Genomic DNA, 53,294 nt, shown 5'->3' with positions numbered 1-53,294 from the left:
GCTAGCTTAGCTAAGGTTAAGATTTGTAAACTGAGGTGAATTTCTTTAGGAAACCTTCAAAGTTTGAGAAAAGTTAACTAAACAGCTAAGAACAGTCTAAATAGTTAATGCCTACGTTTAGCCAAAACGTTGTTTGGAGGCTGACTTGAACACAGGAATGCATAGCTTCGCTAGCTTAGCCTAGCTTAGCTAAGGTTAAGACTTATAAAACGAGATTTTATAACGGCCAAATATATTCAAAACAATTGTCCCGCTTTACCTATGAAATGTAATCCCTGGTTTGGAGCGTACAGCGGTTTGTACAGCCCCAAGCAGCACAAGAGTGAGGCATTTTTATGCACTTCTCTCCAGAGACATGTATATGCTTCACTCCACAGCAGAGCCTATCGCAATATGGCGGCGACGTTGACGTACGATGCAGCTCGTCATGTGACGTCTACCCATATGTCTCCGAATCGAAAGTCATGTGACAAAACACGTCACATCCGACTTCATTCATTCTCATTCTTCAGAGAGAATGAGAATGGATCCGCAACATATCCGATCCAATCCATGTACTAATCATTTAAATCGCATCTTTTTGCCTTCATGTAATCGCACAGACTGACATCGCGATTACGATTGCGATTAGATTAATCGTGCAGCACTATTATAAATCTAGTGTAACCATTTAACTCCGGCACAATAGCTTGCGTAGTATAGACCCAGCTCCCAACACAACTTTGTTAATAGATTAACGGCGATATTTTTTATCGTCCGATAAGAGTCTCACGTTAACGCAGCACTACTAATATATATATATATATTAGTAGTGCGTTAACGTGAGACTCATATATATATATATATATATATATATATAGAGAGAGAGAGAGAGAGAGAGAGAGAGAGAGAGAGAGAAATAGAGAGTGTTGATATATAAGGTTGATATTTTTTAATAAAAATGAAAGATGACAAAAACTAAACCTGGTTAAGGGAAGAACCAGAAGACACAGACAATGAAGAAGTAGACGAAGTGGTAGAGGTTTTTTTATAAAAAGTATTTTTCTTTGGAACTTGGTGGTTCTTTGAAAACTCACTTAAATTATATTAAAATCTAGTAACCCGAACTAAACAACCTCTAGAATCAAAACTGACGATAATGACAATAGGTGAGGAAAGTGACGTAACCTTGTGAGAGTGGAAAGCACAGAAAATACAGAGCAGTTGGGTAAAAAATTCATCTGGCATAAGAAGCACTGCCTAACTTCGAGTTATTGCCTGTATATGAACCACCATCCACATATTACATAGATGAAATACACCGCGTGTATTATGGGAGCTGTGTAAATAATGTTGGTATGCAGTGATGCTGGTTCCAACAAGGCTCCAACAAAGAACATGAAATATTACTTAAAAAAAAAGAATATGAATTTACAAGTATGTTATATATATCGAGACCTATTTCATTATGTCAAAAATGAAAGAAGAAAAGAATACACCAGAGAGAAAATAACCATAATAGAAAGAAAATGGCGATATAAAAAGCAGAATATTCATTAAAAAGTCCAAGCCATTTTTCTTCAACTCATGGGTCTCTTGGGTACTTGTAATAATAGCATTGTCTTTTGTTGGAATTATGATATTCAGTATTATCTGAACAGATTCATGATATTAATCCTACTTATATTTAATCCCAACAACATGTTAGAAATGGGCAATCTAAAAGAAGCTTGACGCTGAGACGTCCCATGGCAGAGTATGGGTGTGTTCTGTTTGTATGTCTCTCTGTCTGTAAATGTGGCAGGGTGTTGGTGTGAAGCAAGAAGGAAGTGCTGTGAAGTGAAGGATTGTGACCAGAAGACAAGACTAAGTGTTGTTGCGTTGTTCCGGAGTTTCTGCTCCTATGTCCCATTTGTTATGTCCCTGACCCCTGACGTAACAGACGCATTCATTTTAAGACGGAGTTGAAATGGACCAGCTGTCTGGTACCTGCGTACCATCCATACAGTTGAACGATACAAGTTATAACAAAACTACACACACACACACACACACACACACACACACACACACACACACACACACACACACACACACATCAATCAAATAAACCTGCTCCAGCTTCCTTGGGGAACCTCTCCCAGTCCCCTCTGTCACCCAGCAGACACCACACCACATTTCCATAGAGGTCTCGCTGCTCAAACTCTCTCACGTTCCTCAGCCCACTAACCACCATATCGCCGTTCTGCGATGGTTCCTCTATACGTATCCCAAGGTCCTGCATCCTGCTGGACAGCTGGGTCACTTCCGGCTCGTGGAGCTTGCTCATGGCCTCCTGGGTCATGGTGTAGGTGGTGCACTGTGTGGTGTAGGCCTGGTGCAGCTCGTCACAGGCGAGGGACACGTCGATGGCTGAGAGACCAATCAACGTGAAGGTGACCGATTCCTCAGCAGAAGAAGCTGGCCGCAGGAGAGAGCTGAGGTCTGGTGTTATGGACGGTGATTGGTCCTGGAGCCTCTGGCTCGACGATCTGCTCAGCCTGAGTGGAGTGGACGCTAGAGAAGCAGACATGGCACATTGTCTCCTACCTGCTGTCCCTCCGTAGTGATGGTGAAGAGGAGGAGATCTTTTATACTGATCACCTCAGATATTCCTTATCTGGATTAAAGCCGGCAACAGAATATACGATCGGTGTCCATACCGTACTGAGCAGTGGACATAAGAGCAGGACGCTCACTAGACCCTTCTGTACACGTAAGGGAGACGACTTATTAATATTACCTAATAATTATTTTGTTTATTCAACTTTATAATCAAGAAGAATCATTTCCAGGAGTTCCAGCTCCAGAGAAGGTGACCGTGGTCTCAGTTTCTGCTACATCTGCTAAGATCAGCTGGATTCCACCACATGGGATGGATCAGATTCCACACAGGTTCCTGATCTCTTACTGGAGTAAAGGGAGTAAAACAGAGTCCATCTCTACAGATTCATCCAGGACAGAACTCACAGAGCTGAAACCAGACACTCCGTACACGCTTACTGTCTGGACCGAGGTTAAACACAGAGGGAGGGAGGAGTCAACCTGCTACTGTTACCTTCAGAACAGGCAAAGTAACAGATCATTAATAATCATTAAATAAAAGCTCATTCCATCAGAAGACCTGTTTTTACTGAGATGTGCAGCGCTTATCAAAGTCAGATCAAGTCAACTAGAGCTGAACAGGGAAACAGAATCAGAATCCCGTATATTGGCCAAGTACACGAGTGAACACTCATGTTCAGGGTGGTGGTAGCCAGGTGGGTAACACACTCGCCTACGTACCAGAAGACCCAGGTTCAGACCCCACTTACTACCATCGTGTCCCTGAGCAGGACACTTAACCCTGAGTGTCTCCAGGGGGACTGTGGCTTTAAATTGTGTTATTGGGAAATAGAATGTACATCAGTGATTAGTTTTATTTTCCACGCTACTTTACAACTTATTAATCAGATTTAGTACAGAATACACGTATTTATCAGTCATTATTAATATCTCTTTATTGGGACATGCATGCCACTTGTCCTGTGGTAAAATGTTCTTCTCCTAAACAGTAAAGGACGTTCAATGTCCCTTGATGAAGGTCCGTCCCCACACACTGGTCCCCAGGCGCCTGTCATGGTCACTGCTCACCAAGGGTGATGGTTAAATACAGAGGACACATTTCACCGTGTGCTGTGCTGCAGGGTCTCACAATGACGTCACCTTCACTTCTTCATGTGGAGGGCAGGTGCTGGTTCGTGTAAAGCTGCAGGATTTTACATTCTGGTCTGGTATTTATTAATATTTGCTGTTAGACCCGCTGCACCCTCAGTGCCCATGTGGGTCCCGGTATCAACCACCTGAAGCTGGTGGCCACGTAAAGAAAGTGGTACGAATATAATAAAGTCCTGTCAATAATGAAAACACACATCCTTCATTTTAAAAAGTATTTTATTAAAGTGTGTGTGCATATATTTCACCAAAACCATGTAATATGAATTAGAATAAAACAATATGAACATAAAACTATGAAACCGATATAAAAAACATGCATTAACATCAGTAAAAATACAGTTCTTGATGCATTTGTATGCTGCTGCTAGCGGATGATGAATAAACGCCAGAGACGTTCTAACGATTGTTCTACAGTCACCCGGCATGTTCTTCACTTCCTGTATGTTGAATACGAGCAGCGTGTTACTTTACTGGACTGGATTCACAAACTCGCCTCAATTCAGAGTTACAGTCATGATAATACCGTGGTTGATAATATTGATAATTCACGGCAACACAGGACTGTACTGAACTCTCCAGACTTCTCCAGTTTCTGAAATAAAGTGAAATAATTTCTCTTGTTACTCTGTAATATACGGTGGTATCACAAATTAAAAGTAGTCATAAGAAATCCAAATAAATACAAATTATTTACCTCCCATCGAAATATTTAGTCACATTTCCAATCCAGTAATATTGGTCATAATAAATATTGTATTTTGTAAAGAAATTCTGAAAAGAGATGAGTGTTGAAGTAAATATTTGAAAATGAATAATTCAGTACGTTCTCTGCTCATATTTTAATGTACAACTTGATTAACTGAATTCTGTAAACACGAGATCAGCCCATGGGACACATTATTAGACACAGCATCATGGTGATGTTCCACCAGAGCCTTGAAGCACCACCATGGTCCTGCTGAAGTGTGAGGAGGACCATGGGATCAGATCAGACGTGAAAAGAAGGTCCACATCTTCTAGACCCTCTTAAGACGCTGCCGTTTTAATTCCATTCCAGGTAAGATATTTCTATCTGTAGCTGTGCAGAGGCGGGTAATCCAGGTCCGGAAAGTAAAGATCCTCACCAGGTTTTATTACCAACCTTGTATGTAGAACTGTTGTATTAAGAGGTTTCCAGCAGTGTGTAGTTCAGGGTTAGAAATGAAATAGAAATTTGACATAAATTTCATTAAATCAATTTACAAAATTACACACATTTCTTGTGTTAGTTTTAAACCGAATTAATATTTAAAACGGAACCCAGCAACAGTCGCCCCTGATTTACCAACCGCCATGAAAAACACTTGGACCAAGAAGGACCTGGATTTTGTCTTTTAATATTAAACTTGTGTGTTGGTTCTTCTGTTCTGTTTACTAGACATTATGGGGCAGTGGTGGACTAACGGTTAAGCATACCCTGTAATCAGGAGGTTGCCGGTTCGAATCCCGATCTGCCAAGGTGCCACTGAGGTGCCACTGAGCAAAGCACCGTCCCCACACACTGCTCCCCGGGCGCCTGTCATGGCTGCCCACTGCTCACTCAGGGTGATGGGATAAATGCAGAGGACAAATTTCACTGTGTGCACCGTGTGCTGTGCTGCTGTGTATTACAAGTGACAATCACTTCACTTTTACTTTCAGGAACATGTTCTGGCGAGAAGCTGAAATGTCTGTTTTTTTTCTTCATCTTGTAGTTCTGCCATAAAAAAAGTACCTGAATGGATCTGAGATTTATTATTCTCTCAATCTGTATCAAAATTCTCACAAGAACTTGTTCCTTAAATTGAACACAAAGGACAGGACGATCGACAAGAACCACCGTGAGGATTTTTACTTTTTGGACCTGGATTACCCACCCGCCTCTGTTAAATTCTGGTGTGGCTTTTTCCTTTTTTGAACCATTATTGTGAATGTTCCACCACTGAAGTTACATGAAGGTAAGAACGTTTGATAGAAACTCCAGTTTTCTGGATTCAGAGCAGAAAATGACAATCAATAAATAGCCAGACAGTGAACTTCTCCATCTTACCAGCTTATCTTTATTATCTAGGTTGAGCAGATGTCCTCCCATCTCCTCACAGTCGACCCGACTGTTTTCCCAATTCTTCGTATCAGTGGAGACGTAGTAGCACTTTTCCTTGAAGAACACCCAACCAAGAAGACAACCTTTCTGAAGACCTGTATTCAGCAGAGTGACCACATCACCACTTCACCATGAGAACTAAACACTGAATAAAACTACATTTACTCACCTTCCACAACACTGTCTGAACGTGGCCTGTTGGAATCTAAAGCAGGACAATTCAGATAGTTTGAAGTGTGTATAATGTGTTCATAATTATTATAAAATATTTAACAAATTAACATTTATTCACCTTTTTTAAACATTTCTATGCTCTTCAGTAATTTTTTGCTTCTAAGCTTCTCCTGCTGGATATCTGATAAAGAGAAGATGGGGGTGAAGAGTCAGAGTGACCATTTGTCTTCTGTCCAGTCTTATTCCAGACCAGTTCATTACTGGTCCAGGCCTCAGTCTCTGCAACTAAATCCCAGTTTCAGCAGCATTTTAATAACAATGGTCAATTATGCACAACAAGCACTTAAAGATAAAAATGACTTCATGTCCAACTCCAGAAGCACCAAGAATCTACTTTAACGTAAAAGCAGAAAAGGCGGCGAGGTCCATGTTGGACCGAGTCTTCTTCATGATGGCGGGTAAATCAGGGGCGACTCTTGCTCCCCATCTGGGTTCTGGGGTTCATAAGAAGATGGGGCTGATATGGACCACCTGTCTGGTACCTGTGTACCACCCATATGGGCGTGTTACCTGGGAAGGGGCGGAGTCACGGTCATTTAACACTAATTAGTGTCACTTTTACAGACTTTACACTGAACGTGTCTTTGTTGTTAACTTTACTGTGTTAAAAATATTTCTGCTTTTGACTAAATTCACATCGTTTTTTTGTCAATGACTGAATGCATTTAGTGGATGAATTATGTTGTTTTCTGTCCTTCATAAAAGACGATCTTCTGCCACCAATGATGCACAAAATAAACACTTTGACACACCATCACATATTAGAACTAATATTAAATGCATTAATACTATTTATCCTGTTTCATTACTTGTTTAACATGTTTTGCTGGGAAATAGTTTGATTCTTAATGTCCATGCTATTCTGCAGTTTCAGAACAGAAGATCATGTGACCAACTCCTCTTTAGATTCTGTTGAGGAGAATATAAAAAAACAACATATAAAATAGACTTTTTAACATGGACACCGATAGAGAAAAGCAGCTGACCTGACAAATTACTTTGCAGGTCCTGTTTTTCTTTGGAGATGAGGCTGATGGTTTCCTTCTGCTCCGTCAGGGTTCGATGACACTCTGTTCATATGAAACTGATGTTATCCAGAGATAACGTTCACGTGGGGCCCGAACGGGTCGTATATGGGCTGGTGTGGTCTGCCCAGCTGGGTCCAAGTCAAGTTTGTCTGCAGGTTCCATGGTGGCCCCATGTGGGCAAGCTCTGATGGGGACCTACAGTCATGAAAAACACTTGGACCAACATGGCCCTCACTGACTTTTCTGCTTTAAGGGTTCAAGCAGGTTTATCAGTTTAGAACCGAACTCCTTACTGCCTCTAATTCAAACTCCAAGAAGAAATAAGAGAAGAAGCAGCAAAACTGGCTCAGCCTCTTAAGTTCTGCAAGTAGAATAAAGCCACCAACACACGTATTAGCAGAAGAGAAAAGCCAGTGAGGTCCATGTTGGTCTTTTTCATGACGGTGGGTAAATCAGGGACGACGACTCTTGCTCCCCTTATGGGTTCAGCATAATTAATAAATCTGACTAAAACGAGCACAAGAAAGGTGTGTAACTTTTGTACAATTATTTCATTACTTTTTCTAAAACTGATCTATACACTGCTGGAAACCTCTTGGTGGAACAGTTGTGTCTACAAGGCCCATGTAGATCACCTAAAGCCCATCAGTTGGACAGACCACACATACAACCCATATGGGCCCACATGGGAGAAGTTCTACTAAACTCAACACACACTTCCCACTGACCTGACAGATTGCCATTAAGCCCCTGCAGGGTGATGTTGAGTCTGGATTCCAGAGACTTGTAGTTTGCAGAAGCCTTTTCAAGGTTTTTCTTTGACTCTTGTGAAATAAAAACGCAGTTACTGGGCCAACCCAGTCTCCAAACCTGGTGGCTTCCCTGGACCAGGACTGGTTTACACTGATGGTCTGACCTTTCAATCAGATCCTCTACTCACCTCTACCATCCGATATCAGCCTTTCTTTCTCATCTGCGTGGCTCTTTTTCATCACAGCATCTGATGACAAATCATCACCATCATCACTACAATTACAGCCTCAGAATGAGTGTTTGCCTACATGTTCTAGACTCTAGACTATGTGTAGACATTTGGAGCAACTCAGGGTTAAGTGTCCTGTTCAGGGACACAATGGTAGTAAGTGGGATTTAAACTTAGGTCTTCTGGTTCATAGGCAAGTGTGTTATCCACTAGGCTACCACCACACCTCCCAAGACGGACCCACCCAGTGGAGCTTAGCCCAGCTGTTGGATCAGACATGGAACTGGACAAGAAAACTACTGGTTTTGTATTTAGTTCCAGTTTTACCAGGTTATTCCTGTGGGACGTTCATCCATTTCATCTGTACTCACATAGTCCTCCCATGGTACAGGTTATTATCAGCAGAAGAACACAGATACAGGTCAGCAACACGGTCAGACAGGGTTTTGACAGGACTGGCCAGCGTGACTTGGTCTGTGGTGAGGCATCAGCCAACTTGACCAGCACAGATCCACCTGGATCATCTAACCAGACAAAGACATACAAAGAAGGTGAAGGTGACGACTCTTCACACGTATATGTGAAGATTTATTTCATTTTTTACCACAACATACTCTGAGGGTGCTGGTTAATGACTGAATAGATGACATCTCTTCCTTCAGCTTCTGCGTTAAAGAAAGGTGGAACTGTCAAATTTCTGAAGGCATCTCAGTCTACAGTAGCTGTTATTGTCTTTTCTCTGATGTGTCTTATCGTATCTGAGTTTTTCTGACACACCATAAGGTCTGCCCTGTGATTGGATGTTGACTTCAGAGTATGTCATGTCATCATTGTCTGCAGCTGGTGGTGAAGAGACAAAAAAATGAAGCTCAGAACAAATGGAAACGTGCTGAGGAAGTTCCAGCTTCGTGTGAAACTAAACAATTAAAGAATATGCAGAACCCACATACAGTGGACATATGGTGGACATACCGTGGACATATAGTGGACATACAGCTAAGTGTAGTCTGAGGAAACATCTGAAGGCCACGTTAACCTCTACCGACACCAGAAGACTCCACTGTGGTCACCAGAGTAGAGGAAGTTGAGGCTACAGTGGGACTAAGTGGTGAGATACAATGATCATATCCAGAATTTACCATTGAAGAGATTTCTGCTGAACGAGGTCTCCTGTGTGAATAAAAATTCTTGTTCTTTGCAAAATTCTAAGTGCTTTTCAGCTCATGTTTGTGCATGGATGTGATGAAGTGATTTTCCATTCTGATTTATTACACCCATCAAAATAATGAAATGGTCATTTATCTTTTCCTTTTCGTCGTTCAGTCATTTACGTTCATTAATTTTACATTTTAATAAGACCCTCTCTATACTTCTTTAATTTCAGCCATTTCAGACGTGCTTCTTCACTAGTGATAGTCGTATTTATTTAATCTCCCCAGAAAGTCTTTAGTTTCTGTCCATAATGTTCACAAGCACTGAAAAAGAATTCTCAATGTTTCAAGTAGGAAGATATTTATATAAAACAACTTAAATGATCTGATAATATAATTGAAATGGATTATGAATACGCTCCGTTATATGACGAACCCACACACACAAACTGTAGATCTAGAGGCTACAGAAAAATAGGCGTGTTGGGCGTAGTTGTGCTCGGTTTGTTACTTGTACTAGTAGGATTTGTCGTGACAATGTTTTGTGTCGTCCTTCTGTGAATTATCATAATTCTGACATAAAACCTTCCAAAAAAAAACAAACGGAAGTGAGAATAAAGGAGGGAAATGCCGTAAGAGTGTGGAGAGACGTGATGCCTCTTACACCAAAGCACAGAGAACGCAATGAAAGAACACTAATATGAGCGGAGAAGAAAAGCACAACTGCACCCTGTTAAGGGAAGAACCAAAGCGCACGACCAGTTGGCACCTTTTGGTCCCATATAGAAATCGATCTGGCTTTGGTTGCCGGATGCTGGTTCTCTTCATGTTGGTACTGTGCTTTGTAAAAATGCTTGAAATAAAATGTGAAATAAACTCTGGTTAAGAAGTTCTCAAAATTCTTCTATTTCTTCAAATTGTCCAAAAATACTATATATATATATATATACATCTACATGTGTGTGTGTGGTATTATTTACTCCGAATGCAATAGGAAAAGAGAAAGACGAGATCAGGAAAGAAGAGAGGATTATGGGATTGGGCCGATGTGTTGCTTATGAAGGAGGTCCGGCAATTCAGTTTGAATGAAGCTTGCGCCCTCTGCGTGGGTTTATTCATACTTACTGGTGTAATATTGTTAGTATTGTTCGCTTGAACTTTACGTCACCAGCATCTGTGTCCTGGTGCAACAGAACAGAAATTAATTAAAGACTCATCTGAATATGAGGCAGTCTCATTATATTAGTTCTAAAATAATCACCATAATAATTGAACTCTGATTTGTTCATCTAATTACCAAAAAAGTAGTGATTTTTAAATAGAACTTATATATGGGTATTAGTTATTACATGGTTATTGGTATATTGTTTTAAGTGGACAAATAAAAGAATTACCTTAAACTGACAGATAAGGATGACGAACCGATAACGTACGAAGTCTTTGTCTGCGCCGGTGCAATTTTCTTTGGAGTGGTTGCTGTAATATTCATAATAATTTTTCTTTGACCGATGATCTACATCATATATTTAAATACAGTTATATTTCACATGATTGCGTTTTTAAAATCGGAGAGAGGGCGAGCAAGACAAATTTCAACCGGTAGAGGAAGCAATAAAAAAAGCACCAGGCCGAGACGCAGGGACACCACCAAATGTGTCCCCTGCTTTTAACCCTCAATGACACGCGTGTCTGTGTAAATCCTCAACCTCAGCGGCCATGTTAAATTGTGCTGATAAGAGACACAAGTTATTTATATACATATATACATCCAGGGAAAGTTACAGCTTTGTTCATTCCATGAAAAAAAAAGAGAAGAAGAACAATAAAGAACTGAAAAAAGATGCTGGGGTCAAAAGGGTCGCCTTTGCAAAGGACCACTGTTAGAACGCTTTAATTGTTACCATGGTTATGCTGTTGGTTATGCTGCTTATTGTATTGATTTCCGTTTCCATTTGAAAAACTGAATGAATAAATTTATATCGTAAAGTTACGCGCTTTTCTTGTGTTAAGTTATGGCCCGATTTATTAATTACACCGAAGCCAGATGAGGAGCGAGAGTCGTCCCTGATTTACACACCGTCATGACACGCTCGGCCCAACATGGACCTTTCTGCTGTAGGTGGGAAATCTAGCGCTTTTATTTGTCTTTCTGCGAGAGAGAGAAGCTCCTCCTCGGTACCGCTGTTTAGGCTTCCTTGTCCTCGGCAGAGGAATCAGTCCATTGATGGGACATCTCTCAGAATCTTCCTGGCTTTAGTTCAGAAATATGTGTAGCAAGCTTGTCTGTCCTGCTTCGTGATGATGGTCTTCATGGTGCAGGTGTAAAAGTTCTTAAGCGCCCTCTGAGCCGGATGAAGGAAAAGATGGTGCTGGACCTTCTTGACCAGGTTGCCGGTGTGAGTGGTCCACGTCAGGTAGCGTCCTGTTGTTCTTCATGTTCCTGACCACTCTGTCACACGTACAATGTCTATAAAGTCCGATCACCAACACGACGTTGCCCCTGAGGGAAAGGTGTATAACACACATATTCATTACATTTGCTTTTGTAATTTTGCCAAACTCTTTAACAAGTGTAGTTTTGCTCAGAGAAAACATTTAAAAGTACATTAAAAAGGGGCGGATTGCATCTTCATCTGGGATCACACTGCTGAAAGTGGTGGAGCTCATGTCCAGTGAAGACGAGACAGCCAACATGGAGGAGGTCCAGAGACTGGTGGGTAACACCTCAAAAACCAAGGAAGTCACCCGTCTACATCAGCGAGGAGGGCGTGGATAGGCCGTGGGTGGCGCTGTGTCTGTGTAAATCCTCAACCTCAGCGGCCATGTTAAATTGTGCTGATAAGAGACACAAGTTATTTATATACATATATACATCCAGGGAAAGTTACAGCTTTGTTCATTCCATGAGAAAAAAAGAGAAGAAGAACAACAAAGAACTGAAAAAAGATGCTGGGGTCAAAAGGGTCGTCTTTGCAAAGGACCACTGTTAGAACGCTTTAATTGTTACCATGGTTATGCTGTTGGGACTGCTTATAGTATTGATTTCCGTTTCCATTTGAAAAACTGAATGAATAAATTTATATCGTAAAGTTACGCGCTTTTCTTGTGTTAAGTTATGGCCCGATTTATTAATTACACCGAAGCCAGATGAGGAGCGAGAGTCGTCCCTGATTTACACACCGTCATGACACGCTCGGCCCAACATGGACCTTTCTGCTGTAGGTGGGAAATCTAGCGCTTTTATTTGTCTTTCTGCGAGAGAGAGAAGCTCCTCCTCGGTACCGCTGTTTAGGCTTCCTTGTCCTCGGCAGAGGAATCAGTCCATTGATGGGACATCTCTCAGAATCTTCCTGGCTTTAGTTCAGAAATATGTGTAGCAAGCTTGTCTGTCCTGCTTCGTGATGATGGTCTTCATGGTGCAGGTGTAAAAGTTCTTAAGCGCCCTCTGAGCCGGATGAAGGAAAAGATGGTGCTGGACCTTCTTGACCAGGTTGCCGGTGTGAGTGGTCCAGGTAGCGTCCTGTTGTTCTTCAGGTTCCTGAGCACTCTGTCACACGTACAATGGTCGTCACCTTCACCTTCTTTGTATGTCTTTGTCTGGTTAGATGATCCAGGTGGATCTGTGCTGGTCAAGTTGGCTGATGCCTCACCACAGACCAAGTCACGCTGGCCAGTCCTGTCAAAACCCTGTCTGATGGTCATCGTGTTGCTGACCTGTATCTGTGTTCTTCTGCTGATAATAACCTGTACCATGGGAGGACTATGTGAGTACAGATGAAATGGATGAACGTCCCACAGGAATAACCTGGTAAAACTGGAACTAAATACAAAACCAGTAGTTTTACATTTACATTTACAGCATTTATCAGACGCCCTTATCCGGAGCGACTTACAATCAGTAGTTACAGGGACAGTCTCCCTGGAGCAACTCATAGCCCCACAAATAGTGTGAAAACAAGGACAGGACTTTTATTTCTGAGTTTAAGTGGTTATATATATTGAGTGGAATATTATTTTATTGGACTGTTCATGTACTGTTCATGATTACATTTTTATGTAGCGCCCCTAGCCCAGCCAGGGATACCTCTGCACCTCAGTATTTAACTAGTACAACTATGGTTAAATTCTGGAAATGCTAATTGTATCTCACCACTTACCATTAAGGAAAACCACTCAATTCACAAATTAACACCAGCAGTCTAACACTAACTAATAATTTACTAAATATATTTACATATTATATTAATGATTAGAACATGAACAGTTCAATGAAATAATATTACACTCCAGATAGCTCCTTAATCCTGTCATCCGGCCGAGCGGCATGAAGAAACCTTCTCAGGACCGGTCCTGGTGTCCAGCAGAGCTCCTCGGTCCCGGCCTCAGCGGTGTCCTGCCCCCAGTGACCTGCCTGCCACGCCGCGCTCGTAATTTAACTATAATGTCCAGTATCGTAATCGGGTCACTGTCCGTTTCCCACTAGCGCGATATGTTGTGAAGGTTCTAAATACATGAGCTATGTCCCTATTATACCTCCATCCTCCTCCTCTCCTTCTCTTCCGGTCTCTGAGTGAGTGAAAGTGGAAGGAAATACATAACGTATATCAAATATACATTATATGCAAATACAACACACTAATAAATAAAGCCCTCATCCAGGCATTTATCAGCTCCTGTAAAATGAATATCATCAGAATAAAATATCTGCAGGGCTACATGTGTACAGCACTGAATCAGCAGCTGGCTGTAGACCAAAACAACGGACATGATGTTGCTTCACTCAGCATCCATGGCTCCATTGTCGAGGCTGTAAAGAACACCAGGTTCCTGGGACTTCACATCTGAGACAACCTCACCAGGACCACCAGCACCACCTCCATCAATAAGAAGGCACAGCAGCATCTTCACTTCCTGAGACGTCTGAAGCAGGCCCACCTCCATCTTCTCAGCTTCACCAGGGACCAGTAGAGAGTGACCTGAAAAGCTGCATCTCAACTCAAACAGATTGTAAAAACAGCTGGAATCATCATCGGGGGCTGCAGGAGATCCTCCAGAAGCCCTGCACCAGGTAGACCTCCTGCATTGTGCTGCACAACCCCTCACATGGACTATTTTCACTGCGTCCATCCAGCAGATGCCATCACAGCATCCAGAACAGACATTCCATCAGAGTTCCTACACGAACCTGGACTGTTACCTTTCCAGCAGTAAACTGCTGCACCACAGAACTTCATCTCCATCACCATCATCTAAACCGAACTGTCAGAATGTTTTATATGATATTCATATATTCATGTGCTGTAAATGCTGCCGCTCTGTATACCTCTACAGTACATTTCAGAACTGACAATAAAGTTTTTATTCAAACAGTCAAACAAAGCAAGACGCAATGGACCGAAACGAACTTTCACTTTTATTTCTTCAACATATGAGAATGAAAACTGAGCATTTATTCATAAGAGAAACAACAGGCATAAACCCAAAACCGGCTGCATAGAATCTAACTGCATTTCTCAACATTGAATATGAAAATGAGTCTTGAAGACGTTTTGCTGTGTTGGACTGGTCCCCTTTTGAATTCGAACCAGGTTTAGTGCTGGAAAGATGAAACCTGAGGCCCCGGCCTCTGTATAATGTAGGTGCACCTGAATCCAAAACCTTTCCAGTCCACTTCACACCCTTCTGCATCTCATCAAACCAACTCTCAAGGGGACCAGTCCAACCCTACAGGGACCAACAACCCTGTCTACTCAGGGGGAAGGGAGGAGGACCAACAAACAGCTACCATATCCCAGTCAGAACTGACAAAGCTCCTCGGACGAGAAGCAAAACGTCTTCAAGGAACTAAAGAAGTCCATTGTCCATTCCCTTCATTGGAGGCCTTTTTTTGGACAGATATATCTGCTGACCTGAGAACGTCCGTGCTCATTTGAACCAGATCAGGTAGTCGGGGTAGGCCTGGATGTCGTGGAAGACCACGTACATGTTGGGGTTCTGCTCGTTGTCCACGGCGCTGTCGAACGTCAGCTGAGGCTGCTGGGAAGAGATGGGAGGCAGAACCTTCATGTCGCTTTGACCCGCGGTGCAAACGCCAGTCAGAACCCGAGCAACAAACATGAGTTGGGTGCCGTCGTCCCCGGGCCGGGAGTACGTGGGATTGGCAGAGTAGCTGGCGTTCACGGCGAAGTACGTTCCCTCTCCGTACAGAGTAGCTGGACAAAGGGACACAAAGACAAGGATGTTACTGCTGAAGGTCCAGTCTGGAAGCTCACAACCGAACACCATGGTATCGGATTTACTAGTCTCCATTCGGACGCGATGGTAGTAAGTGGGATTTGAACCTGGGTCTTCTGGGTCATAGGCTACTACCACCCATCTACCATCCAGACGTTGGGATCAGTAGTGACAGGGACAGTCCCCCTGGAGACACTCGGGGTTTGAACCTGTGATTTTATGGTCCTCTGGTTCATAGGTGAGCGTTTTTACCCGCTAGATTACGATTATAACCGGCCCGTTGTGATGGACGTCCACCCCCCAAGTCAAGGTCTCCTGCTGCGTCTCTACTCTGTGGCCATCACTGTGTCCAACATCAGGTCTGAAACGTATTGCCCAGTAGCTCGACAACGTAGTAGGGTCAGAAAGAGTCGGGGACAACGCTACCATTCTGTCCCGCAAATCTCCGGTTGAAACCATTCTCCTGGATGCAGCGGCAGGCCTGTGCTGTGGTGCCGTGGTAGAGCGTCTTCTCCCCGGCCCCCACCGTGTCACTGTTCTTGTCCTCTAGCTGCCGCTTCTTAACTTCATACGCTCGTCGAAGGTGGACGTTCTGCACGCGCTCAATCTGCGAAGATATGCACATGTTGCAGCCATATTAATACGATTATTGTTGTCTGGCGTGAACTTGCAGAGGTCCTCAGAGTTTCAGCTTCAGCAGCAACAGACCTTCATCACCGTTTTGTCCTTAGCGGTCCGCTTGAAGTCGCCCTTGATCTTGCCGTACTCAGCAGTGGACTGGAGCAGGGCTATCAGCTGGAGGCTCTCACCACGTTCCAGCGCGTCCCAGTACAGCGGTAACGTGAAATCTGAAACCAGATGTACCGTCATCTACACGCAGCTGATGCATCTACATCTTAGCAGTTGAGGAGCTAGGTTGTTCTCTCTGACTTACCGGACAGGTTCTCCAATCGTTTAAGTTTGTACGGGCGAACTGAGCCCACTGCGCTTGCGGTCATCTTCTTCAGATCCACATTCCACCTGCGTCCCTGCCCGTCCATCACCTCGCTGCTGCTCCTGCCCTGCTCCAGCGTCTGATTGGCTTCCTTGGGGAACCTCTCCCAGTCCCCTCTGTCACCCAGCAGACACCACACCACATTTCCATAGAGGTCTCGCTGCTCAAACTCTCTCACCGCCCTGGCAAGGGCCACCTGCACCAGCTGGATGACTTCGTTCACGCCGTTCCTCAGCCCACTAACCACCATATCGCCGTTCTGCGATGGTTCCTCTATACGTATCCCAAGGTCCTGCATCCTGCTGGACAGCTGGGTCACTTCCGGCTCGTGGAGCTTGCTCATGGCCTCCTGGGTCATGGTGTAGGTGGTGCACTGTGTGGTGTAGGCCTGGTGCAGCTCGCCACAGGCGAGGGACACGTCGATGGCTGAGAGACCAATCAGCGTGAAGGTGACCGATTCCTCAGCAGAAGAAGCTGGCCGCAGGAGAGAGCTGAGGTCTGGTGTTATGGACGGTGGTTGGTCCTGGAGCCTCTGGCTCGATGATCTGCTCAGCCTGAGTGGAGTGGGCGCTAGAGAAGCAGACATATATATCATGGTGCTATTTGAAATGCATGTTATCTCAGAGAACTTGGTTGGTCTGACCAAAACCATCTAAACACAACGTTTAGGCTGATATCACCATTATCTAGAATACATCGTAATGCCTTAAAGTCCAAGGAATGGAAATTGATGGATTTGTTTCCAACACCAGTTCTTCTAAATGTCAGTGTTTGAGTTCAGGATCTTTGGTTTGCTATCTAGCTTCGGTTTGGACACCTTTCCTGGAGGACATCTAAAGACCAACGAAATCTGTCTTACTTGATCCCACCGTTGACTGCGCCTCCGCTTTAAACTGCTGGAACACGTTGATCTGGAACAGAACCAGCCGAACAGTCGTGACGTGCCGGACGGTCTGGCCGGAGGTGGCTGCTCTCACCCCGCCCAGAATGGCGTTGGCCACTACGCGAGGATCTACTCCGCCCTGACCTGCAGAGGCGCAGGGTGGTGGTTCGTATGGGACGACGGTGTCCTCGTTAGCGAGAGCGGCCGAGGCCGTACTGACCGGCGCAGATGGCGGGAATGGCCACCGACTGGTAGCGGTTGCGCTCGCAGAGCAGCACCACGTCCCGGGCCAGTCCCTGTATCACGCCGGCGTCCCTTTCGCCGCACACGTGCATGATGGCCCGGCACGGAAAGGAGCCGGACTGTGTCATGTGGACGGTCCCACGGGTCACTTGAGCTGCGGAAAGGACAACGGGTCCTCAGGAATCCTGATACGGTGGCGCTCTGAGCTACTCCGACGGTAATGAGTAAATGATGTCATTATCTGACAACGTAGGACATGTTCGAAAATTCACCTGATTCGAGGTTCTTCTGGACCTCCGATCCTGCCACAGTCAGGATGTCTTTGCATACGCCTATAGGGGTAGAGAATATGAAATAAATCATTTTATATTCAAATATATGCATATATGTATATACTGGTCTGGAGTCAGCGCTGATTGGTGAGCATTTTCACCCCACCAGTTGTAAAGTTGGTAAAATTCGTGCTGTTCACTACAGCATCGGTTGTCTCGTTGGTGATGTCTCCAAACACCAAAATAAGCTGGACTCCTCCCACGTGCAGGACAACGTCGTCCAGGTCGGTGGTCAGGGACCGGAAGACGGCTGCAGGGAGAAGCATGAAGAAGTCGGAGTTTAGAACACATGTACATGTAATATAAATATAAAAATACTGAACGCAACTTTCCTCGACCAGAACGGTCCAGTATCTGCGAGCTCAGGCAACTGGACACGCCCTGAAAAATCTGGAGAAATTCAACAGTAAGCCCGCCTGTCTGTAACCACGGGCCTACAGAGGCGAGGGACGCGTCCACCTCTTTAGAGTCCCCGTAGCTCGGCGGGACGACAACGCGAATGGTGGACAGGGAGCCCGTGGTCCCCGCGTGGCCGAACGCGCCGATCTCCTCGGCCAGGATGCGAGACGCCTCCCTGACGGGGGTCCGCAGGGCGATTCCGGGCCCCATGACAGCAAAGGCCACGGAGCTCCACGACTGGTGCACGCAGAGATCCAGGACTCGGGCCAGTCCGGCGCGTAACGCCTGAGCGTGCAAATGGAAGCCACAACACCACAATAACACATATATAACACATAAAAAATATTCACTTTACTGTCAAAACCTATTTATTCCTCATATTCAGACTTTCTCCAAAACCAGTCGGCTCTCTGGCCTGCCTCTGATGGATCTCAGACCTGTTCACCGCTGCCTCGGAGATCCCAGGGTAGACACTGTATGAAGAAGACCTTTCGACACCCCATGGCTACAGTACCGTCCACCTCAAGAACGTCTCCAGGATGGAGATCCCCTGCGCCGCCTTTGGAGCATTTGAAGTTTTGTTGGAACGGATCCCCTCCTTTGGCTGCCAGTGCTTTGCCGATTGCGGTGGAATGCAATTCGGTGTTCAGCATTGGAGACACCAGGACCTCCACCTATGCAAACATGACCCATTGGTTAAGACATTGATATTTCCTGGAGAATTCTGAATATATGATCACGTACCTTCTGATCTTCCAAGCCACCTAACACCACCTGCAGGTCTGGTTTATTCTGATGGATCTGCTGCTGTGCTGGGATGGGGCTAGATGATGTCGGAGTTGTGGAGCTCCTTCCAGTCTGCCTGCAGCAGCGGTCCTGCTGGTTAAGGTCCGGTGAAATCACGACGTTGTGGTTGTTTTCAAGGAGAGCAATTTTATCCTTTCCCTCATGCTGAAAGTACAGTGGAGACCCTGGACCTTCCACTTTCCACTTTGTGCATGTTAGACCTCCTATGGCCGTGTTGAGGGCCATCCGAAAGTCCTGCACCAGCTGACGAGGGCCGGAAAATTCCACGCGGGGCGAGGGACATTTTACTGCAGCCACTTTCAGACCACTGCAGTTCAGGGTCACCAACTGGAGTATTCTGGAGAAATGGTCCACCATGGCCGGAGACGGCAGCAAAACAAAATCACTCATCTCAGCCTGGTTAAACTGGTAGTCGAGCAAAAGTTGGTTCAGACTGTCCACTTCTTTTGAGAACCCAACCAAGCTCACCAGCGAGCTAGCATCTCCAGCTAGGAAGGTCATCTCCACTTTCGTTCCTCCACGGTTGGCCTGCTGAAGGGCATCATTTAGGGCTTTCCTCAACTTGTCCATTTCGGGAGATTCCACCTCAGCTCGATTAAGCATCACGGTCTTGGTTTTCAGGTCCCTCTCTAACGCAGCAGCAGCTTCATCCAGGGATTGAGGAGAGGTGCTGGACAGGGTCAGATCTGGACCTATATCCAGCATGACTGGGCAGCGCAGACTCTGCTGGAAGCGAACTTCATACGTGTGCACGTTTCCACTGGTTACCAGGAACTCTAAGATGGTTTCTTGCAGTTGGATTTTTTTCCGCCGGATGTTGCTCACCTTCTCCAGAAGTTTCTTGGAGGCCAAATGAACTTCTTTTTCCGGACCTTCCAGAATCAGAGTTTCGGTGCTGTCCCGAGAGACCTTGACATGAGGATACTCGAAACTCGCATCCTTCTCAAAATCCTCCTGGACCAGGGCGTACTGAGATTTTGAGACATCGCAGTCCTTACGAACGTGCATGTTCTGCCCCATTTGATCCACAGCGTCCAGAAGATTCATCACCTCATCCAGCTGTCCCACCACCACGGCAAAGCCCACCTCTACATTGTACAGGATCAAGTCCTCTGAGAACAGAGTGGGGTTTTGCTGCATGATCTTCAGCCTCTCGGGATCCACTTCAAAATGGCAGCAGTACTTCTGGTTCAGGGCACCAATCACGTGCTCCACCTGCATCACCCATTTCTCAAACGTCGGCCAGGAGCACCCTGGACCTCCTGCTGCCTGAAATGCTACAATTTTCTCTTGCTCTGGAAGAACTTGAAAAGAACTACAAAGACAGGAGAGCTGGACTTTCAGGTCATTTGTGGCTTTCGGACTGTCGTTCAGATAGTGAAGAAGGTAGGGCTCGAACTTGACAAATTCCTTCATGCGCTCCACATCTTTATCAGAGGACAACGCCTGATGAAAGACAAATAAATGCATGCGGGGTATAATAGAATATAGAATCTAGAATATGCATGTGCATGCTAGTGACTTCCTGTTATGAACGCAGGACCAGTCAGAACTGGTTCTGCCGGTCCTTCAGATACCTTCTTCAAATCCATTCACAAGGTGACTTTAAAACCTGCAAATCTGAGGAGAACCCGGAGCTGACCTGTTCGCCACGCTCCGTTGTGGCACGAGGAGATAGCGAGATGTGGAAGTTTTGGTTTTGGAGGAGAACTTCATGGTCTCTCAGCAGAACCCGTTCCTGGTCTGTACACATAGATGAAAGCAGGATGAAAGAGTGACGTTTGCCACATCCTTCTATTTAAAAAAGACGAGCGCTCTCACCTTCTTTCTGCAGAAATGAGATCTTGTAGCAGTTTTCTGCAACTTTCTCCACGTCGCTACACTCCCCGCCTCCAGACTTGCGTTTTATTTTGAAGTAGTTCTTGATCCTCTCCTTGTCTTTGTCAGAAAGGTCTTCTGCCTTGAAGAACACGCTGTGCTCCATGGTCCACGGCAAATCTCCTTTTTATGCTGGTTTGTGCAAAACGGACCAGCACATTTTCACTTTCGCTTTTAGGTTTATGTACGGCATGTGAGCACAGCACGGGCGGGGCTCCACAGCTGACGTACGTCAGAAATGTGGATTATCCACATACCTCGGTTATCCTGGTAATAAGGTGTGACAATGTGACTTGTCTTCCCAGTAGAAATGAGCTTATGGACATCTACGTAACCGTCACGATGGCTGGACATGACGAGGAAGAAGAACGCATACGCACGACGTCACGAAATGAGGGTTTAATACACTAGGCTGGTAGTAGCCTACTGGATAACACACCAGAAGACCCGGGTTCAAACCCCACTTACTACCATCGTGTCCCTGAGCAGGACACTTAACCCTGAGTGTCTCCAGGGGGGGACTGTCCCTGTAACTACTGACTGCAAGTCGCTCTGGATAAGGAAGTATTACAGAACGGGGCAGCTTTATACCATCATACACAGCTGATAACAATCAGGAGACCCTGGACCAACCCGAAACTCATGACAGAAACGTATTAATGGTTGCTGGATTCTCCCTCATCATTATTTTTGTAAATTGGTTCTATTTATAGTTTCTTGTTGTCGTGGTTTGAACTCATATTCATGAAAACCAAAATTCCCCCCAGAATAACAATTCTAATCAATTACACTCACAGTCATAACCCCGCCCCTTTCACGTGAACTCACGCGCCTTTATTGTCCTTTATTGAGTAAATCATCATCCATGTCAACGTTCCATTTGTCTGTAAGTGGGTTCGGGTTCGAATCCCACTTCCTACCATCGTGTCCCTGAGCAGGACACTTAACCCTGAGTGTCTTCAGGGGGGGACTGTCCCCGTAACTACTGACTGTAAGTCGCTCTGGATAAGGGCGTCTGATAAATGCTGTAAATGTAAATGTAAGTGGAATTGAACATTTTGAATTGCTCTTCTTTCATTGAACGTGGTTCTCAGCTCTTCAGGCACCTCTGGCATGGGCTGTTCCTGCTCCTGGCGAAGCCAGTCGCCCCAAAGTGAAAGTGTAAGATCAGACGGCTTCTCATGGTGGACCATGGAGCATCATGTGTTCTTCAGAGCCAAAGAGCTCACTGACTGGGAGAAGGAGAGGATCAGGAAGCACTTTCAGATAAAAAGGAAGTCCGGTGGTGGGGAGTGCGGGGATGTAGAGAACGTTTCTGGTGACGTCTACAAGATCAGTTTTCTGGAAAAAGCAGGTGAGAAAGATTTTTACCTTACCTTTTACCTTTACTTCTCAAACCTGCTGACCAGGTGTTCCACCTGGAGACGTTTTTAGTAAAGGATCCGTGAAGTCAGATTGTGACGGTGATCTGTGGATTTGCACACGTACCGTATTCCCAAGGGAATCCTCATCCCGGCAAAGGCATTAAACGCTGTTGTGACGGGAGAGCCAAGGCCACGCCCACAATGAAACCAGCCACTGTTCGGCGTGACTCGCCAGACAAGTTCCCTTCCATTATCAGCGCTGGCGTTGCCGTGGCACCATGGGATCCTGCAGGCGTGGCTCACTCCACTCCCAGTGAACTGACTCACCTGGAAAATATTCCACACGGCAGCAGAACGGTGTGTTAAAAACTACCAAAAGCGCCCTTATCCAAAGACAGGGACAGTCCCCCCTGGAGACAAGTGTCTCGGGGACACAATGGTGTTCGAACCTGGGTCATGTGGTTCACTCCTAGCGAAATGATTCACTTTTTTTTTTATTCTGTTTTTTCAAAAGCCCAACAACGGGTTCTGGGTGCTAAAGAACATGCCATCTCCCTCCACCACGAGGAGAAGATCCATCTCTCTGTCTCTCCATGCTTCACGTCCGCCAGCGGCCTGCAGGACGGTGACGGTCACCAGGTAAACTCAGTTTTAAAACTGTGGTCCACGGTACGAGGTTTTAAGTACGTTTTTTTACGTTGCTCAGGCGCTAAGAAAAGGGATGAAACTGGACCCGTTTCTTCTCCACTACCTGAAGGACAGTCCACAAGCAGATCATCAGCTGCAGTACCTGCTATCTCCTCTCGGCATCTCCATCCAGATTCATCCAGATGAAGAGGAAATTATAGTCAAATCAGGTCCGATGTGTCACAACCAGGAAGCACAGAAGGTCCAGCTGGATGATGTGTTGAAAAAGCTGAAGAACCAGTACAGAGTTTATTATGAACTGGATACTGACAGGCTGGAGATCATGCAAAAGAACTTGTTCCTGTTCTCAGAAGACCTGAGGTTGTACTACGTACAGGAGGGCTTTGCAGTGGTGGTGGGAGAAGAAGTTGAGGTGAACCGACTGCTCCAGCAGGTAGAGGAACTAGTAGAGATGCAGAAGGTCCATACAGAACAGAGTTTGTTAGAAGCATCACTGGAGCATTGTGGGATCTCAGAGGAACTGAGGATTGTGCTGATTGGTAAAACTGGAGATGGTAAAAGTAGTTCTGCCAACACGATACTCCAGAGAAGCACGTTCTCGGTGAGGACCTCACCCCACTCTGAAACAGGGAAGTGCACCGTGGAACGTGGATCCATCAAAGGCAGAAAAGTTGCGGTCGTTGATACTCCAGGATTCTTTGACACGCATTGTCCTGATGAGAAACTCAAGCCTGAGATCGTGAAATGCGTAGTGGAATGTTCTCCTGGACCCCACGCCTTCATCATTGTACTCAAGGTAGGGAGATACACCAAACATGAGAGAGAGACCGTGCAGCAATTCACAAAGTCATTTGGAGAAGAGGCCTTCAGATACGCTGTGGTCCTGTTCACCCATGGAGATCAGCTCAGTGCTGGGCAGAAGATTGAGGACTTTGTGGAGGAGAGTGAAGAACTGAATGAGCTGGTGCAGAAATGTGGAGGACGCTGCCACGTCGTAGATAACAAATGTAGGAACAGCAGCATGCAGGTAGAGCTGCTGCTGAACACCATAGAGGAGATGGCAAGAAGGAACGGAGGAGGCTGCTACACCAACGAGATGCTGCAGGCTGTGGAGAGGAAAATACAGGAGGAGCAGGAGAAGATTAGGATGGAGGGGAAAAAAAGACGCTTGCCTGAACTGGAAATCAGACAACAAGCTAAGAGAAGAGTTGAATGGATGATGGTGAGAAACAAATTTCTGGCTGGAACCACGGGCTTCCTGGTTGGTGCATTTCTGGCCTTCTCCCTCTTGAAGGCCGTACCAGCCTCACCAGCTATGAGCGTCCTGGCTGGGATTGGGGCCGCGGGCGGGGCGTTCGTGGGAGCCGACGTGGCTTTAGATCCAGATGCAAGCGCTGGTGAAGTAATAATACGAGCTGCTGAAGAGACCTTCACAACTGGTCAGAAAATTCTGAGGTTCAGGAGATGATTAAAAAAAAGTTATTAATGTGGCTGCATAATCATTCCATCACAGAAACAGCGACTAGGTGTCTGTAACAGTTCATTTTACTTTGAGTTTTTTGTGTGTTTATTCCATGCTAGCTCTAACATACCATGACCTTTTAAAATAAAAAACCAACAAAAAAAAAGTCATTTCCACCGCAATGTTCTTTTAAAACATCAGATAAATATATTTTATTAAAATCTCCATCGCAGCCATGGATGTTCTTCTGGACACAAAGAGGACCACAGTAATACATGTAGACGTCCCCACCAAGCCAACACGTTCATGTGGGGCCATATGGGTTGTATATGGCCTGGACTGGTGGCCCCATGTGGCAGTGGTGACCTAGCGGTTAAGGAAGCGGCCCCGTAATCGGAAGGTTGCGGGTTCGAATCCCGACCCACCAAGGTGCCACTGAGGTCCCATTGATGGAGGTACGGTCCCCACACGCTGCTCCCCGGGCGCCTGTCATGCAGAAGGCACATTTTGTTCTGTGGGTCAAGTGTGGGGGTGTCCACTGTAGGGCCTGTCAAAGCCCATTGAGATGTATGTGATTTTGAGCTTTATAAGAAATAAATGTTGTAGTTGTGTCACCGTGTACTGTGCTGCAGTGTCATCACAATGACACTCACTTGACTTTAACTCTCACTTCATGTGAGCGAGACCAGATGGGGAGCAAGAGTCGCCCCTGATTGACCCACCGCCATGATCAACACACATATCAGCCCCACCTTAATTTGAACCCACATGAGGAGCAGGATTTACCCTGATTTACCCACCTGTCATGTCGCACCACTTGAGCCAAATGGTTTGAGAAAAGGGTTCATTTCTCGAAGCTTCATGTGCACACGACCCCACCTACTGGCCAGGTGTGTAATTACAAGCATGTATGACCAAATAAATGTTCTACATAAATGATTCCATGCGTGTATAATAAAATACTGCGAGTGTATTATGTGTGAATATTTTCACAAAATGCTAGTATTATATGAAAGGGCAAGTCGTGTAACTTGGACAATGATGTACAGAACAGGGAATTTTTTTATTCATTTTTATTAAAAAATAACAATTTCTCAACTGTTTTTGGTTTTAAGAGATTCCTTTTTTTGACAACCTCTCCGGCCTTTGAAAACACCCTTTCACAGCACAGAAGAAAAACGAGATTATTCGAATTGGGGTCACGTGACAGAAGAGGGCGTTGTCCCCGAGGTTCCGCGTTGACTTGTCGCGCCATGGAGCACCCGGTGTTCTTCACAGCGAGGGACCTCACCGCCGGAGAGCAGGAGAAGGTGAAGAACTTCTTCACCATCAGAAGGAAGTCCGGCGGCGGCGAGTGTGGACTCCTGGAGAAGGTGGCGGAGCGCGTCTACAAGATCTCCTTCCGGAGAAAAGAAGGTGACAATTATTACAACCCGGCGTGAGACGAGAGCAATTAAATATTTACAGAACAGCGGAACATGATGGACTTTTCTGCCATCAGACAACTGAAGTCTAACTAGTTTTATAACCGGCACTGTCGCTCCACACTGCGCCTGCGCAGATGAGTGTTGCTCCACGGTAGGCGGAAACACGTGACCTCCACGGTAGGCGGAAACACGTGACCTCCACGGTAGGCGGAAACACGTGACCTCCACGGTAGGCGGAAACACGTGACCTCCACGGTAGGCGGAAACACGTGACCTCCACGGTAGGCGGAAACACGTGACTTCAAATTTGAACACAGTGGCGTCGCATAAATGTTATTTTTTTTGTTGTATCCCGTATTGCATTATATTGGAATAAAAGGTTTAAAAAATATAGGATGTACTTAAAATAGATACATCAAGAACAATCGACGTTGACAGCAAAAATTAAATTGCCTTTTTTACTGCTGATGTTACTGAGAAATAAAAGTGGTTCTAATTAACACTTTTTAGATCATATTTCTATAAAATGTATAGAAATATGATTGTTCCGACCTTGAATGCAGAAATGCTCCATTAAGAGCTTTCCAGCAGTGTAGAGTTCAAGTTTCGAAAAGAAATTAAAATTTTACAAATTTAATGAAATCAATTTACAAAATGTTTAAATATTAACCTGAATTATTAATTAAACTGAATCCAGCAACAGTCGCCCCTGATTTACCCACCGTCATGAAAAACACTTTTTGTCTTTTTTTGTAACTTTTTTTTTTTTTTTACTGTTAAGTTGTCTATCGGTTGTTTGTTTTGTACAATTTAAGGTTGATCTTCCTATGCGAAGCTGAAATATCTCTTGTTGATTATTTAATCAACCTTTTATAACATATTATAATGTCTCAATCTCCATCAATAAAGTTCACATTGCCTGGATTAACCACCTCCGCTTGTGTCTACAAGCTTGGTACAAAATACATCTGAGGACCTGGATTACCCGCCCGTGGCTGCTTGTGACTGGTCGTGCGTGGGTCCCTGTAACTTAAAGTTCTTCTTTTTCTCACCCCACCAAAAAAAAGATCAGGAGAAAGTTCTGGACATTAAAGAACATGAGATCCTGCTATTCAATGATGAGAAAATCCACGTCTCCGTGACTGGTGATGACCCCACAGCTGCTCAGTCGGTGAGTTATGGGGTTCTCTGATAAAAATGTTATATGTGTATTCCAAATCTGATGAAATGAAAGTTTCTGTTGTTCCCCAGGCTTCATCTGCTGGTGATGAGGTGTCACAAGCACTGAAGCTGGACTCTCACCTTCTTAACTACCTGCAGGACAGTCCACGGGCTGCAGAACATCTGAAACAGCTGCTCTCTCCTGCCAGAACCTCCTTCCAAATCTGTCATGAAGATGAGGTGGTTGTGGTGACATCACAACAGACGCGGCACGACCGGCAGGCATGGGACGCTCATTTGAATGATGTGCTTCAGACACTGAAGACCCACTACAAAGTGTACTATGAACTGGATACTGACAGGCTGGAGATCATGCAGCAAAAACTGTTCCTGTTCTCAGAAGACCTGAGGTTGTACTACGTACAGGAGGGCTTTGCAGTGGTGGTGGGAGAAGAAGTTGAGGTGAACCGACTGCTCCAGCAGGTAGAGGAACTAGTAGAGATGCAGAAGGTCCATACAGAACAGAGTTTGTTAGAAGCATCACTGGAGCATTGTGGGATCTCAGAGGAACTGAGGATTGTGCTGATTGGTAAAACTGGAGATGGTAAAAGTAGTTCTGCCAACACGATACTCCAGAGAAGCACGTTCTCGGTGAGGACCTCACCCCACTCTGAAACAGGGAAGTGCACCGTGGAACGTGGATCCATCAAAGGCAGAAAAGTTGTGGTCGTTGATACTCCAGGATTCTTTGACACGCATTGTCCTGATGAGAAACTCTATCCTGAGATCGTGAAATGCGTAGTGGAATGTTCTCCTGGACCCCACGCCTTCATCATTGTACTCAAGGTAGGGAGATACACCAAACATGAGAGAGAGACCGTGCAGCAATTCACAAAGTCATTTGGAGAAGAGGCCTTCAGATACGCTGTGGTCCTGTTCACCCATGGAGATCAGCTCAGTGCTGGGCAGAAGATTGAGGACTTTGTGGAGGAGAGTGAAGAACTCAATGATCTGGTGCAGAAATGTGAAGGATGCTGCCACGTTGTAGATAACAAGGACTGGAACCTCCCGCATGATGACTACAGGAACAACTTGGTTCAAGTGGAGCAGCTGCTGAACAACATAGAGGAGATGGTGAGAAGGAACGGAGGAGGCTGCTACACCAACGAGATGCTGCAGGCTGTGGAGAGAAAAATACAGGAGGACCAGGAGAAGGTAAGAATGGAAACAGCAGGAAGGTTGTCTGAGTATGAAGTCAGAGAAGAAGCCAAGCAAAGGGTTGAGTGGAAGTTGCTGAGTTACAAATTCCTCGCCGGAGCAACAGGGTTCCTTGTTGGTGGCTTTCTGGGGACGTGTGCTGCTGGTCGATTTGTCATGAGTGCAGCTGGAGGACTCTTAGGGGTCATGAAAAGTGGAGGTGGTGGAGGACTAGCCGCTTTTTTGGGGATAGGTGCTGCAGTGGTTGGTGCTGTGGCTGGGGCTGTGGGTGGAGCGATTTCAGCAGCAGACACAGCAGTAGATCCAGATTCCAGTGCTGGTGATGTAATACTCACAGCAGCCAGAAGTACCTTCAGGAAGGGTCAAGATGCATCTGAAAATGTTCTCTCCATCAAGAAATAAGTCTTCTGTTGTCTGAAGGTCAGTTTGGTCAAGCTTGGATATCTCCAGAAACTACATTTCCGTCCTTAGATAAACACCCTCTGATCTCTTACCAGTGAGGACACAAGCAGATAAATGAAGACTGTATCTTCTAGCATGGTGCTGAGGGTCATCTACTGTCCGCACATGATCCTGTATTTGATGTCACTTCTTGTCTGAAGAAGAATCTGAGAGTTGCGATCAGTTGCAGTTGACTGATGTGATTTCATGGTCTGGTGTCCTGTCCAGGCGTCGTTCCTGCCACGTGGGCGAAGATAGGCTCCAGCTACCCTGATTTGGATTAGTGGGATTAGAAGATGAATGGATGGACCAGTGGTCCCCACGGCACCTTCATGGCGGTTCCTCCTGCAAGTGTCTCAACAACAAGTGTTAATGGAGGGACAACTGCACTAAATGCCACTTATTGGTCACTCAACATTTGTAGAACCTCCAAATCATACGCGAGACTTCCTGAGAAGATGGAGGTGCTGCAGAAAGGTCTGCTATAAAGGAAACTGATCATCTGAAGGAGGCATCTAGGGAAATCTCACCACAGTGCATGTGTTGAAATTGTAAAATGTAATTGGATGGTTAAATCGTGTATTAAAGAGATGCGATGATGTGAAAACCTCTGGCTGATGTTTTATTAGTCCAACAAATCGCATGTAAAACTACTACAGTCACACAATCGTTTAGATTAGATTAGAATCATTAATTCTTCTGGTTAATTTGCTTGAGCCAGACGGAAGGATTGATTATGCTGGTGGTGAGAACCTGATGCCACCGACCAATCAGAAAATGAAGAAATGATCTGTGATTATTGGACCATCTCATGTTCTTCAGCGCAAGAGTGCTCAGTGAGCAGGAGGTCTGGAGGTCTGGAGGTGGGGAGTGTGTAGCCTTTACAAGGTCTCTAAATTCTGTTGAGTTTTCATGTTGAGCAGGAGGCTTCAAGTTCAAGCAACTTCTCATGATGTCCACGTGAAACCAGGGGTGGAGTTTGGTAGTGACGCTTAAGCAAAGCCTGAAAATGATTCAGTGTTCATCAAGGTGGTCTGGACACTGTCTGCGTGCATGAACATCTTTAGATGTTATCTTCTTCTCACGTTGCCTTTCTGTGTGCTACATATCTAGTGATCAACAACCTTCGGTTCCTCAGGTGGTGGAACAAGTGGTTGCTGGTAGCCTAGCGGGTAACACACTCGCCTATGAACCAGAAGACCCAGGTTCAAACCCCACTTACTACCATCGTGTCTCTGAGCAGGACACTTAACCCTGAGTGGATAAGGGTGTCTGGTGAACGCTGTAAATGTAAAATGTAAATGTGTGTAGTAGTTGGAGGGAAGGAGGACCTCTCGGATGAACAGATGTAAATAAATGTAATTGAAATGTCTTGTCATTCTCTGTAATGGATGACAGGCGTTCACCATGTAAACAGGAAGGTCGCTCGTTTCGGAGCGCAGAGCATTGAGCAGGTACATTATCTGGAACATCAAGCCCAAGGAAGAGTTCTGGGTGCTGAAGAACATGTGATCACTTTTCGTCACGGTAAAGAAATCCGCATCTCAATGATGTCCTCTTATGTCCCCAATGAGTTTGCAGGAACGTGTGTTTGAAGGACACATGTGTGCAGTAGAGGTGTATAATCCAGGTCCGAACAGTGAAAACCCTCACCAGGATTTTTTATCAACCTTTCCAGCAGTGTAGTTCTGGTCCAGAAAGATAAATATTTTTTTTTTTTATTAAATCAATTTACACCATAAAAGTTACACACCTTTCTGCTTGTATTAATAAAATGTATTGATTTATTTATTAAAAAAAGATTTATTAATTAAACTGGACCCAGACGGGGAGCAAGAGTCGCCCCTGATTCACCCGCCGTCATGAAGAAGACCCACACCAGCCAGTGAGGGAGAATTTTTCTTTCTGGACCAGAACTACACTGCTGGAGAGGTTGATTAAAAATCCTGGTGAGGGTTTTCACTGTTCGGACCTGGATCATACAACTCTACTGCATACGTGTGTGCTCCCCGTCTGGGTTCTGGGGGTCATATGAAGATGGGGCTGATATGGACCACCTGTCTGGTACCTGTGTACCACCCATATGGGCGTGTTACCTGGGAAGGGGCGGAGTCACGGTCATTTAACACTAATTAGTGTCACTTTTACAGACTTTACACTGAAAGTGTTATATTTAACTGATTTGGAGTGGGCTCATATACTCATGGTGTCTGGATGAGGCGCATATCATATTATCATATATTTGTAGTGTAGTCTCCACCTAGGTGGCAGGCTGGCAGCTACCCGGTACAGTAAGTAAATAGCCTCATCTCATTTAAATATTTACTCTATGTATAGGAGCCAGGAGCAGCAACGAGGAACAGAGTTACATGAGGGATGTTTTAATGGTGGGACTTCGTTTTTAGGAACATGGAATAGCTTTGGAATCATTTTGGATCGGGGGAACCTGTATGAGGTCTTCTGTATGGAAGAACTTGGGCCCAAACCCGTGGGTGAACACTTGCGCTAATGTAGTTTATTGTTCTGTACAGAGCCTCCTCAGACAGAAGGTTCCTCTCCAAAAAAATTCTCAAGCAAAACATTTCTTTCGAAGCACTTATATTTCAAATCGATAAATTCCCTGTAGCCGGGGCACTAAAGGAGTTTCTGCATGGTGAGGAGCTTCGGTGGCCCAGGACTCTTCCCAGTGAAGTACAAGAACCTGTTCTCTCCCAGTACCTGTATCCAGGAGACATCATGCTCCTCCAGCTTCTTCATACATGACAAGCGAGACTGGTCAGTGAAGATTAGCAAGAGGTCCAAGCAGGGATAATCACACATGGCAAAAGAGGTATATTAATACAAGTGCCAGGTCTATCCCAGGACCAGTTTCAGAGGCCAGATGGGGTCACAGCCGTCGTACAGCATTTGGAGCAGGGCACACATGTTCCTCTGTTCCATCATCTGATAGACCGCGTAGAGTTCGACTGGCCAGTCTTCGCAGGCGTCGTGCCACATGTGTAAATACAGAGTGTGGGGGTCCACCTCTTCTACCCTTTACATGACGTGCTCTCCCAGCCGTCCCCCTGCCCCTCTCAGCTAGAAGTAATCGACCGCCAACCAGGGAATCTGCAGCACGCAGTGGTACTTGTTCACCAGATACGTGAAGTAACGGTCGTGTTTGCGGTATCTTGCTTCGCTGGCGGCGCTCCAGGGGGTGCACCGGGGCCACAAGCGGCGCCGAAGCTCCTCCAATCGCTCCGGAGACACCTTCTTCTTCACATTCTCAACAAATTCTTGTTCTAAATCCATTCTTGTTCTTTAGAATTTCTATTTCCGTTAAATAGGCGATGTGTTCATTATCAGCACATAATTCGTTCTTTTGTTCTTTAATTAACTCTTTGTTATTTTCATTTTCCGATGCAAAAGTCTGCGTTTTAAAAGAATTTTTAATAATCTTTACCACGTGTACGTTTATGTATGTTGTGTGGTTCTTTGAGTTGTTTCTCTCCTTGTACCACTTCAAAGCCTGAATGAACACGGTGGACTTCCCTTCTAGCCCCCGGCTCCATGGTCCACGTTCACCTTCGTCTCCTGGTATCAACAATGATTGACCTCTGAAAAGCATCTTCATGTATCCAGTAGTCACGGGGAAGTCAGTCACGTGACCATGTTTTGGAGAGGATAAAGGTCTCAGAGGGTTCCGTGAGGGAGCAACCAGGAAACGCACAGACACACACAACCAAGCCAACCAAAGGCCAGGGGTCAACCAAAGGCCAGGGGTCAACTAAAGGCCAGGGGTCAACTAAAGGGAGGAAAGGACAGAAGCAGAAACCAACACACCAACCACTCCAACACACCAAGCAGAATCCCAACCAACGAAACAACTTCACCAACACAGAGCAGGGCGAGACCTGGAGCAGACGTCTCCACCCTAATTTCCTTCATCATCGTCACTCAGTCGTTGAGAAGAAGCCGAACCAATTCTTGCCGATTCTTGTCTGATTTCTTCTTGAAGTTTGCTTTAGATTCATTAAGAAACAACGGGGGAATTCCGTCCTAAATGAAGTGTCAACTTTCTGGAAGTTCAGAGACGAGTTCCACTCGGATGAATGTAGAATTCACCGCGGCCTGGAAGCGAAAGGAAGCACATTTTTAATCATCTTTAATAGTAAGTCCTATTGCAAAATCTCAGAATAAATCAGTTTCTTACCGTATGATTCTTCAGGTTTGATCTGAGATTGATTGGTTTCAGTCCTAAAGAAGATTCCAGGACGTCCTGCTCAGCTGCCCCCTCCTCTGTCCCTACTGGACGTCATTATCAGCTCACTGTAATGATGATGAAGAGGTCCCATATCTTCACGATCTTCCAGGCCGCGGTGGAGACATGTGGGCGGAGCCATCGGGCCTCACGCTCACCTATTTAAAAACAATAAACAATCATTTTCTAAAGAATAAAAAATGAACTTAGAATAACAATTCATTAACTTTTTAAAAAATAAAGAGTCTTTGAATGTACTGGAGGACCTACGCGTATGTTTACACAAGAAACCTTACATTGCCGCATATGAAGCAACCTTCCACAGACACAATGACTACTTCATGTATTTGGTGGAAAAGCATTGTCATATTTTGGATATTAATATTATAGGAGTCTACTACTTTCATTTGAAAGCCAAAGAAAGTATGTTGGAAACCGACATTATATAAAAATTCAGAGTAATGACAGACGAGATGGATCCCCAGACTTTATTTTTACTTATGTAGGCTAATAAATTCCAAAACTGTCCAACTGAACTCTACGTAGTGTACTAGATTGTGTAAGAGTCGAGCTTGTGGGCCCTGCTCCGCACGCTGACCGATGGCTGTGAGCCGACCTGGCCCTTGAAAGTAGCCCTGGGATTGATATGGAACTGTTATTTTAAAAACAGGATCAATAATTTCGGCATGTGGAAGTATGCCTGCCTGGACCTCTTGCTGATGTTCACCGACAGGTCGCGCTTATCATGTATGAAGGTCCTGGAGAAGCAACAAGAGACGTGGACACGGATACTGGGAGAGGACCGGTTCTTGTACCTCACTGGGTAGGGACCTGGACCACGGACCCTTGTCACCATGCAGAAGCTCCTTTAGTGCCCTCACTACAGGGAATATTTCCGGTTGTAAAATTCCTGGAACGGTAAGGATCCAATTAGTTACAATGAGCCACAAGAACTATTGCTTTTCTTGACAGTAAAAATACCCAAGTTAAATGAACCCTGCAAGAAGGATTCATGAGCACACTCCAAACTTTTTCGAACCTGGATTGCCCAATCATCTCCATACATGGGTAACAATCCGATTATATACGATTATATATTCCGATACGTACAGTTCACTGCAAGTAAAAAGCAGCTGAAATACAAGGTGCTGTTATCGGCCTGTCGTGTTTCGAGATTTCACTCTGCCTGAAATCTCCAGGAGTGGAGGTTGCACCCGCACACTGATTTTCATTTCTGCTGACTCCACTAAAGAAAACGCTCGACGGCTCCGCCCGGTCGGCCAAATTTGTCAAAGTGTTCATTTAACACCAAATGTGAGGGGTGGAGTCACTGTGAGTTTTTCTTTTCCAGGTTGAACTCTGGACCAGGATCATGCCATGTTCATTTTACACTGGAGGCTTTAAAGTGTGTGCAGAAGTGTTATAATGGAACGCCATGTGGGTTTCCTGTTTAGTTTCACATCTCACGTCTCTAAAGTCCACCAAGATGAAGAAGGTGTCTCTGACCTGGAAAGCTGATGGACAGAATTGAATACAAATACATTTTCAGAAAGATGTGTCATGAATGCGAATAAAATAAGGAGCCTGGTGTCTCGACCTGGCAACCCCGAGTCTGGGAGCCTGATCTGGCAACCCGGACGCGGCTCCTGAAACCGAAAGCAGCTGAGACGCAGCTTGGAAGCGACATTTGCAGCACTTCGTGTCGCACCGCAGTGCAGAGCAGGTGAGTGTCTCGTCTCTCCACCCCAACCTTTCACTTTAGTCACCGTTAAATTCTTTTTATTCCCTTTATAGCCTGGGCTCGTACGTGAAGTGTCCAGCCCCACTGTGACGCGCGGATTTCAAATGAGACGAAAAAAGAACGAAAAAAGAAACGAACCGAACCTCGACAGCGAGAGTCAAGTCAACTAGAGCTTAACGGTGGAGGTGGTGTTGAGGGTTCCAGAGAGGTCCTCTGTGGTTCTCCTCACCATCTCCACTATGGGGCTGTTAGAACTGATGTTGGCCAGGACCTGCTCCTCAAAGCACTTCATGACAAAACAGTTACATTTCGTCACATTTTATTAGTCCTGTCACCGTGTGCGGTGCTGCAGTATTTGTCGAGGACAGTCCCTTCACTTTCATTTTCACATACAACACGAAAATGTCAAGATCAGTGGCACAATTACTGTGGTTTAGAAATTTCTATTAGTAACTAGGGTCGAACTAGGCTTCTTAAAGAGAAAATACCGGATTGGGCGGAGTCACTGTCATTTAAAGGTTCCTTTTTGTCCCCTGATGTCCAGCCACTGTCGGTGGCCTGCAGACAGGCTTAAATAATCTCACAAAGGGACATTTTCATGTGGGAAGTGGTAGTGGCCTTCGACACTCGCCTGTGAACAAGAAGACCCGGGCTCAGACCCCACTTACTTCCATCGTGTCTTTCCTGAGCAGGACACTGAACCCTGAGTGTCCCCAGGGGGGGACTGTCCCCGTCACTACTGACTGTCAGGCACTGTGGAGAAGTAAACTGCTGTGAACGTCAGGGGACCTTTAACACTAAATAGTGTCAGTTTTACAAGCCGAACTCTGGACTGGGATCATATCGGGGGCGATACAAGACACATTTGCTAACAAAAATCCAAAAATATTGTAATTATTACGATGTGGATGATGATTATTATTCCCAGTACAGCCTGAGAATATGAAAATTAATCTTGTTATCTGTGCAACAAATAATCTGAAAATGATTACTGTATTAATTATTTTGTAATTTGCATTAAAAAAATGATCTAGCTGGGGGGCAGTGGTGGCCTGGCGGTTCCGTATGTTGCGGGTTCAGTTCTACACTCTGGTTTCTGCAGGTTCTTTTCATTCTCATCTCAGAGATAAACTAGACAATGAGTCAACTCGGGGATGAAGACCAACATGAACCAACATCTGAATCCAGACCTCCAGCTCTCCCAGAAAGGGGATCTCAGGATCCTGGAAAGAAAAGGTGAGACCTGTGCCTGGACCAGGACAGCCGTGGGTTTAATGTCTACACCCACATAAATCAATACATATATATCGCATGGAATGTAATGTCATCATATGCAACAGGCGGGCAACCACGCCCATCATGTCCCTCCGTTCGGGACGCCCCTTTATTAGATGCAATTTGCAGTTCTGCTGGGCCCTTTCTCCGTTAATCTGGGTTTTGGTGGGAAGCAGACGGTGGGTACCTCCTTGCCCCATGTTCGCTTTTCTTCAGATGTGTATGTATCACGTTGGTTGGACGCGGAGAGGAAGGAGGACGCATACGCATGACATCAGGAGACATGGGTTTAATAACCACTAGGCAGTGGGGACCTAGCGGTTAAGGAAGTGGCCCCGTAATCAGAAGGTTGCTGGTTCGAATCGCGATCTGCCAAGGTACCACTGAGGTGCCATTGAGCAAAGCACCGTCCCCACACACTGCTCCCCGGGCGCCTGTCATGGCTGCCCACTGCTCACTCAGGGTGATGGTTAAATGCAGAGGACACATTTCACTGTGTGCACTGTGTATCACGTGTGACAATCACTTCACTTTACTTTACTTTACTAGTAGACAGGACAGGGGAAACATCACCACACAATGACCCGGCGGCGAACAGGAACACGAGCAGGAAAGCTTTATACATTTACACAGGTGATAACAATCAGGAAACATATGAACCTCCGGAACTCCGGATCACGACAGTATGTTGGAGACTCCACACTCAACTCCTGCCAGCCCGGCAGAGATGAAGAAAAATGCAGAAGCGTTCACATACTTATTCTTCCACTCTACTGTCATGGTGCCCACCAAAGCACTGCACCAGCAGGGGGCGTGTGCCCACCCCACGGTCGGCATCGGAACCATGGCTGGTCTTCAGGGATCCCCCAGGGTCCAGGATGTGTGTGATCAACTCAAGACCCAGATCTTCAGATCCTCACCTCGTCGAGGTGGACGCCACATGACCTCTCACCACCTGGACATGCGAGATGGGGAGCTCTTGGCACAGAAAGAGGAGAACCTGGACCACCTGAACCTCCTGCAGGCTTGATGGACCCTGGATCATCTCACCAGTATAGTGGGACAACTATGCAGCAGGTACAGTGCACACACTGGACCTGATCTGGCGGACGTTCTGGTGGCCGTCGCTTGGCAGAGAAGACCGTGTGGCCACCTGCACCGTACCCGACTCGCCGCCCGACTTCCTCCTGATCCTGATTTCCCAGAAACGTTCTCTCTCCCGCCCGCCCAGCGTCACGAAACGTCATTACGACCCCCTTCCCACTTCAGGCAGGTCTGGGCAAAGCGTCCTGGATTGTTCTCATGTTCTCCACGTTTCTCACAGGGTTCAGTGCGAGGAGCTAGATTACCCTGGTCCCAGTAAAAGATCTAAGCAGCATGATTATGCTGATACCACCGAGTAGGTCCTCAACCAGTTCATATCTCTTCATCTCAACCAGAATCATTCCCAGCATTTATTCTGTCATGAACAGCCACGTTCAAGCGCATCTGAAACGTGTAACATGCTTCTCATTCTCTTTTAGGACTAGTGAGAACAAGAACATTTCAGGTAAGATGATAGATAGCACGCACATTTCCTCTTCATGTTCTCAGGTCAGAACATAACAGAACATATATATGTTATACAGTGTTATGTATGGCCATGTAAATTCTGCAAAACATCCATTGACTGGAATACAAGAACCCTTCCTGGCATCTGACATGATATTTATTTTCAGTGCTTTATCATTAGAATTTGGATTAAAATTTGATTCATAACTTCAGACTTCTTTTCCAGATCAAAGCTGTGCTGGTAAGTTCAACTTGGTGAAGCCACAATCGGTGCCGCTGCGTTGGGAAGCTACTGGAGACCCGGCTGGTACGTATACTTACATTTACAGCGTTTACCAGACGCGACTTAGTCAGTAGTTACAGGGACAGTCCCCCCCTGGAGACACTCAGGGTTAAGTGTCCTGCTCAGGGACACGATGGTAGTAAGTGGGGTTTGAACCTGGGTCTTCTGGTTCGTAGGCAAGTGTGTTACCCACTAGGCTACTACCACATGGTCCATTTGTACAGTGTCCTTTGTTTGGTCCTCGCCATGTTTTTTTATTTTAGATATCTGCCCGATCCTCCTGTGATGGATCTTATTTCTGCTTTTCTTCAGGTCTTCCTGCAGCGATCACGTTGACCCCGGTCAGTTCCGACTCCGTCGCTCTGAAGTGTGAAGAGACTGACCTTCCGATCAAGAAATTCAGGCTGAGCTGGAGAAAGACAGAAGATCTGCACTGTGTGGACATTCCAGGCCTGAAGTACGAGATCCATGGACTCGATCCAGGACAGAAGTACGACTTCACTGTCTGTGTCCTCGGTGAAGACGACAGGACAGTGGCGTCAGCATCCGGATCCTTACTGACAGGTACGGGGTTAAAAAGATCCTAATGCCTGTCGTCCACAAATAAACGATTCAACTATTATTAAAAAGTGGGAGGAGCATTCCTATCAGTCCTGCTTTACCATTGGCTGGTTGTGAACCGGCTCCATTAAGTGGTTGTATGAATAAAAATACAACCAATAGCAGGACTGGAGACGCTCTGTGAAAATACCTGCAAATCAGGTCCAGCTCTCCTGTTCAGCTTCATCGCTGCTATTTAACTGCAGAGACGTGGGTTTTTTACGGCAGAAGTTCCTCCTCCTGAAGACGTCAAGGTGCAGAATGATGGACAGACCGTCTCTGTGTCGTGGGCGGAAAGGGCGGGGCTGGAGGAAGCCTGGTATCTCGTTTCCTTCCTCAGCGGGGGCGTGTCCAGAAACAGCGTGTACACAAAATATCATGAATGTTCTCACCAACTGGACACCGGTGAGGAGCACAACATCAGCATCTCCACTGTGCTGAGAAACGGCAAACAGAGCAAAGCTGTTGAAAAGACTGTGGTTAAAGGTGAGCTGAGCACATGAAGGAGTAATAAACATCTACTGATGATCACTTCCAGACGGACAGGGGCTGCAAATCATCTGACAAAAGAACTCCACTTCGCATCCCGTTTCAGGTTCTTTTGAAGGTGCTCCAGCTCCAGATTTGCTCCACTGGAGTAAAGAGAGTAAACCAGATAAACCAGAGCCCATCTCTACAGAGTCATCCAGCACAGAACTCACAGAGCTGAAACCAGAAACTGACTACGAAATTACTGCCTGGACTGAGCTTAAACACGGAGGGACGAGTCAACCTGCTGCTTCTACCTTCAGAACCTTCAGAACAGGTAAAGTAACATCCACAGTGACAGAATCTGCATGAGTTCATTATTATAAAATACATATTGAGCACAAATAGATTTTCACTCCGTTAGAAGAACTGGTTTTACTGAGCTGTGCAGCGCTTATTCAGTCTGGTCAAGTCAACTAGAGCTTAACGGTGGAGGTGGTGTCCTCTGTGATCAAGAAAGGTGGTTCTCCTCACCATCTCCACTATGGGGCTGTTAGAACTGATGTTGGCCAGGACCTGCTCCTCAAAGCACTTCATGACAAACAGCAATATTGTCCCTGTTCTCTCAGCTCCCCCGACTTCCCTCATGGACCAACACAGATCAGTGCAACTGTCGCTCCCCATCGCGTCTTGCCCACATGGGGCCACCATGGAACCCACCCCAAAATTAACTGGGACCCATTTGGACAGGCCAGACCAGCCCATCTCCAACTCATACGTGTTGGCTAGAGACCAAGGTAGAGAAGACTTTTTCTAGTATTACTAACACTGAAAGCTCAAATGATGGTACACCCGTGTTTCTGCTGTATGTACATGACACATTGTCCCCTGGTTCCTCAGCTCTGAATGTCCAAGGACTAATTGGGGATCATTTCCAACACACTGCAGGGTTATGAGGAGGTCACGTAACATGCGTGTGTCCTACACACCAAAACCTTTATGAGCAAAAGAGACTTTTCAAAAACAGGCCAAGAGTAAAATCCAGACCAGGACGTCCTCACATACAGTAAAACGTGAGAAAACAGCCACTAGAGTGCAGCGAGTGTAACGTACCGTACGTGTACCGTACTAGTCAACTAATTTAATATATTTTAACCTTTTCATGTCTAAAACTCAGTCTCTTGTTGTTCATATTAGATTTTCTAATATGATATAATTTCTGTTCCAGCTCCTCCAACCCCACAGAACTTGACTGTGGAATCAGTTTCTGCTACAGCTGCTAAACTTGGATGGAGTCTGGAGTCCTCCTGGTCTAACTGGTTGAAGAATCCATATACGTTCCTGATCTCCTACCTGAGTAAAGGGACATTAATTAACCAGATCACTACAGAGAAACGCAACACCGAGATTAAAGACCTCCAACCATCTACTGAGTACGAAATCAGAGTTTATACTGTGAACAAACAAGGACAAGAGAGTTTACCTGCTCTTCTAAACTTTCACACAGGTACAAGTCATATTCTACTCATTCTCACGTTGTAGTACAGAAGTACTGGCCTGTACACCCTGGTAGATAAATAGGAATAACATCTAAATTTATTTAGCTGTATAATTTTTTGCCTGTTTAGTTCCATATGGAATAATTTTAAAAATGTATAAGAACAGATAACCAGACAAAAATGACTTGTGGCACGTAACATCCACAACATGACACGTTCCACCTGTAGATAACGGTCGTGTTGTACGGGCATCACTTGCCAAACCAAGGAACAAATCCACTTATTTAACGAAGGAAATGAACTTAGATGCCGGGAGGAGAAGGTTTGGTGCTTGTTACTGTTTAAATTAGATTCCAGTGCAGCACATCAGGTGAAGATGTTTAGAACATCAAAGCTCCTCTTAGATATGATGTAGAACACAGCAGCAGATCCAGACATATTCAGACACACCAACAACGGAGATGAATGGAGAATAATTAACATGCAGTAAGTAATTAAGCTAAAAAACGTCTATAAAAGGGGGTTGGGGCATCATGGGTATAATAATTTCGATTCATACGAAGAGCCAAACACAGTAAACAAGTTTCGACAAAGCAGGGTATGGAGAAGGTCGTCCAGCATGCTGTTCAGGAGCTGGACTGTTATTAGAAGCTGGTGTGGGAATCTTCTCCCAGTCCATGGGAGAGATGGTTGGGTTCAGCCACAACGCTGGTGGCCTTACAGATGCTCCTGTGACTTTAACCTGGTTTTACCGTTTTCCATCATGGACCAACACAGACCAGGGTTTTATTTCATTCTTCTATTTTCTACAGGTCAGGTTCCTGCACCAGAGAACCTTTCTATAGAGGTGAATGTAACATCAGTGTCAGTAAGATGGAGTAAACTAGCAGGAGTAGATCAGGTCTCATACCGGCTGTCCTACAGCAGTGAAGGAGAAGAAGAACAGACCATTTCTACAAAGTCTCTCCATCATGTTCTACATGATCTACGGTTTTATACAGAGTACAAGATCAGGGTCTGTACCGTACTGAACAACCTTCACCACAGTAAACCTGTCTACAAGAACATCAGGACAGGTGAGAGATCAAATGCTCCAAAAGTCTTCTGAAACACATTTACTGGACACCTGACAATCCATCCTCAACATGTTCTGATATTTTATAAATGAATGAATATTAAAAGTTGGGTGTTAAATAATCTTGTACTTTCCAGGAGTTCCAGCTCCAGAGAAGGTGACTGTGGTCTCAGTTTCTGCTACATCTGCTAAGATCAGCTGGATTCCACCACATGGGATGGATCAGATTCCACACAGTTTCCGGATCTCTCACCGGACCTCTGGAGGGACTGAAGCCGGGTCCATCTGTCCTGGTTCAGACACAGAATTCAAGCATCTGAAACCAGACACTGTGTACACTCTTACTGTCTGTACTGAGCTTGAACACGGAGGGACGAGTCAACCTGCTACTGTTACCTTCAGAACAGGTAAGACAGTCAGAGGAAAACATTGGAAATGTCAATTTCTATAAAATATATTACATCAGCAGCACACATTTTTATTCCAAGAAAAATACAGGTTTTACACACAAATTATTGGAAGACTTCCCGGCCAGAACATCCAGCCTGTAAAGGATTTTCTTAAGAGTAAAGGTCTGGTAGAAGCAGAGTCTGAGGAGAAGTGTGATGTTGTCCTGGCGTTCTGTCTGATCGTTTCTCGTGCTGGAACAGACATTCAAGCAGCTCTGGCAGCAATAAAAGGTGCTGATGGTCTCAAAACCCAACATTATTTTACATGCATCCAGCTATATTTCTAAATCTGTTCATTTCACACTCACCATCCGCAGAGACTAGACCAGTCATCCTGGTGGTGATGCACCACACCTTCGACCCGGACCACGTTGTACCACAGAGCAGCAGGTTTATTAAAAGAGAGAACATCTTGATTACAGTGGACTGTCTGTTCCACGAGGACCAGGGTCTACTGAGAAGTCAACAGAACGATGCGGCCTTCACACAGATTCAGCACGGGCTGGCACAGCTGGTAAATATGATCTTATGTCATATAAAAAGCTGGACATCAGAGATCCAGACGTCATGCTCGTTTGGCTTGGCGAGGCAGGTGATCTGGAGCGATGACTGGACATGACGAGGAAGAAGGACGCATTCGCACGATGTCGCGTAACAGGGGTTTAATACGTGATGAACAGACCATCCGGTAACCTGTAACAATGACCCAACAGCGAATAGACACAAACAGGGCAGCTTTATATGACCATAAACAGGTGTACACGATCAGGAAACATTACACAGGACGAACATGAAACTCCGGACCCGGAGTAACCCCTTCCGGACCGGATCATGAAACCTTCCATGGAGTATTCCATAGAAATAATAACTATATATGCAGATGGGCGCCAGATTCAGTTCTACCGTGGTAATTTTGTAATTTAAAAAGTATTGTTATAACATTTTACATTTATCGGCTCTGCCAGGTCCATTATACATAAAATGAAGTTCTACACAGCAGGTGGTTGGTTCTTCTTGCTTCTCTCTCTGTTTGTTCAGACACAGTGAAAATTCTGACTCTGATCTCCGTTTCCTCTGAACAGAATTAACTGTAGACCCTCCTGTGTAGAGAAGGTAAGAACATTTCATCGTTTGCTCTGGTCTTGCCTCATGCTGAACTGAAAATGTCCTCCGTTTCTTCAGACTCGAGCGCTGGGTCGCGGTGCAGGAGAAGCTGACGTCCCAGAATCCAGTGGGTTGGAGGAACGTTTCTGCATGTTTCTTTCATTTTTCCCTTTAGTCATTTTATTATTTGTGGTTTATTTCTGAGTGTTTTTGTCCTTCACGTTCATACATAATATATATTTATATCATAATTAGACTATATAATACGTAGGTTTCATCTACATTATATAGAGTTAAGGTTCAGTTTGTGTCTGGTGATGGTATGTTTAGTGTCTGTAGAAGATAAAGAAATAAAAGCATGAACCTGATATCTGCTGAATAAAATAATGAAAAACGATTGGAATTTTCATCAAATTATTAACCCATCTACGAACACGCAGCGAAAGCACGTATTAATCCATTTTACTCTCAACCCTATTAAAAGATTCCACCTTCTTGGGACGGTACGCTAGCATGAAATAAGTTGAAGAACCTGCCACTCTACCAGATACCTTCAGAGGTCTAGGGGCTGTTTGAAGAGCATCTGGCTGCATCCACTGTGAGGTGTGGAGCTCCACAGTAGGTTAGGGTTAGGTTTAGGGATAGGTTAGGTGTGGAGGTCACGTGTTTCAGGCTACATCCAAACCAACAAAGACTCATTTCTGGGACGCCGTTCACCATTAAGCCCTGATTAAACAAGGACACACTTCAGAATCAGAATATCTTCACTGTCGTGGTAACAAGTAGAAGGAAACTAGGTGCAGTTTCTGGGCCAGAGAGGTATCTTAAATACGGCGTGTAGAAAGAAAGCTATATAGTGCTATAGTACAAAATACGGTACAAAACTTCACATTTAAATGGAAGGGTGAAGTAGAAACCTTATTGCACATGAAAAAGGAATCGAGTTGGAGGTGGAGAGATGGATTAAATGTCATTAAGCTTCCTGATGGTAACAAGCTGTTATTTAGTCTGTTTGTCCGGGTTTTAATGCTCCTGTATCTCTTGCCCGATGGCAGCAGCTGGAACATGTCCTGATCGGGACGCGAGGATCCTTTATGATGTTTTATGCTCTCTTGATGCTGCGAGAGCTGTGCAGCTCGTCCAGAGCGGGTGAAGATCAGCCATGATCTCCTGGGCAGTCTTCAGAATCTGCTGGCAGGGATTTCATCTGCGCTGTACTGCAGCTAGAAAGCACAGAATGCTCTCAATGCACCAGCGATAGAAGGACACCAGCAGATCTTGACAGGTGTTGTTTTTCAGGAAAGGTCCTGAAATCATGTTGAGGTCCTCCGTGTTGTGAACGCCCAGGAAGTCCATCACCATCTCCACACCATCCCAACTGATGTAAAGTGGTTTGATGTCAGTTTTCCTTTTAGGATTGTTGAGGAGCAGGTTACGGTCTGTCTCCACACCGTCAGCAACTCCACCTCATGTCTGTAGGCAGACTCATCTCCTCCAGAACCACAATGGTGTCATCTGCAAATTTGACGATGGAGGTGCTGTTGTGGGTGGGGCACAGTCGTGTGTACAAGGTAAAATTTAACACTTTCAGTGTAAAGTCTGTAAAAGTGACACTAATTAGTGTTAAATGACGGTGACTCCGCCCCTTCCCAGGTAACACGCCCATATGGGTGGTACACAGGTACGAGACAGGTGGTCCATATCAGCCCCATCTTAATATGAACCCCAGAACCCAGATGAGGAGCCAGAGTCGCCCCTGATTTGGTGAAAGTGATTGTCATTGTGAGACACTGCAGCACAGCACACAGTGTCACAGTGACACGTGTCCTCTGTATATAACCATCACCCTTGGTGAGCAGTGGGCACCATGACAGGCGCCCGAGGAGCAGTGTGTGGGGACGGTGCTTTGCTCAATGGCACCTTGGTGGCACCTTGGTGGCTCGGGATTTGAACCGACATCCTTCTGATTGGCAGCCTTAACCGCTAGGCCACCACTGCCCCAAAGGCCACCATTTACCCACCGTCATGACAAAGACTCGGACCACCATGGACCTCACAGGCTTTTCACTTTTAATATTAAAGTTGTGTGTTCTGCTGAACCAATGCATGCTGATTCTTTAATAACGTCTTGAAATTTCAATAAGAGTCAAAGGAGGAACGTCTGTTCTACATCAGCTTCTTTTAAGCACTGATTAAAAGGTGGAGATCTTTCAATTGTATTTGAAAGCAAGCTGTATCCCAAGGATCAAACTGACAAACACTTTACAACTTAAACCAGAAAAGCCGGCGAGGTCCACGTTGGTCCGAGTCTTATTCATGACAGCGGGTAAATCAGGGGCGACTCTTGTCCCCCATCTGGATGTGGTCTGATATAAACTCTTTGTACTGGCCACTGTGACATTATGACCAGAACAATCTCTTTTTGAGATATTTTATTTTTTAATGTATTTTATACATTTTATATTTTGCATATTTGCGTCCAGCTGAATTTCCTGAATTCCCCTCGGTTTATCTTTCTGTCTGTCCATCTTTCCATCTGTGCATTATTCTGCTTGCATGTTCTCTGATCCTCCCTGAAATGTGTGCTTTGTGCTCCAGGAAGTAGAATTATGGGCGTAATGTTCCCCCGTAGACTCAACACCGAGCAAATACGCTAGCGAGCTCCAAATCATCGTCCTGTATAACGGGAGAGTGTGTAGATGCAGCCAACAGCGCCACCTTGTGATGAGGTAGAGGCTGGGTGGTAGCAGACTAGTAGGAATAACACTCATCTATGAATCTGAAGTTCCAGGTTCAAACCCCACTGACTATCATTGTGTCCCTGAGCTCCAAAAAAGAATCAGCAGGAGCTGGTTCAGCTTCTTCCATTCCATGCTGCACTACCTGAGCTGCACCACCTGAGGGGAATGGACTCTGTCTCCTGCTACCACCAGAGTGAAATCATTCAAAAGTGACCGAAACATCAGCCAGAAAGCACAGGAACCGAGAAGTGGTCTGTGGTCACCACCTGCAGAACCACGTGTACATTTGTGTCTACAAGGCCCATGTAGGTTTAAGCTAGGACCCATACAAAGACCACCTAAAGCCCATATGGTCTTGCCCACATGGGGCCACCATGGAACCTCCTGACAAAAGCAGACCACACCAGCCCATATCCAACCCATCTGGGCCTGGCATGCGTGTGCTGAGAGGGACAGAACTGTGGACTACAGTAGAAATATGCAGACAGGACTAGATATAAAGACCAGAACTCAAACATCTACAGTTTATTTGATTAGTATTTAATTTTTTATTCATTCCTCGTCTGTACAGTTTGGATTTTCAAGCTGCTCATCGCTTCAGAATTTTAATACCGAGCATCATGCAATGAGGTGGATGACTGAATAAACTCTGTCCCACCCAGGGACGAAAAATGATGGTGTTGTACTGACAATAAAATCTTGAATCTTCAGTTTGAGCTTCAAGTGGTCAGAGTGTAAATCTAATCTGACTTTTTTTTTAATTTCCTGATGTTCTGAAGTAATACATGCCAAGTTACAAAACAAAAAAAAACCCTACAAAGTAATAATAATGAAAGAAAAACTAAAGTACATTCACATTGAAGAGTTTAGTATTTATACAAAATGTATAAATACATTATAATTTTTCTTAGTCTAGCACCCAACACTCTCCGAGCATGTTCTTCAATGACAAGTCTAAGCCTTATCAGGGCTCTTAGTTTGTATACTTGATATTCTATAGAAATCGAACGAGAATTGCTGGTGTCTTCCCATTGTAAGTCGCTTTGGATAAAAGCGTCTGCCAAATAAAATAAAGTAAAGTAAAGTAAAGTAAAGTTTAGCATGATTGTACTTTTCCTGCTTTTATTTAGTTCATGCTGTGCTGCACCAGCCATTTGGTCTTGTGGACCTAAACAGTAGATTTGAACAGTAGATGTGTGTGTGTGTGTGTGTGTGTGTGTGTGTGAGAGAGAGACACTGACCGGCCGATCGAAACATCTTGTAAGAACAACTTCATTCCTCTCAATTAACTCATCTTTATCATTAACTTCATCTTTATCTCTCTTGACCAGAAGCTCGGATTTCACCCTGAGAACTTAATGATATGGAGGCAAATTGAGCACAGACACTGATCACCAGTTGCTGATCGTTCAGCGGATCTTCACCAGCTCTCCCCAATCCTGCTCAGGTAGGGTTCCAGCTCCTTGTCCAGGTCGTTGCGTGGGAGGTCCTTCAGGATGTCCCGGGTGTTAATGATGCACCGATCCTCCGGCCAGCTTTTCAGCATCAGCTCAGCTACCTGCGTCCTGTCGTCGACGTCCATTCGGCCTTTGGGGATTTTGCATGGATCTTTCTTCCGTGACAGAAAGAAACTGAAACGCTTGAATTCTTCACAACTGAGTTCATTCAAAAGTTTGACAAGACTGACCCCAAAATCTCGAATCACGTCGTCATCTAAAAAAAAAGAACATATTGTTACTGAGATATAAGCAGAGCTGAGAAATTCATCTCTAACCAGTAAGATTCAACCAAATAAATTCAGCCGTGAGGTTTACAGAGATGTAGAGTCCAGGTCCAGCAAGTAAAAATCCTCACCAGGATTCTGTTTCAACCTTATTAAATAAATTCAGCCGTGAGGTTTACAGAGATGTAGAGTCCAGGTCCAGCAAGTAAAAATCCTCACCAGGATTCTGTTTCAACCTTATTAAATAAATTCAGCCGTGAGATTTACAGAGATGTAGAGTCCAGGTCCAGCAAGTAAAAATCCTCACCAGGATTCTGTTTCAACCTTATTAAATAAATTCAGCCGTGAGGTTTACAGAGATGAAGAGTTCAGGTCCAGGAGGTAAAAATCCTCACCAGGATTCTGTTTCAACCTTATTAAATAAATTCAGCCGTGAAGTTTACAGAGATGTAGAGTCCAGGTCCAGCAGGTAAAAATCCTCACCAGGATTCTGTTTCAACCTTATTAAATCAATTCAGCCGTGAGGTTTACAGGGATGTAGAGTCCAGGTCCAGGAGGTAAAAATCCTCACCAGGATTCTGTTTCAACCTTATTAAATAAATTCAGCCGTGAGGTTTACAGAGATGTAGAGTTCAGGTCCAGGAGGTAAAAATCCTCACCAGGATTCTGTTTCAACCTTATTAAATAAATTCAGCCGTGAGGTTTACAGAGATGTAGAGTCCAGGTCCAGGAAGTAAAAATCCTCACCAGGATTCTGTTTCAACCTTATTAAATAAATTCAGCCGTGAGGTTTACAGAGATGTAGAGTTCAGGTCCAGGAGGTAAAAATCCTCACCAGGATTCTGTTTCAACCTTATTAAATAAATTCAGCCGTGAGGTTTACAGGGATGTAGAGTTCAGGTCCAGCAAGTAAAAATCCTCACCAGGATTCTGTTTCAACCTTATTAAATAAATTCAGCCGTGAGATTTACAGAGATGTAGAGTTCAGGTCCAGCAAGTAAAAATCCTCACCAGGATTCTGTTTCAACCTTATTAAATAAATTCAGCCGTGAGGTTTACAGAGATGTAGAGTTCAGGTCCAGCAAGTAAAAATCCTCACCAGGATTCTGTTTCAACCTTATTAAATCAATTCAGCCGTGAGGTTTACAGAGATGTACAGTTCAGGTCCAGAAAGTAAAAATCCTCTCCAGGATTCTGTTTCAACCTTATTAAATAAATTCAGCCGTGAGGTTTACAGGGATGTAGAGTCCAGGTCCAGGAGGTAAAAATCCTCACCAGGATTCTGTTTCAACCTTATTAAATAAATTCAGCCGTGAGGTTTACAGGGATGTAGAGTTCAGGTCCTGGAAGTAAAAATCCTCACCAGGATTCTGTTTCAACCTTATTAAATCAATTCAGCCGTGAGGTTTACAGGGATGTAGAGTTCAGGTCCAGCAAGTAAAAATCCTCACCAGGATTCTGTTTCAACCTTATTAAATAAATTCAGCCGTGAGGTTTACAGGGATGTAGAGTCCAGGTCCAGGAAGTAAAAATCCTCACCAGGATTCTGTTTCAACCTTATTAAATAAATTCAGCCGTGAGGTTTACAGGGATGTAGAGTCCAGGTCCAGGAAGTAAAAATCCTCACCAGGATTCTGTTTCAACCTTATTAAATAAATTCAGCCGTGAGGTTTACAGAGATGTAGAGTCCAGGTCCAGGAAGTAAAAATCCTCACCAGGATTCTGTTTCAACCTTATTAAATCAATTCAGCCGTGAGGTTTACAGAGATGTAGAGTCCAGGTCCAGGAAGTAAAAATCCTCACCAGGATTCTGTTTCAACCTTATTAAATAAATTCAGCCGTGAGGTTTACAGGGATGTAGAGTCCAGGTCCAGGAGGTAAAAATCCTCACCAGGATTCTGTTTCAACCTTATTAAATAAATTCAGCCGTGAGGTTTACAGAGATGTAGAGTCCAGGTCCAGGAAGTAAAAATCCTCACCAGGATTCTGTTTCAACCTTATTAAATCAATTCAGCCGTGAGGTTTACAGAGATGTAGAGTCCAGGTCCAGGAAGTAAAAATCCTCACCAGGATTCTGTTTCAACCTTATTAAATCAATTCAGCCGTGAGGTTTACAGGGATGTAGAGTTCAGGTACAGGAAGTAAAAATCCTCACTAAGACGAGGGACAAAGATCCAAAAACTGACAATTACGGCATGTACAAGACGCCCTTATCCAAAGCGCCATACAGTCAGTACTGATAGGGACAGTCCCCCTGGAGACACTCAGGGTTACAGCCTGAAATTTCACTATATTAATGTAATAGGTCCTTAAGACTGGGAAAGATTCTAAACGGTAGTGGTAATAGCCTAGTGGATAACCCCTGATTTGAAGGCAGTGGCGGCCTAGCGGTTACGGAAGTGGCCTCGTAAACAGAAGGTTGCCGGTTCGAATCCCGATCCTCCGAGGTGCCACTGAGGTTCCATTGATCAAAGCACCGTCCCCACACACTGCTCACTTTATTAACTGCCATCGTGAAGAAGACCAACATGGACCTCACAGGCTTTTCTTTTGTCACAATACAGTTCTTTTCTGGTTGCCTTCCAAATCCTGCTGAGGGTTTTTGCATGCTGGACCTGAATTACCCGCCTCTTTACAAGATATTTTAGGATGAAGACTCATATATATGAAATTTGATTATTGCTGTGTATCTAACGAACGTCTACATGAATTAAGTTAAATGTGATTGTATTTTTAATGAACTTTACCGCTTCTCTGTTGTAAACATGCTGAAACCTGGGGTTGTACGAGATGTTCCACCATCTCCTCAGCGTTTTCATCTTTTCTGCTTTGCTGACTTCCAGCCCCGTGTTGGGTCATCTTCCTCCTTCTGTGTGTCACTGGTGACATTTCAAAGCATCTGCCACCATCCATCATCTCCTGTAATGTTTTCCACAAGCGTCCTGATTCGCTCATGGCAGTGTTGAAAATGGCCAGATCTTTGAACTTGTCCACGGTCTCACGAAGGCCATTGCTTCTGATATGTGTGTCAAAGTTGAAGTTGTCCTCATCTTCGGTTGTGGTGAAGAGCAGAAGTGTGTAATCCCAAACTCTGGTGTTGAGCAGAGACTCCAGCGTGTCCATCGTCTCTTGAGGAAAGGAATCGTCTTCTGGGACGATCCAGATCAAGGCGTTTGGCTGTTTCATCATGGTTTCCACAATCTTCTTCCTTATTTTCTTCTGCTTCTTGTTCTGCATGCTCAGGTCTCCTGACCAGCCGTTTATTCGGAACACCGTTACTTTCTTGTCCCCGACCCTGCCTTTGCCCTTTGATCGCTTGCCGAAACGCAAGCAGGATCTGAAGACGTTTTTACCAAGCATGGTGTTTCCCACGATGTTCTTCCCAGCATATCTCCTGCCAATCAGCACGATTTTAATTTTGTTATCTGACGAGATGTTATGTCCTGCAGAAGGTAAAAAGAAGAGTGTCAGAGGAGCTCCTGAAGGGTTCGGTCTGAAGATGTCTGGAGGTGTTTAATCCAGAATCAGCATCTGTGGACCTCAGTGTTCACGCAGCACGTGGTGAAGGACCAGTAAATAAACCAAGCCATCAGAGATAAGATCATTGCTCAGACCCACCGTTGACCCCACATGGACTGTTCCCCATCTTCCACCAAGTTCTGAACAGCTTTGGCAATCAGCGTCCTCTGGAGGTGAAAAAGTCACACATAAGAAAAGTGAAAGTGAAGTGACTGCAGCGCAGCACGCGGTGACACGGTGACATGTGTCCTCTGTATTTAACCGTTACCCTTGGTGGTTCTTCGCTCAGCGGCGATTCGAACCGGCAACCTCCTGATTACGGGGCCGCTTCCGTAACCGCTGGCCCCCGCTGGCCCCCGTTGGCCCCCGCTGGCCCCCGCTGGCCCCCGCTGGCCCCCGCTGGCCCCCGCTGGCCCCCGCTGGCCCCGGGCATCTGAACACTTGTTATTCAGAACATTTCCCCACATACGTAATTTATGTTCACCGGAAACGGATTAACGGTTAAAACCTTCTGCTGTCCCCCTCCTGACAGAGACACAGTCCAGATGATGCCGCATGTCTACAGCAGAAGAACGTCCCTCCTGCCGGGGTTCTACTGGATTACTGGTTCTACTGACCTGTGCCTGCGAGAGCTTCTTCCCCGAACCGCTGCAGTTATGTGAAACGATAGAGATCTGAAGATCTCACCACATTTCCTGCCAACCAGCTGAGACGGAAGCTCTGCTCGCTGCATCCTGTTTCGGTTGAGTTCTTTAACAGATGCTGGTTGTTATTAAACCAAGTCCGGGTTCCGTGTTCTGGTTCTGTACCGACTGACCAGACACACAACGCAGTGATGAATGAAAAGGTCATCTGGGTATAAAATGCATCTGTAATACTGTCACGTGACCTACGTGAGACGTTTCCTGTTCAGCTGGAGTCGACAGTGAGAAGATCGAAGCAACAATGCAGCAAAACCACAATGCAGGAATGACCGAACATCTACACAACGTGTCACCAACACTGAGGTCCTGTAATCACACCGTGTTAAAGCAGCCAGATCCTCGTGAAATGACCATCGTTCCATCAGTCAAATCACTCCGCGGATGATAAACACACAAACACACACACAAACACACACAAACAAACAAACACACAAACACAACACACACACACACACACACACACACAAACACACACAAACACACACACAAACACACACAAACACACACACACAAACACACACACACACACAAACACACACAAACACACACAAACACACACACAAACACACAAACACAAACACACAAACACACACACACAAACACAAACACACACACACAAACACACACACACACACACACAAACACACACACACAAACACACACACAAACACACACAAACACACACACACAAACACACACAAACACACACAAACACACACACACACAGTTCAGTTCGGCCTTCACACCAGTTGTCTTCACGACGATCCATAAATCAGGGGCGACTCGGTTCAGTTTAATTAAGAAACACTAGAAAAAATGGGAAGTGATTGTCACATGTGATACACAGCAGCACATCACACGGTGACACAATTAAATGTGTCCTCTGCTTTTAACCATCACCCTGAGTGAACAGTGGGCACCATGACAGGCCCCGGGGAGCAGTGTGTGGGGACGGTGCTTTGTTCAGTGGCACCTCAGTGGCACCTTGGCGGATCGGGATTCGAACCGGCAACCTTCTGATTACGGGGCCGCTTCCTTTACCACTAGGCCACCGCTGGCAGAGGGGCGGTGTGGGAGAACTTGGGAAGGTTGAAGATCATTTTGTATGAGTTGTAGAGGTGGGATGGTACATAGAGGTAGACCAGCTAGAAGGGAGCTACAGTAGTCCAGTCGTGAGTCTCCAGTGTCCACTCTTCTCTCTCATCCCGTCCCTTCCAACGTGTGGTGTTGCGTTGCGGCTCTCGTTCACATATTGAACCAGAGGAAACTCGCACCGGCGTTTCTCGTTTCCTTCTACACGAGCTCACGTTCTGGTCCCACGCTGGTACCGACACTGAAAACCTCTTCATGGAACTTTTGTGTCTAAATGTTGGTAAAAAAAAATCCTTGTGAGGGTTTTTAATGGATTTTACTCAATTTTTAATAGAGCATAATTATTTATTGAGTACATTTAATCATTCACACAAAATAATATTAAATAGGGTGGTAGTAGCCTAGTGGGTAACACACTCAGCTATGAACCAGAAGACCCAGGTTCAAATCCCACCTACTACCATTGTGTCCCTGAGCAGGACACTTA

General features: G+C 45.2%; 4 protein-coding genes across 10 annotated transcripts; 2 read left to right on the top strand and 2 right to left on the bottom strand.

Annotated features, from left to right (window-relative positions):
• Positions 1–14,644: 14,644 nt before the first annotated feature.
• LOC114790040 (protein mono-ADP-ribosyltransferase PARP14-like) lies at positions 14,645–22,546 on the bottom strand. Of its 2 annotated transcripts, none has more exons than XM_028979671.1 (14): positions 22,399–22,546; positions 20,787–20,887; positions 19,082–20,590; positions 18,775–19,011; positions 18,398–18,622; positions 18,271–18,328; positions 18,045–18,188; positions 17,879–17,938; positions 17,584–17,760; positions 17,340–17,507; positions 16,421–17,050; positions 16,195–16,334; positions 15,913–16,093; positions 14,645–15,464 (listed from the first exon to the last, which is right to left on the bottom strand). In XM_028979671.1, exons 3-14 carry the CDS (start codon positions 20,558–20,560, stop codon positions 15,178–15,180), a joined length of 3,786 nt encoding a protein of 1,261 aa, XP_028835504.1. In that variant the 5' UTR covers positions 20,561–20,590; positions 20,787–20,887; positions 22,399–22,546; the 3' UTR covers positions 14,645–15,177. The 2 variants fall into 2 exon arrangements, with proteins under 2 accessions (XP_028835504.1, XP_028835494.1); XM_028979661.1 differs by lacking the exon at positions 22,399–22,546 and adding an exon at positions 20,966–21,207.
• LOC114788717 (uncharacterized) lies at positions 22,153–29,350 on the top strand. The gene is made up of 6 exons (XM_028977596.1): positions 22,153–22,376; positions 22,901–23,025; positions 23,093–24,499; positions 25,663–25,912; positions 26,991–27,094; positions 27,175–29,350. The coding sequence occupies exons 1-6, from the start codon at positions 22,214–22,216 to the stop codon at positions 28,702–28,704; spliced, it is 3,579 nt and encodes a 1,192-aa protein (XP_028833429.1). The 5' UTR covers positions 22,153–22,213; the 3' UTR covers positions 28,705–29,350.
• A 5,264-nt stretch (positions 29,351–34,614) lies between these two features.
• LOC114790179 (tenascin-R-like) lies at positions 34,615–47,118 on the top strand. 4 transcript variants are annotated; one of them, XR_003749777.1, is made up of 16 exons: positions 34,615–34,706; positions 35,827–35,960; positions 37,523–37,548; positions 37,777–37,857; positions 38,146–38,397; positions 38,662–38,919; positions 39,029–39,238; positions 39,531–39,698; positions 40,130–40,408; positions 41,213–41,476; positions 41,613–41,882; positions 41,964–42,155; positions 42,242–42,438; positions 43,007–43,037; positions 43,107–43,155; positions 47,101–47,118. XR_003749777.1 is itself a non-coding variant. In XM_028980011.1 (15 exons), exons 2-14 carry the CDS (start codon positions 35,863–35,865, stop codon positions 43,010–43,012), a joined length of 2,301 nt encoding a protein of 766 aa, XP_028835844.1. In that variant the 5' UTR covers positions 34,615–34,706; positions 35,827–35,862; the 3' UTR covers positions 43,013–43,037; positions 43,107–43,425. The 4 variants fall into 4 exon arrangements, 3 of the variants coding, with proteins under 3 accessions (XP_028835844.1, XP_028835825.1, XP_028835835.1); XM_028980011.1 differs by lacking the exon at positions 47,101–47,118 and having other exon boundaries at positions 43,107–43,425; XM_028979992.1 differs by lacking the exons at positions 43,007–43,037; positions 43,107–43,155; positions 47,101–47,118 and having other exon boundaries at positions 42,242–42,978.
• On the bottom strand, positions 46,592–51,825 carry LOC114790364 (GTPase IMAP family member 8-like). Of its 3 annotated transcripts, none has more exons than XM_028980367.1 (4): positions 51,629–51,825; positions 51,111–51,178; positions 50,240–50,935; positions 46,592–47,482 (listed from the first exon to the last, which is right to left on the bottom strand). In XM_028980367.1, exons 2-4 carry the CDS (start codon positions 51,136–51,138, stop codon positions 47,190–47,192), a joined length of 1,017 nt encoding a protein of 338 aa, XP_028836200.1. In that variant the 5' UTR covers positions 51,139–51,178; positions 51,629–51,825; the 3' UTR covers positions 46,592–47,189. The 3 variants fall into 3 exon arrangements, with proteins under 3 accessions (XP_028836200.1, XP_028836219.1, XP_028836210.1); XM_028980386.1 differs by lacking the exon at positions 51,629–51,825 and adding an exon at positions 51,520–51,628; XM_028980377.1 differs by lacking the exon at positions 51,629–51,825 and adding an exon at positions 51,280–51,370.
• Positions 51,826–53,294: the final 1,469 nt, after the last annotated feature.

This window comes from Denticeps clupeoides, chromosome 1 (assembly GCF_900700375.1).
Source record: "Denticeps clupeoides chromosome 1, fDenClu1.1, whole genome shotgun sequence".
NCBI lineage: Eukaryota > Metazoa > Chordata > Actinopteri > Clupeiformes > Denticipitidae > Denticeps > Denticeps clupeoides.
This window is presented reverse-complemented; position numbering and strand designations above follow the sequence as displayed.

Bases quoted from the DNA above. Each gene is read 5' to 3' on its own strand.
- LOC114790040 (XM_028979661.1), bottom strand. From the start codon at position 21,128: ATGGAGCACAGCGTGTTCTTCAAGGCAGAAGACCTTTCTGACAAAGAC. The intron at 18,329-18,397 runs GTGGACGCGTCC...GAATTTCTCCAG, and splicing joins GCTACGGGGACTCTAAAGAG to ATTTTTCAGGGCGTGTCCAG. The intron at 17,051-17,339 runs GTAAGACAGATT...CTGCTTCTCTAG, and splicing joins GCAGTCAACGGTGGGATCAA to CGCCCACTCCACTCAGGCTG.
- LOC114790364 (XM_028980367.1), bottom strand. From the start codon at position 51,138: ATGGGGAACAGTCCATGTGGGGTCAACG. The intron at 50,936-51,110 runs GTGGGTCTGAGC...TACCTTCTGCAG, and splicing joins CAGTCCATGTGGGGTCAACG to GACATAACATCTCGTCAGAT. The intron at 47,483-50,239 runs GTAAAGTTCATT...CTTTTTTTTTAG, and splicing joins ATGTTTACAACAGAGAAGCG to ATGACGACGTGATTCGAGAT.
- LOC114790179 (XM_028979992.1), top strand. From the start codon at position 35,863: ATGAGTCAACTCGGGGATGAAGACCAACATGAACCAACATCTGAATCC. The intron at 35,961-37,522 runs GTGAGACCTGTG...ATTCTCTTTTAG, and splicing joins CAGGATCCTGGAAAGAAAAG to GACTAGTGAGAACAAGAACA. The intron at 42,156-42,241 runs GTGCTGATGGTC...CACCATCCGCAG, and splicing joins AGCTCTGGCAGCAATAAAAG to AGACTAGACCAGTCATCCTG.
- LOC114788717 (XM_028977596.1), top strand. From the start codon at position 22,214: ATGGAGCATCATGTGTTCTTCAGAGCCAAAGAGCTCACTGACTGGGAG. The intron at 24,500-25,662 runs TGATTAAAAAAA...ACCCTTTCACAG, and splicing joins AAATTCTGAGGTTCAGGAGA to CACAGAAGAAAAACGAGATT. The intron at 27,095-27,174 runs GTGAGTTATGGG...GTTGTTCCCCAG, and splicing joins ACCCCACAGCTGCTCAGTCG to GCTTCATCTGCTGGTGATGA.